General features: G+C 34.6%; 2 protein-coding genes across 2 annotated transcripts; one reads left to right on the top strand and one right to left on the bottom strand.

The window, feature by feature from the left end:
• Positions 1-23981: 23981 nt before the first annotated feature.
• On the top strand, positions 23982-24809 carry LOC127078606 (uncharacterized). The gene has a single exon (XM_051019046.1). The coding sequence runs from the start codon at positions 23982-23984 to the stop codon at positions 24807-24809; it is 828 nt and encodes a 275-aa protein (XP_050875003.1).
• A 17647-nt stretch (positions 24810-42456) lies between these two features.
• Positions 42457-43277, bottom strand: LOC127078605 (uncharacterized). Its single transcript, XM_051019045.1, has 4 exons — positions 43080-43277; positions 42960-42983; positions 42859-42861; positions 42457-42654 (listed from the first exon to the last, which is right to left on the bottom strand). The coding sequence occupies exons 1-4, from the start codon at positions 43275-43277 to the stop codon at positions 42457-42459; spliced, it is 423 nt and encodes a 140-aa protein (XP_050875002.1).
• Between the last annotated feature and the right edge of the window lie 11900 nt (positions 43278-55177).

Here is a 55177-nt window from a genome sequence, read left to right as displayed (position 1 = left end):
TCGAAGAAAAAGAGACGAAGGAAACTGAGGTATCACTTGCATTTCTCACCTGTCAATTTTATTTCTTAATTATCAAAACATAATCATTCATCTTCTTTTAGGTACAACCACCGTCGAAAGAGACCGTAGCGGACAAGCCAAAAGGTATTGAATGTTTGACTCCCACTTTCTCTCCCATTCATTGGTCGAAGTTCATTGACTCTAGTCTTGCATCAATTCATCCAAAGATCAATCATGCTGGTAAAGATTTAGGTACTTCCAAAGAGAAAATTTCTAAAGTGGAAATCAATATCACCAAATTTTCTCCCCAACGGATTGAAGAATTCACGACACCCTAGCCTCTATTCACAATAACTTATCCCACGATAACCCACAAACTGAAAAGGGCTTTGAGGTGGTGGATGAAGAGAAAGTCAATCTCGGTGCCAAAAATATACAAACGGAGGAGGAAAACCAACCTACTGGTGTCAAAGTGAATCTAAAGCCCATTATACAAGATTATTCCTCTAACACTTCGCTTAGCCAAGGAGAAATTTTGGCCTTCAAAAGGAATAATCCTACAACAGCCTTAAGGAGACTTCAAAAACTACACAAGCTTTTGAATGGCACAAAATCTTCCAACTCTTCTAGTGCTTCTTTGGCTGATGCAAGTGAAGGCGCGGTGAACCTCCTGATCCAACAACTCAAAGCTAACATCTTTGAAGTCAACCTCCTTAATGTCCCGCAACTGTAAATTGCTAAAATTCTCTTTCGTGATCATGACCAAGATTGTATTCTCGTCATCAAACTCTTGCCTTGCAACCTTGGCTTCATCCCCTTGATATTACTTCTTGTTTGCATTATATTCTTATGCAAAATGAATGAACCATTGACACTTGTAGCATTGCTCTTTGCTCTTGTCAAATCTCTTTCTTTCGCCTCTAAAGTTTCCATGACCACCATGTTTGTTGTAGCTTCTGTCACCCCTTTGACTTATCCAATTATTTGAGTTTTGGGATTCTTTTCCACCAAATTTCTAAAACATCCCTTTGTTCTTCAAGGGCTATTTTCCTTTCGATCTCTTGTCCTTTTCATTGAAACAAGCTTGCAAAGCTATCTCTGCCTTTTCCTTATCATTATTCCTCTCCCTCATCCTTTTCTCATGAGCCTCAAGAAAACTTTGCAGCTCCTATTTGCTCATCGTTGCAAGATCCTTCGACTTCTCAATTGCCACAAATATGTTATCGAATCTTGACGTTAAAAAGCGTAAGATCTTAGAAACAACATACTGCTCCGTAATGGTTTATCCACACGTCTTCACTTGGTTCACCAAGCGAGTGATTCTCGTCGCAAAATCGTTGATTGTCTCGTTTTCCTCCATTTGAATCAATTCGAGCTGCCGTTTGTGAGTTTGTAACCTCACCAACTTTGCTTTATCAACCCCTGCATAAGCCTTCTCTAATATCTCTCAAGCTTGCTTCGACGAATCGCAATCACGAACCTTTTCAAAGTTCTCACCATTAACACACTGATAAATCAAGAACAACGCTTTGTAATCCTTCTTCTTCTCTTCTTTATATGTTGCTTGATGCGCTTCAGTAGCATTTTGAATAAGATGAGTAACACCATTCTTGATCACCTCAAGAGCATATTGGTAGCCAAATAACACCTTCATTTTCTTGCACTACTTGTCATAATTCTTCGCATCAAGAATGAGTAAATTTTCATGAATTCTTTCATTGAAAACTGAATTCATGATGTACAAAAAGTGTTTGTGGATCTGAACCAGACTCTTGATGTCAAATGTTAGAACAAGCAACCACTAAGTTGGTGAAACTTGGAATGAGTAAGATTGGTGTGTGGAGAGTGAAAGAGAAGAGTAGGATCTCTCTCTCTCTCTCTCTCTCTCGCTATATATATATATATATATATATATATATATATATATATATATATATATATATATATATATATAGAGAGAGAGAGAGAGAGAGAGAGATTACACAATGATTGTAATACACTTTGACCAAGTACAATAGCAGAAAAACCAAAAACTCGGGCTCGAAACCATTTACGCCAAAGTGGGTAACCGGTTACACTTGAAGTTAATTAATTCAGTTTCAGTGGTAACTGATTACACCAATTCTGATAACCGATTACGCCTTCGAAAACCAGACTTCTCTACAACTGAATAACATACTTGCACTTGATTTATCACTCAAACTTCAACAAGTATTGATTGAACCATCAACTATTCACTCTTAGCCTCTACCTAACGCATCCCCCACATGCCAGCTTCTTTGAAAAAAAATTGATTGAGTATAAAAGAAGACTAAAAAAGACTAATCAAGTTCCATAATCTAAAATAAAAGACTAATCAAGTTACCTACTAACATCATATATCCAAATCCTAAAAAGTTTTTTTTTTATATTTATACTTCAATTTTTTATTATTATGAACTGCACATTAATCTATAAAATAAATCAGTAATATTAGGTATATAACATATACATTCATCACTTAAATTTCAAGGGTGATATATAAATAGGCAAAATATCATTTTTGGTCCCTTAACCATACACTTGGATTCAAATTGGCCCTTTAATTATTTTTCTGTCAGATTGACCCCTTGTTTACTATGGAAATTGGTAAACAACCGTTGGTCCTCCCTAAGCTTTAATACTAAGGGTTACTTGCAAGATCGACCAGTTGATCCTAAGACATGTGCTAGTGTGATGGGGTGACTTATTCAATTCGACAGACAATTAACTTTGCGAGAAACGGCTTCTGACAAAGTATTGAACAAGCACAGGTTTTTTCCACACGAAATGATAATGATGTTATAGCCTATGGGTGACTCGTGACCGATAGCACTACAACATTCAAAACACGTACACGACGAACACGCTTTTGGTGAATTCTATTATCGTAATAGAATCAGTGTCGACAGCATAGACGACAACGTAAAATGATAACTCAAACGTAAATGAAATTAAAATAAAGTGTTCAACGGGAACAATTGAAAAATAAGGAAGTTGCATTGAAATAAATGTGGTGATTCACGTACATAGCACTCTTAAAAACTCTTGCTTCCTCGCGCTGGGAATGAGAAGTTTTTTACAAGTGATTTTGGTACAAAGTGAACACCCCGAGTCCTCTGTGGGATCTCCTATTTATAATAAACTAAAGAAACTGCCTACAGGCAAAACTTCTAAAAATAACAGACGTCGTGCCACACGATCTACAAATTGCTCCATACACGATCTACAAACTGCTCCATAATCTGGCGTTTATTCTCCCTGTAACTGCTAGTCATTTTGAAGTTCAAACTTCTCCCGCTCAAGTATTTAGGTCGACACTGTCTCCTATGTGTTTGACACAACCAAGAATTTCTTAAGTCCCAATCTTCAGTTCAGTCGACAGAATGGATTTCGACCCAACATGATTCTTCTGTCGGTTGCATCTTCTAGTAACTTGTGGTTTTCTCAGCTCTTGTTTATCTTGGGCTTTCAATCCTCCCCTTGGTGGGGTATAATCCTTAAATCTATAAGGCACTTTCATTGATTACGCCTTCAACATGTCCTATCAATTTCTTGTGGTAACACCCCTTAACTCTAAAAACGTGTCATGTTGCTTATTTTTGTCTAACTAACGACAGAAAAATTCAAAAATCAGTCGATAAATTTGCCGATAATTAGACAAAAAAGACAAACATGTCACATTTTAAGAGTTAATGGATCAATCTGACGTGAAAAATAATGAAGGGACCAATATGAACCCAAAGGTATAGTTAAGGGACCAAAAAGAGTATTTTACTTATAAAATATTGCTCATCACTCCAACAAACAAGATATTGGGTAAACAAAACATATAAAAAATTGAAATTATAAACTTTTAATCCTCATATCCCTAAATTAAAGTTTGGGACTCACTTGCAGTTTAGGGAAGGAAATCCAAAATCGGATCTGCAAGAGAGGCTCCGAAGGGAAGAAATGAAATACAAAGTGGTTATGCGAGAGAGGGATGACTGCGGCGCGGTGGAAACAATTTGTGGTCAAGTGACCCCATTTTTCACAGTTATAGCACTGCACATATTTATTCTTTTCTTTGTCTTTCTGATAAGAGTTTCCTTCCCATCTTTTCGAGGATTTAGAAGCCCTATCATCGATCTTATGCTTTTAAGGCTTTAACCAAGACTTCTTGCTACGAGTCTTGTCTCCTTTTCCCTTGAACTTGTTGAAAACACCATGTTTCTTCCATGTCTAAGCCTGTAGAGCTTGTATTGAATCTTGAACACCTTTCCTTTCGACAATCTTCATCTCATGTTCCTCCAACGAATCAATCAAATCTTTTAGTTTCATAGTTTCAAGATTGTTGGATTCTTGAATGGCTAAGATAGCGTGATCAAAGTGAGAGGTCAATGTACGAATTACCTTTTCAACTATTATCTTATCAAGTAAGGTTTCACCACAACTTTCATGAAATGAAAAAGCTTCTTCACCTTCAAGACATAGCTTGCAATCTTTTCTTCTTCTCCCATCTGCAATAATTCATACTGCCTTCGCAACGTCTGCAATTTGACGATTTTAACCTTGTCACCTCCTTTGTAATACTTGACAAGAATATCCCATGCCTCCTTCGCCGATTCAACATGAGAAATTCGATCAAAGTTTGTCGCGCCTGCCGCCGATTGAATATAAAATGCAGCATTGCAATCTTTCTTCTTGACCTCCTTGTTCACGACTCTCTGAGCATCAGTTGCATTCTCAGCAAGCTCAAGGACACTATTAGTAACCACTTCTAGGGTTCATGAAAGCCAAATAGAGATTTAATTTATTTTTTCCATCAAATCCGATTCTTGCCATCAAGAATTGGAAGAGAATTTGAAATTTCATTATTACCATTCACCTTTGCAGCAAACGCGATTAACTGAAGGAGAATAGTCATCCAAGGCGCAGCGGAATTTAAAAATTTCTCCATTTAGTGATCCTTACGAATGGGCATGATCAGTGATAGAATTGTTACCTCTTGTGGCGATTCAAACCTTTGGTGCAGATCTCTGATAATGATCAAAACCTTTGATACAGATCCACGGGACGATCACGAACGTTGAACGATGACAACGTCTCTACTCAGTCCACACGAACGGATTCCTTCAATCGCAGTGCTAGCTGTTATGAATGAAGGCTTTGAGTGAGAGAAAGAGGGAAACAAAATTCCAAGTCTCTACTTGAATTTCTGTCTGAGTGGATTTGAGTGTCAATGCTTCTACCCAAGGGGTTCTATTTATAGAACCACTTGTGTGGGCTTCAAGCTAAAAAGCCCACTTAAGTGTATTTTGGCCCATATCTTATAATATGCCCAAAATCACTTAAGTATTTGGTACCTTACCATATTTCGTCTCCCACTTAAGTGCACCGTACCTTACGGTGTTCCTTACTTACTCTATCTCTCATCAATCCGTCCTTTGTGTGTGACCCTATAGGTTTTCGCGGCGTTGGCAATTATATTAAATCACGCATTTAACATAATAAACAGTGAGCGGTATCTAGCAACACATCACTGCTACCCAAGTCACGAAAATGTCATGTGATCTGACAAAACCTCCTGTGATAATAATTATATGTATAATTACCCCTTTGCCCTTATGTCTATATTGAACACAAGGTATAGACCGTGTCACCCTTGTCCAGTTCAATATTGGGCCCATAGACATTTATCCTGTTACGCAGGATTGGCAAATTCCATCTAGGACACTCATGTCCCTCAGCATGCTTCGTGGAGTACCCATCAACTGTCTTTATGGTTATCCAGTTACGGACAATGTTGGATCAGCAACAAAGCACTCGACTCTACATCTAGGATCCATAGTGGTTTCAGGTCGAAGAGTGGTATACACTATTATAACCATGAGAATAACTTATGACACTTTGCATAACTTTCTATATAGTATTCTCATAGCGGGTCAATCTGGTATAAATATTACTCATAATATTCATACCTATGTTTAAGACTTGATAACTCTTTATCCATGATCTATGAGATGTGATCATCAGTCTACAAACATAATAGTCTTAATGCTTTAATGTTATCCCACTTCACACTAAAGCTCGACTACGGATACTTTAAGAATAGTGTCCTTATGTTTAATGTGTTCTCATGATTAAGTCACACTTAATACATTAAACGGACTATCTATTCCAGGGACTTTATTAATCAACCATAATAAAGAAAATGCCTTTTATTATTAATAAATAATTCGATACAAGTACCAAAAGTATTGGCCTCTAGGGCTTACACCAACATTAACAACCCACGATTTCGGAAACACGATCACTAACGTGTGATTCTTAAAAACACGATCAAAAAACTAACTCGAACTTTAGATATCAATTTGTTAGTGCGTGAGAAAAAGAAAGAAAAAGAAAAAAAATAGAGAATAAAAATTATTATTATTGAATATTATAAAACTGAATTAAAATAAACATTATATTTATATACAAAGTTATTTATACTTTAAATAACAAACTAATTAACTAACTTAATAATTAAGTAACTAACCAACCATATTCCTAACTAATTTATGCTTGAATTACCACTTGGATTATATATATTCCAAAGCCACGTGAGGAATTTCAAATAGGCTAAAGTTTATTCATCATAAAAAGTAACCAATTGACTTGCTTTAAAGTTTGATATTCACAAACTCTTGCAATGGTTTCTTAAATCCTCCCCGTATCTCTATAATCAAAGAAACACTTAGATTTTCAGGTATAAATTTATTTAAAAAATAATTCTTTTTCCCAACGGGTTCATCTTCTCTAGTTTTAGAAGAGGATTTTGACCCCTTATTAGAAACACTATGTTAAGTAGTATTGTATTGTGGATTATGTTTTTTCGACGAAAATTAATAAAACCTATATTGCGTATAACCTAGCTTTACTAAAATAAAAACTTAATGTATATGGATCTGACAGTCACCTAATATGTTTTAGAATTATTGAGAGAACTGTTATGTTTAATTTAATTTGTTTTTACTCGTTATATTTTTGTTGGTTATTCTTGTCATCACTAAGCCTTTTTGTTTTTGGATAAAATTAAGTTTAGAAAAGAGTGGGGATTATCTTGATAGTCGTCCAGTATGGATTCCAACAATTTATAATTTCAAATATATATATATATATATATATATATATATATATATATATATATATATATATATATATATATATATATATAACTTTTTACTGTATATTTATATAACAAAATTATTATTAGATTAAAAATTATTATCATATAGATCACGCATATAAAATTTAATATCAATAAAAATTTATTTAATACAATAAAAAGAATGATACAAATTAACAGTAATAATAAAGTTTTGTAAGACGTTAGTTTTTATATATAAACACGGTCTATATGATGATAACGTTTTTCAATTCAATAATAAATTTTATTATTCAAATATGTGATAAGAAGTTATTGACAGTATCCCGTTATTAAATTTGACACATTAGTGTGATTTAATATATATATATATATATATATATATATATATATATAATATATATATATATATATTATATATATATATAATTACTACTTTAATAATTATAACAATATGATTTTTTCGTCAATAGTTATACACTTAAAATAATAGTATAATTTCACAAATATTATTTAAAAAACTGCTGATTTTAGTAAAAAATTAATATCGTTTATTAAAATATATTAATTAATAAAATAATTGAATAAAATAAAAGTCAATGAATAAGAATATAATAATAAAAAACAATAATAAATATTATATTAATAATGTAAATGAATTATTAACTGTTTGATTTTAGAACAATAGCTTAGAAAAAACATATTTAATTTTCTAACTTATAATTTAAAAATACTTTATTTAAATAAAAATTGTTAGAGTTTAATTAGACCGATGGCACAACCAGGTGGATGCAAGATTTACTGATTACGTTAATCCGAATTCATATATTTGATGCATAAATATTTTACTTTAGCATATTTTTGGTACAATATGAGTCAAACTAAAAAAATTCATTATGATTATATATACTTTTCTAAAATAATTACACTTTTTCCTAAATTAACTTATAATGTTTTAAATTTTATAAATTTAAAAATACTAAAAAAACTAAATGATTTTATCTATAATTTACACACAAAAAAGTTAAGCTTGCTAAAATAATTAAAATCATATTTTTTCATAATTTTTAAAAATATTCTAATGTCAATACATTTAAATTTTTTTATTTTATATAAAATGACAAAACTACTCATTTAATAAAATAATACTATTTTGGTAATTGTCTGTATAGACTTGACCATGCATGCAGTTGAAGGAATCCAGCACGCAGAGAAAAGATTGAAAAGAATACACAAGCGCCAGGGAATCAAAGAATCTCTGAGCTCTGTGCCCTAAGATTCCAACCTAGGCGCCCATTCCCTAGGCGCCATAAAGTAACTGAGGCGCCAAAGGGTTGGACGCCTCTTCACAAAACAACACTCAGGCGCCACTAGGAAGGGCGCCCCTTCCAATTGTCCTACACTAAGGCGCCAAGAGGAAGGACGTCTCTTCCTTGCATGTAAGAAATCACATGTAGGCGCCAAACTCAAGGGTTCCTCTTCCCTTGCATGTGCTTTCTTCACATGCGCCAAGAAGATTCCTCACATGCTAGCTTTCTCTTCCATGCTGAATTTTGTCATTCTCTTGTCTCCTCTTGCCTTTCCATGCAATCAATCACACTCTTTTTAGGTTCCAAACCTACTCACTCCTTCATCTATAAATAGTCTCTCATATCAACAATATCAAATCATCTTCATCAATACTCAAGTATTTTCTTCTACCACACTTCTTTCATCTACCAAACTAAAGCTTTACAAATTCAAATCATGTCTTTGTTGACTATGGGCGATGAACACAGAGGCACTATCGAGAATATCTCGGAATTTGTATGTTATCTCTCTCTTTTAGTTTCTATTTTTGGATTACTTCTAATAGATATCTTCTTTGTGTTATACCTTTGTAATCTCTCTCTTTTTAATTTCTATTTTTGGATTACTTCTAATACATATCTTCTTTGTGTTATACCTTTGTAATCTCTCTCTTTTTAGTTTCTATTTTTGGATTACTTCTAATACATATCTTCTTTGTGTTATACCTTTGTAATCTCTCTCTTTTTAGTTTCTATTTTTGGATTACTTCTAATACATATCTTCTTTGTGTTATACCTTTGTAATCTCTCTCTTTTTAGTTTCTATTTTTGGATTACTTCTAATACATATCTTCTTTGTGTTATACCTTTGTAATCTCTTTCTTTTTAGTTTCTATTTTTGAATTACTTCTAATACATATCTTCTTTGTGTTATACCTTTGTAATCTCTCTCTTTTTAGTTTCTATTTTTGGATTACTTCTAATACATATCTTCTTTGTGTTATACCTTTGTAATCTCTCTCTTTTTAGTTTCTATTTTTGGATTACTTCTTATAGATGCATGTTTGTTGAGTATGTATTTCTTCTTCTAATTGTATTTTTTTACTTTTTTGTTATTAGGATCCGAAGCGGTTTAGATGTCGTGTACATGAATATGTACCCCACGATCCTTTAATAGAACTATATATTAGAGGATGTGGATTTGGAAATCTACTAAACATTGTTTCGTACTCGGTGGACTAAAAGTTCATTCTGGCTTTGTTGGAGAGGTGGAGACCCGAGACCCACATATTTCACCTTCCGATTGGTGAGTGTACCGTCACACTTGAGGACGTGTACATGTTATTGGGTCTCCGTATAGACGGAAAGGCAGTGAATGAGCGAGTTAACCAAGACAACAATATATGCAATGAATTATTGGGTGCCCCTTTGTTAGACGACGAAATTGAGGGAGACACATCTGGTCAAACAAGGGGGCAAGGTGTAAATTTAAAATACCTAAAACAATATTATGCCAGTATAGTATTGTCCGACGATTCAACCGAGTATGAGAAAATAATAAAAGCTCGGTGTTACATTATGATTTTATTTGGTAACTTTTTGTTTCCAGAAAGTACAGGTAATTCTGTGAATATAATGTATTTACCTTTATTACGCAACATTAATAACGTAAACACTTATAGTTGGGGTTCAGCTGTGTTGACCCATCTATATAGTGCAATGTGTAGAACTGTAAAAAAGAATACCTGTACTTTTTTTTCATGTGCTTATTTGCTTCAAGCTTGGGGGTGGTCGAGAATGCTGTCGCTCACCCCGATAAATGAGCGCTTATTCGTATTCCCGTTTGCAACCAAGTAAGTCTAACACTTTACCATTCACCATTTAGTTAATTATATTTATTATTATAATTAACAGTAAATAATATTTTTCACTTCTTTTTATTATCTTAGGTGGTCAGTAAGGGGAATGAACTACAATAGGTGTCTGAAACACGCTATTGTAGTTTATCGAAATCTATTGGACCACATTGGACATGACGATGTAATACTCCTACCAAACTATATTTTAATTTAAAAATACTTCTCAAATTATTTTCCATCTAACGATTTGGTATTGTTTTAAGTTTGTTTGGAGGCCATATCTGGGTCTGAATCATGATGTGAACCATGACGATGCTACAGTTTGGACAGTGAAGACACCGATTATCCGATTCACTACAGTGGAAATGCACCAAAGTGACCGGGTCAAACTGCAGTTCGGAATGCTACAACAGATTCCAGAATCTCCCACGTGTTTTGGGAATTGGCATAAAAAAAGGGTCGATGCACAGTGGGATTATTCTGACTGGAGAGACTTTGCAAAAGACATGTATCGTCAATGGAGGAATCGAAGACAACACATCTTGAACGAACTAGTCATCCAAGGTGCAAGACCGACTCAACAATATATGGCATGGTTTAGGTTTGTAACAACTCAACAATTTGTATCTGAGCCGCGGTATTTGATGGATCCGCGCCAACTTACTTCGTCATCGTATGTCCCACATCAATTCACCACCCAACACCAATGTTAACCCACCCAACACCAATGTGAACCCACCCAAACCCAACAACCAACCACACAACATCAACCAATGCATATGCGTCAATGCTACTGACGCCTCTTCTTATTGATATGGGGGTGCGTCAATCCATCTGGCGCATTCTCTACCAGACTTGGTTATTTTGATATTTTTTTTGAAAAATTGATTATTTTAGATTTTTTTTTGAGAAATTGATTATTTCAGAATTTTTTTTGAAAAATTTGATTATTTTGAAAAAAAGAGACGAACATCAAAAATATTTTAACATTTAAAAATTATTGGAAAAAAAAAGACAAAAATAAAATTTTTGCAAATTTTCAAAAATAATATATATATTTAACCATAATAAAAGACACATAAATCACACATGCTTGCCGAATTGAATGTCGAGAATAGATGAAATTCTATATCCTCTTTGACTGATTGGACCGACTCTTACTCTTGTTATCTCTAGATTTTTTCATAAATCTTTATAATTCCATATTATTTTCAATTAGAAAATTTTTAATACACGTAATTTCAATTAAATTAATAAATAATTAAATTATATGTGTTAAACCTTTATGGTGTTGGTAGTCATTGTCTTGAACGTAATGCTAAAGATGATGATGACTTTAGAAGGGAATGGTAACTACTAAAAGGAGACCTACATAATTCCTCAGACGTGAAAATCTAAAGTTGTTTCAAAGGCAGACAAGCATGAAGATTTTGATAAGCCATAATTGTCACTCTCAAACGGTATAATCATTTCTGTCGAATTTAATCAATATCTCTAAAATCTCATCATTGCACATGTTTAACGACTTTTACTTAAATCAGGTGCATCTTGATATAATTTCAAACACAAAAAGTACAAAATTAACTATAGCCACTTGTGTTAGAAATAACATTATGTGTTTGCCATGCTTTACCAATGGCAGACAGTATGTGATTGATTTTCTACTACCTAGTTATTTCACATTTTTCTTTAACGTATCTTAATTAAGCTATTAAATATATAAGTTGAATCTAGTTAAATTGTATCACACCTTGATTCACATGGCCACATTCAGCTTTACATTGTTGTATTATGTTGACATTGTATATTAGCAAACAAGAAGACATAGATATAAATTTGACAAGCAGCAATAGGCAAAGAAATATTGATTATAAATAATTTAAATTGTTAAAATTGAAATATGATAAAATATAAATATAAATTACAAAAATAAATTAATAGAAATAAATATTAACTAAATATTAGAAACAATGACCAACCTATTTATGTTGTGCAGTTGAACAACTTAACAATGCATTCAGTTTCAATTCCATTCAAATTATCTACATATTTAATATTTCAACACAATGTCTTCCAGACAACATTACATGAGGTGAAATATTTGATCATCAGTTGTTCGGTTTTTGTTTTCGAAACACAGAGGTGACTCGGTTTACAATAAATCGACGATCAAATTTTTCACATCTGAAACAAAGAATAGAAAAGAAATTACAGTGCAATAATGTGGGTCAGATCATCTATAAAAATCCGGTTTGGTTTGCAGAAAACCAGGTAAAATTTCATCAGAAGAAGATTCGAGATGATGATGATGTTCAACATATGTTTGGCAGTCACGAACAATCTGGTTACAACGATATAGAGTTGTATATATTACCATATCAACAACAGGAGTCTCAGTACATTGATCAGTCACAAGTGTTTTGTGAGACTGATGACGAACAAGCTGAGGTGAATGTTCCAGACGATGAAGAAGAGGAACCTGAGATCATGGTTGATTCGATGGTGAACACTGAAGAGGAAGAGGAGTCAATACCAGCAAGTCATGTATATTGCCCACCCCAAGACATGACAAGGTTAAATTTGGGTTCAGATGAACCTTCAGCAGATGTATGGTACAATCCTTACGTGCAAATGCAAGGATCTCTGAAACAAGGAGACACATTTCGCACAAAAGAGGAATGTGTAAAAGCCATTAAGAAATTCCACATGCAACTATCAGCAAATTTTAGAGTTGACAGAACTGATACATCGAGGTATAAAATTTATTGTCCGAATGAGCACTGCCTTTTTAGGTTATCAGCTTCGTACCGGAAGAGGAGCGAGTCTTGGGAGATTAGATCAATGGGTCCAGATCATACATGCATGCTGACAAACCCAATTCAGGATCATCGTAAATTAAGATCTCAGCTAATATGCGATGAAATATTGTCTGTCATTGGCGACAATCCGTCGTTAAAGGTGAGTACAATAATCTCGCATATTAGGGCAGAGTACGAGTACACTCCATCATATAGGAAGGCATGGATAGCTAGAACAAAAACTGTTGAAAAAGTGTTTGGCAATTGGGAGGAGTCTTACAACAACTTCCAAAATACCTGTTGGCTCTAAAACACTATGCTCCCGGGACAATTGTCAAGATGGAAACATTGCCCGCATATACACCAGATGGTACGTGTGCTGTTGGAAATAGAATATTTCACCGTCTATTTTGGGCGTATCAACCGTGTATCATAGGTTTTTCTTTCTGTAAACCAATTATACAAATTGATGGTACATGGTTGTATGGAAAATACAAAGGAATGTTACTGATGGCAGTGGCACAAGATGGGAACAACAATATTTTTCCAATCGCCTTTGCCCTAGTTGAAGGGGAGACTGCTGAGGGATGGAGTTTTTTCCTAAGAAATCTCCGATTGCACGTTGCACCTCAGCCTAACTTGTGTTTGATCTCTGATAGACACCCCTCAATCATTAGTGCATATAATAACATTGACAATGGTTGGAAAAATCCTCCTTCGACGCATGTGTTTTGTATTAGACATATTGCTCAGAATTTCATGCGGAAAATCAAAGATAAGACGTTGCGTAAGAAGGTTGTCAATGTAGGTTATGCATTATCAGAACCTTCTTTCAAACACTACCGCGAGGAAATAAGATTGTCGAAGGAAGATGTGGTTCAGTGGATCGATAGTATTCCGTTGTAGAAGTGGACTAGGGCATACGACAACAGTCAGCATTGGGGCCACATGACAACAAATCTTGTGGAATCAATGAACTCTGTCTTCAAAGGCATCCGTAACCAACCAATAACCGCTTTGGTGCAAACTACATATTTCAGGCTAGGGGCGTTATTTGAAACCAGACGCTCAAAATGGAGTTCAGTGTTGCAATCTGGACAAATGTTCAGTGATGCTTCAATGAAATTCATCAGACATGAAGCTGCCAAAGCAAACACACATGTGGTTATGGTATTTGACTGAACTAAAGGTTGGTTTAGTGTTACCGAGTCCATGGATCACAATGAGGGCATGCCGATGGGACAGTACAGAGTCGAACTAGATAGAGGTTGGTGCGACTGCGGAAGGTTCTAAGCCTTTCGTACCCCCTGCTCCCATGTCATTGCGGTGTGCTCAAAGGTTCGAAGGGATCCATCCTACTTGCTATCTGAAGTTTACAAAGTCGCCAGCCGTTCAAATGTTTATAAAATTAGTTTTTCGGTAGTGGCAAAAGAGGATTATTGGCCAGAATATCAAGGGGACATCGTCTGGCACAACGAAGTTATGCGAAGGAAGAAAAAGGGTCGCCCTAACAGCACCCGGATTCGAACCGAAATGGATACGACGAACAAAATGGTTAGATTATGTAGTTCATGCCGTCAACCAAGTCACAATCGTAATAACTGTCTTAGTGTTGGAACGAGCACAACGAGATAAATTCAGATGTACCTCTGTTGCTATATATGGAAAACTAAATTTATTTCAAAGTACCTTTGTTGCAATATATGGAAAACTAAATTTACTTCATAGTAGACTGTGACGAAAAGACAGTTGTTCATAAAAAATAACACAAACAATTAAAACAACTAGAATACAAAAACTATGCAATTACAACCATCAAAACAATTTTGAACATGTAATGCATCATCCTACGAGCGTCTTGGTCGGTCTTAATATCCACCCATTCGTGCACTTCTCCGTGTTGGTTGAACGTGGACACAAGCCATTGTATTCTTCTAATCCGTTCACCCTCTCCAATTTCTCCCTCTAACCAACTGTACAACGTTCGATTAAGACGTTCAAACATATCTGTGTTCCAAATTCGAACCTGTATCGGAGCCGCAACGACATAAAATATTACATCAGCATTTCGTTTCTGAATGTACGCAGACATTGTTGAAACAAAGAAAATTGAAATTGATGGTTGAACTAGACTAGGAGATGAATTTGAGTGAAACTAATTGTATGTAAGGCATGGTATTTATAGAGACGGAACATCTATTCAACAAAACACGTGGGCGCCAGATGAATTGGCGCCCACATGACCATCACAAGCAGGCGCCAGATGAATTGGCGCCCACCATTAAAAATACACACAGGCACCAGAGGCATTGGTGCCTCCTCATGAGGGCCAATGCAGGCACCACAAGCATTGGCGCCTCCTCATGAGGCCCAATGCATGTGCGCCAATACTCCTGGCGCCTCCTTTTAGTGGTATGGGGGTGCGCCAATTCATCTGGCGCATCCTCTACCAAACTTGGTTATTTTGGTATTTTTTTTGAAAAATTGGTTATTTTCGATATTTTTTTGAAATATTTGGTTATTTTGAAAAAAAATTCTTCGTCTCTAACATTAAAATCCGCATAATTATTTTTACATGTGGAATTTAACGTTATGGACGAATACTATAAATATATTCACAAATTATTTTATGAAAAAAAAGATACAAAAATAAAAATCAAAAACTTGCAAAATTGATAAGTATTAGACCGATCACATCCATTCGATTTATCCGTCAAACCGATTTAATCTATTAAGTCGAAAATCAAAATTTCAACATTCAAAATTGAGCCTTTAAAATGTAACCGCAGTGAATTTAAGTTTTGAGCCTGATATCAACTCAAACCGACCAATTTTCCAACCTTAATCTTGAGATTTTCTCAAATATGAGTCACCTACCATAAACCTTAATGAGACGGAGTTGTACTGATGAAGATCGGGGAAATAACCTCGCACCTCTAGACATCTCACAAGGTCACAGAAGATTATATATATATATATATATATTATATATATATATATATATATATATATATATATATATATATAATATATATATATATATATATATATATATTATATATATATATATATATATAATACAAGAAAAATTGAACTTTGCGATACATATATTGCGACAGTTGCTCCAAAATTACCTGCAATTTCAATTAACGATGGGTATTACGACCGTTTCCCCTATATTGTTGAAGTTAATTTTCTATTTTTTGTGCACAAGCGACTCTTATAATGGACAAATGATGCATCACATTCCCGCGACGGTTACATGAACCACCCTTGCTCAAATTTTGAGACAGTTCATATTAGAAGCATTGGCAACTATTGTTGTATTTGATGGAATCACAAAGACACGCTTTAACACAATTTCGTTTCCCGCCTTATCCTTATTATTTTTTTTTCGTATTTTTCTAAAGGAATCCTGAAATTTCTTCGCTTCTTAGGTCTCTCCCTCGTTCTCCTATATCGGATTATGGTAGAAACATATAAGACAAAGATAAAGTTGAGATACCCCAAAAACCCACCATGTCGTGAAAAACAAAATAACAAAAATGTAATAAAATATGTTTTTCATATAACTTGGTAAATTAGAATTAGTATAAGGTAATAGATAGATAGCAGTGACGAACCGTAAACTCACTTTTTCCAAAAATTTCGTCCCCATCTTTCCCTCAAAACCCTAAGGGGTAGTGTTTTTGTACTGAAACTAGAAATAATTGAAGTAGGTGGTGAATAATCATGGATTGGTGGTGTTAATCTCTGATATGGTGGCATGGGACGAACCTGTAAGGTTAGCACTCCAATGTCCAACTCAGTTCAAGATCCAAGATGATTGTAGTGAAAAATGGAGATCAAAAAGTGTACCTTGCATTTTGTGTGAGATGATTTATATACCTTGGATCAAGTGGAGTTGATTTGCATTGATTTGGGAATCTTTCATTTGGGTTTTTGACCAGCCCAAAATAATTTCCCCCAAGGATTTTCGAAAACTTAGGGAGTCAGGAAAGTCTTTAGCAGTCGTGATCGGCCTCCACAAATGTCGCCTGACTCAAACTACAAGTGAAATGCTTGGAGTCAGTTGAAAAAGTAGTGCGGAACATGCGCATTAAGTACATTTCTATTAATGAAATGTTTCACTTCTCCCTTCATACATGTGGGCTGAAGTGACTAGTTAGGGCATAACACTACTTATAGTGCACTTGAATTGTTTACTTTTCTCAAGGGAAAATACAACCGTTGATTTTGTAAATAATTTGCACTCATATAGGGAACTTGGTCTCATCATAGAACTTGGCGAAGGTAAGAATAAATCATGTATCTTCTTTAGTCAACAGAACCCCTAACAAGTTACCATACGCCTTCTTAAAGGCATCCATGTGGTCACCGATCAAAAGAGCCCCAATCTTCTTCAACTCATCAAGCTTAGAATCCCTGAGTTTATACTGATATGTGTTTCTTTGGTCAGACTTCTCCATAATTGGATGGACTACTACGAATGACAGACTGAGGATTTCCTGAAAATTCACATGCTAAAAATCAAATTTAATATGATGTAATGATGATACATTATGTAATGAGATGCAACATCATATATTTAAAGTTTCGGCATACTCTAGATAATCTGTATATTCTGCCTGATGTAGGTTCAAAGATTCGATGTATACATGAGAAACAAGGTATGTAGGGTCTCAATTTCCTACAAAACCCAATATCCCCTCACATGTATGTACTAGTATTCAAAGGTAACCCTAAATAGGTCCATAGAGTCATGGACCCAAATTGAGATACCATTGCCTCAGACGAATGACTTGGCGGACAATGATGCTCCCAAAAGGATCTACTCTAGGAATGACGTCTCGTGTCGACCATGATAGTGGACTAACTCCAAATAGGTCAACATGAATCTAGTCACAATACTATCCTATGTTTATGCTCAAGCTCGGGTGTAGAGTTCTCCTCATGTAACATCATCCCAACCCAACAACAACAAGTATACATATATCCAGAATATGCACAATATGAATATTAAAGCAATATAAGAATGCAATAAATAACAAAAAAATATAAATCAAGTAAATCATGAATATAAACACCCAAACACATAAGGAAACAAACAAAACTAGGCTCGACTCCTACTTGCAATAGCAAGGACTCCCCAGCTGAAGATATGCGAAGAATACCCGAGCGCATCACACGCTCGAAGATACAACAGACTCGTCATCGAACTTTATTTTTTCCCGAAGGAAAGGGAAAATATCAATAAAACCCAAGGGAAGAGAAAATGGGTAAGGAATTCGGTTATGCAATGGGAATGTATTAGCACCCCTCACATCTGTTGTACTCAACGAGAACCATTTTGATTGTTCTTTGCTCGAAAGGGTGTTATATCTAAAGATTACTTGCAACAAGGGAAAAAGAATAATAATTAGAATGATCGCTGAGGATTGGGGCCCTCGTGCATACGTATCCTTATAGTGCAATAAGGAAATCAGAGTTGTATAGTTCATGGAACTAATACGGAAAAAGAAAGGAAGATTTGATAGGGGCGGTGTTTAAACTAGACAAGATATATAAATGGTGTTTGAATCAGATAGAAAAGGGAAAATGATATAAATTTTATTGAATTGGAAAAAGTGGTTTAAAGAGATAGAGAATTGATTGAGGTGGTGTTTAAACCAAATAATGGTGTTTAAACCGAAGAAGAAACTAGAAGTGGTGTTTAAACCAATAAGGTATGGAAGTGGTGTTTAAGCCAAGTGATAATATGATTGTGGTGTTTAAACCAAAGGATATAAGTGAAGATGGTGTTTAGACCAAGGAGATAGTGTTTGAACCAAAGGACGATATAAAAATGGTGTTTAAACCGAATGGGTTGTGTTTGAATCGGAAAAATGGTGTTTAAATCAAAAGGAGGAATTGAGGTGGTGTTTAAACCAAAATGTTGGTGTTTAAACTGAAAAAGTGGTGTTTAAACCACAATGGTAATATGAGTGGTGTTGAAACCAATGGGTGGTAAGACGGTGGTATTTAAACCAAAGGGTTGTAAGATTATGGTGTTTAAACCAAAGGGTAATTGGAGTGAATGAAGATGGTGTTTAAACCCGATAGTGGCGTCACGGTGAGAACCGGAGACCAAGCTATTGGATTAACTTGACTCGCAAAACATTGATATCACCATCGAACTTTTATTTTTCCAAGTGAAGGGGAAAAGATTCAAAAATAAATCCAAAAATAAACATGCATAACAAATAATAAAACTAGAAGCGAAACAAGTAAAGATCAAAGGTATGGGGGTTGGTTATGGAAAGGGAAGGTATTATCATCCTAAGCATAAGTAGTACTCTACAAGAACCTTTTGAATTTATCTATGTTTTGGTTTAAAAGTTGTTTGCATTTTTGAATGGGGTAATAAAAGGGGTAAAATATGTTTTTGGAAAGTGTTACTTGACTAAAGGTAAGTGAAAGTTTGAGTTTGAGATGCTTCATGTGTACTAAAGCATTTGAAAGTGTAATTGAAAAATCCATTGAATAAAAGTAAGTCAGGTTTGTATTTGAAGTGCCTCATGTGTACTAAAGCATTTTCAAGTGTAATTGAAAAATTCATTGACTAAAAGTAAGTCAAGGTTTGTGTGGGTGTTTTAGCTTGATAAAAAGGGTAGGTTTTGATTTAGGGTAAATGCATGAATGGACAAACAAAGTCAACAAACAACAAACAATGCATGACTAGGAAGTCAACATAAGATCCTTTCCCTTAGATTTAGATACATAAAGATACATAAATTGTTAAGACATGAACAAGCTACTTACATGTTTTTGAGGCATGATGAACTTAAACAAGACATGACAAAGGCTTACATAACACCACAAGAGATAGCACATGAACAAGTATGAGATTCATATTCAATATTATGGAAGTTCATGAAGGAAATACTTGAATGAAATGATAAAAAAATTATGGGTACAACATCACAAATTGAGATAGAATACAAGTGGAGTGTCACAAGACAAATATCATAATCATGATATGTAGTTATCAAGTAAAGTTGTGACAAAAGAAAGATAATCAAAACATGGATTATATGAACATGGTATGGATAAAGTAAAACCCTAAGTGGATTACTATGCATACAAGTCAAACAAGAGGCAAGAACATGTTAGGGACAAGTTTAGGCCTAAACCTTAATCATGGCATGAATAAGAAACAATCAAGTGGAAACCCTAATCACCTCTTAGCCATTCATTCAAACATGTTTTCAAGGTGAATCAATTTAGACATGGTATGAAAATAATCAAGTTTAAACATGTTAAGGATAAAAATCAACACTTAAAAGAGTGTGTTATGATCATACAAGCTTTCAACATCAAGAACAACCAATAAATAAACCAAAGGAATAAATTAGGAGCCTTAAAAAACACTTAAAAGTACATGTTTTCCATCAAACAAAAAGTGTTGAAATAAATAATATTTTTGGGATTTTTTTGTATCATCATAAAATAGACATTCTCATGAACACATGACATAAAAATGGGTCAAAAATGTTAAGGGATTATAAAGTTATGGGTTTTTTAAAGTTGTGAAGAAAAGTGAAAATTAACAAGTAATAAGAAAATACACACATTGCATTGGCCAGGTTCGACCCCACGCCCTTAGGGGCCAATGCGCTTGGTGAAAAAAAAAGGGACTGGGGCGAGGGGGATTCAAGCCTCAAACCCTTTGGTTACAAGTGACTTAAGGTGCACGCTTCTACCAATGGGATGGTGATACTTTCGTTAATTAAAACACAAACATTAGTGTGTATTATAAAACACATTCCATTTGAATTTTTCAACGCCACCCCAACATCATTGATAATGAGAAATCGTATCGTGTTTTTAGGCTCATTTCACATGTTATCCGTATATGTTTTTATGCATTTTATCGTCTTTTACTTCCATTTTATTTGTTTTGCAGTTACTAACCGATTTCATTTGAGATTTGGAAGCCTCACAAAAATGGAGCAAAACAAGAACTAAAACAAAGCAAAAGAGTTGGTTTTGACCATTTTGAGCAGATGGCGTTCGCCACCTGCTAGATGGCGTTCTCCACCCCCATTGCTTGCCACATCACTTAAGTATGGAAGGAATGGCGTTCGCCATTCCTCTAATGGAGTTCACCATTATCATGCAGTAACAAAACTGCGCTAATAGGAAGTTCTGGACCATTTTTTCTCTACCTATTTTCCCTCCACTTTCCTTGCACGGTCAAAGGAAGCTAGAAGGACGCAAAACCTCTATAAATAGGACTGTGGGAGGTGTTTCGAGATATCTAAGTTGTGCAGAAGCTCTGCCGAATCGCATTTTAGTATTAAGCATGAATTTACTTGTAAAAGTGACAATAACTCACATCGAGAGATTATCTCACTTGTTTTTCTTTATTTCATTGTACTCTTGGATCAAGAATAAGCCTGCCGACATTTTCAATTCAATTCAAGTTCCCGTTTTCTTTAATTTCAGGTTTTCTTTTTATTGCTTTTAATATTTGTATGTTTTACTGTTTTTATTACTTGCATGCCATGTTGTTCTTAGTTTTAAATGCCTTAATCATGTCTCTCTCAATTAATATCATGCCTTGCTAAATTACCTTGAGTCTGGCGTATGAGGACCGTCGTTATCGACGAGACTCAGTAGAAAGAATAGGTGTGAATATATGATTTAATTATGTTTTGGATTTAGTTCCCAATTGTATGTTTTATCGTTTTGGCACGAGAGTGTGGAACAAATCAAGGTTCAGTCCGATAGTGCGAGAGTGTGAGGAAGGAACCAGATAATGAAAACTAGGCATAGATCCTAAAAACACCGAGAGCGCTTTAGGAATCGTTTAGGATCTCATTTACTTTAAAAATACGATTTCTAATTAGAACAGGCTAGCAAGATAAAAATCTCGTGGTTAGGAGGTGTGATTTTTGTCAATAGTGCGAGAGTATAAGACGAGACCTTTAAGTCGATATTTTCTACATAACGCGATAGAATCATATTTAGTTCCTAAATTATACCTAAGCTCTTAGGAACGTGGAATCCATATTTTGGACTCGTTTTTATCATAACTTTTAAACCATTAGAAATTAGTATTTTTATTCCCCTTCATAACCTTATACCCTTTAGCCTTAGCTTTGCACTACAATAATAGATGACATTAGTTTGACTATTAGTCTTTATGGGGGTTCGATAAATATTTTAAAACTACACTATAGGCTATGCACTTACAATCATCATCCGACAAACACGTCTGGTCGCGATCAAGTTTTGGGTGCCGTTGTCGGGGACTAATTTAGTCAATATTGCGATTCATTTGTTGTGCAGTATAGACTAAGGCAACAAAATTTCTTTTTTCCTTTGTCGATTGTATGCTAGACACTCGCTCTCAGAGCAAGGAGATAGAGCAACCAATTAACGATATGGAGCGTTATCTTAATCTAAAATGCCGAATCAAAAAATTTCGTATTAAATACGATCTTCTAGATCCTAATATCCCATTTTCAGAACAAAACCCATTATGGCAGAATGACCACAAAACCGGCCGTTGAAGTATTATGCTATTCCATCGCAAGTAGAACCACATAACAACATTGTTGCCCCTCCTATCAATTGAAACGATTTCGAGTTGAAACCGCTGTTATCAGCCGTTCAACAAAACCAATTTTCAGGTAGCCCTATAGACGACCCTAACTTACATTTGTCAGTGTTTGTGCAGTATGCAGACATAGTTAAAGCAAATGGTGTCAATCAAGAAGCGATTAGACTATGTCTTTTCCCTTTTTCCTTAAGGGATAGAGCTATAGTTTGGCTCCAGTCTCTACCTTCAAACTCAGTAACCACATGGGACGAGTTGAAAAAAGTCTTCTTAGCCCGATATTTTCCATCAAGAAAAACAGCTATGCGAAGAGCTCAAATCAACGAATTTAAGCAAAAAGATAATGAATCTCTTTTCGATGCTTGGGAAAGATACAAGGACATGATGCGACCTTCTCCACACCATGGACTTGAAGAATGGATGATTATCCATACCTTCTATAATGGTCTGTTGTATAAGACTAAGATGAACTTAAGTGTTGTTGTTGGCAGAGCTCTAATGGACAAACCTTATGACGAAGCTTATGAACTCATAGAGAACATGGCTCAAAATCATTTCCAATGGGGAGGTGAACGTGCTGCTGTAGAAAAACCAACTCCGAAAAGCGGAATGTACAAAGTCAACGGCATAGACCGCGTCAATGCTAAAGTGGATGCGCTTACTAAAAAGATCGAAGGCTTGACCATAACACCAGCAACTACCGTAGCTGCTATAACCCCAAACTGTGAATTATGTGGAACCCTGGGCACACTAATGTTGATTGTCAGTTATTGGCTGGTCTTCCCACCGACCAAATAAACTATACTCAAGAAAACCCATATTCAAACACTTACAATCCTGGTTGGAGGAACCATCCGAACTTTTCCTATAAAAATAATAATGCTTTGTTTCCACCAAACCCAACACCTGTTATTCCACCTGGCTATCCGAAAGGAACCCCTGTTGCTCCACAAGCACCTAGAAAGTCAAATTTGGAGATCATGATGGAAAAAATTTATGAATGCCCAAGCTCAACAAAATAAAGAATTTGCAAATCAAAATGCTCATACGAGTGAACTGATGAAACAATTGACAAATAAGTTTGATGTTATGGCTACCCATAACAAAATGTTAGAAACCTAAATCTCCCAAGTAGCCCAGCAACAAGTCGCAATAGCAGCTCCAGCTGGAGCATTTCCTGGTCAACCTCAACCAAACCCAAAAGGCCATGCTAACGCTATCAAACTTCAGAGTGGAACAGAATTATATGAACTAATCGACCCAAGAATCCAAAATTCGACCATGTGTCAAAATTCTGGTAAGGGAACCGAAAAGGTAAATGAACCAACCAATGATGGAAAGAAAAACGAAAGCAAAAAGGCAAAAGATAAAGAACCACCTTATGTGCCTCCGCCGCCATACAAACCACTTATCCCTTACCTCCAAAGAATTGTTAAGTCTAAAAATGAAGGACAATTCAAGAAATTCGTAGAACTTCTAAAGCAACTTAATATAACTATACCATTCACAGAAGCCATTACGCAAATTCCCTCATATGCTAAATTCCTTAAAGAGATTCTATCCAACAAGAAAAAAATTGAGGACAATGAAACTGTTATGCTTACTGCAGAGTGTAGCACTATCATTCAAAATAATATGCCTCCTAAACTGAAAGACCCTGGTAGCTTTTCCATACCATGTTTAATAAAAAAGTTTATCATAGACAAAGCTCTATTTGATTTAGGAGCCAGTGTTAGTTTAATGCCCTTATCCACATGCGAAAAACTCCATCTAGGAGAATTAAGACCAACAAAGATGTCTCTTCAACTAGCTGACCGTTCCATTAAATTTCCCGTAGGTATGCTAGAAAACGTTTTCGTTCATATAGGACAATTCTATATTCCTACCGACTTTGTAATAATGGATATAAAGGAGGATTCCCACATCCATATTATTTTAGGAAGACCCTTTTTAGCCACAGTCGGAGCCATCATAGATGTGAAGAAAGGAAGGCTAACATTTGAAGTTGGAGAAGAAAAAGTTGAATTTCTCTTAGCAAAATTCCTACAAGCACCAGCTATAGATGACTCATGTTGTTTCTTAGACGTCATCAACGAATATGTGAAATAAATGGAGAAGGAACCATCTAAGTATACCGAAATACTAAAGATTCCAACACCTCTTATATTCAAAGGCGATGATTGGCGGGATCCATATGTAGATGACAGTCTGAGAGAATGTCTAGCACTAACCCCAAATCCAATGACACGTCCCGAGAAACCCTCAATAGAACTCAAAACACTACCCAAAGATCTGAAAAATGCTCTTATTACCGCACCCATTATGAAACCATCTGATTGGAGTAAGGAATTTGAGATAATGTGTGATGCTAATAATTACGCTGTTGGCGCAGTCTTAGGACAAAGAGAAGATAAAAATCTCCATGCTATTTATTATGCAACTAAAACCTTAGACGATACGCAGATGAACTACGCCACCACAGAAAAAGAACTCCTAGTCGTTGTGTTCGCTTTAGATAAATTTTGTTCCTACTTAGTAGGAGCAAAAATAATTGTCTATACCGACCACGCCGCAATTAGGTACCTATTAAGTAAGAAGGATGCTAAACCGAGACTCTTAAGGTGGATTCTACTCTGACAAGAATTAGATCTAGAGATCAAAGATAATAAAGGCACCAAGAACACAGTAGCAGATCATCTCTCTAGGATTGAGGATCTAAAACCCGAACAAGTGCCCATAAATGACTATTTCCCCTACAATCGACTTGTAGCCCAATTAGAAAGTGAAAGCGAAACGATCAAATGCTCTTTAATACATAATGACACGGAAACTAATGAAGTTGTGGAATCTATTTACACCAAGACCACCCTGCCATGGTATGCTAACTTTGTCAACTACTTAGCCGCTAAAGTGCTTGCACCAGACCTAAAATACCAGCAAAAGAAGAAAGTTTTCCATGATCTTAAACATTATTATTGGGATGAACCACCACTTTTCAAGAGAGGCACCGATGGTATTTTCTGTCGATGTGTCCCTGAATCAGAAGTAAATGATATCATATCTCACTGCCACTCTGCATCCTATGGAGGTAAAGCAAGCACCTCGTAGACTTGTGCGAAGATATTACAATCTGGCCTCTTTTGGCCTAATCTATGGAAAGATGTCCACATCCCGATTAAAAATTGCGACTGGTGCCAATACACTGGCAATATCTCTAGACGCGATGAGATGCCACTAAAAGGTATCTTAGAATTAGAAGTCTTTGATGTCTGGGGTATAGATTTCATGGGTCACTTCCCATCTTCTTTTGGTAATAAATACATACTCGTTGCAGTTGATTACGTATCAAAATGGATCGAGGCAGTAACCTCTCCCACTAATGATAAACAAGTAGTGATTAAACTTTTCAAGAATCAAATCTTCCCTAAATTCACTGTACCAAGACTTGTGATTAGCGACGGAGGATCTCACTTCATTTCCAAAATCTTCGAAAGATTTTTGTTGAAATAGGGAGTCTGACACCGGGTAGCAATGCTATATCCCCCTCAAAAAGTGGGTAAGTTGAAGTTTCCAATAGATAAATAAAACAAATTTAGGAGAAAATCGTTGCAACCTCTAGGAAATATTGGTCTGCAAAACTTCATGAAGCTCTGTGGGCTTATAGGACAACTTCTATACATGCTCTGCAATCTGAAGTTGATTTCATCAAAGGAGAAGTCAACTCTCTTCGAGTGGATCTCCTCAGATTTATGGATGTTGTTAATGAGCAGTTCGATCATGTTTTCCAGCAAGTTCATTCCTTACAACGCTTTCTTGGACCAAAGTGATAGCTAGTATCGATCAATTGTGTTAAAGTTTCCGTATTTTCTAGTTTAGTATTTTAATTTTCATCGGTATTTTTCCCTTTGTTGTTAATTTTCAATTTGTGTTTACTTTATAGTCAATATATCGACGTGAACATGTGTTACTCCTACCTTTAATTAATGTACTTTCCATTTCAATCAACTATTTTATTTAATCACTTATTATGTTCATTCTTGCAAATTTCATGCTTCTTAATTATAGTTATTAATTTTAATTAATTGTTTTATAGTCTTAATCGGACTTACCTGCTGTAATATTTAGAAAAAGAGAAATTGTGAATTTTAGGTTAATGGTGTTCGCCATTATGCTAATGGCGTTCACCATTAGCTTCGAATTTAAAAGGCCCAACAATTTTGGCAGATGGCGTTCGCCATATGCCTAATGGCGATCGCCATATCAGGAAACCATAAAGTTTTCCTCTCTTTTCTTCTCCCTCATGCGCGTTTTTTAAAACCCTTCATTCAAATCCCTTGAACTTCCTACTCTAAACATTATTAACTCAAATCATTCAACTCTCAACCATTCCATTTCTTCCCAATCATTATAAATTCACAACCACCCACTTTCTAACTTCACAATCCTTTCCATTCACTATTCTCTTCTCAAACCACCATAACCTTTTCGATCTATTCCTTTTTCCTTCATTCAAAATGCCTCATAGAGAAGTTATACCAAGAAGAGAGATGAACTATATAGGAATTGCATTCGCCGAGGGAATCAATGTAGAGAATCAGAGGAGCAAATACCACAAACTCTTGAAGAGGGACATCTTAGCAACACAGTACCCCGATGATGCCTCTCTTCGTGATTTGGGTTTATCTAACAGTGTCCATTGGATGCTTAATAACTTAGGCATGTCTCACTTTCTTACTTTAACTAGTTTTACATATATTTGACTTACCTACGAGTTCTTAAGCTCTTTTCGGTACACCACCCCTATAGGAGGATCCCGTACCATTAGCACCGCAAAATTTAGGACGTTCAATAGAAATTACGCTATTAGCCAAGACCAACTGGCCGATCTATTTTCATTTCCTCATGGAGACAAGTTTGCATGCCAACACCCTTTAGAGAGTGAATGGGAATCCAACGCTCTCGACTTTTGGAAGCCACTAACGGGAAAAACCACCACTGACTGGGAAATCCTTAAAGCTACCGATATTCAAAACTTGACCATTCGGTATTTGCACCATATTTTAGCCATCACTATTTTTTGTCGAGAGAATACCGGAAACGTAAATTCTAGAGACCTTTTTCTTATTTATTGTGTCTTGTCTAAAACAAAAGTTAACCTGACACCATTCTTACTAGCACACTTCCAGTCAACCAGTGTTCGGACCGGGTGTCCTATTTGTGTTGGAGGGCTGATTACATCCATAACCCTTGCTTTAAACTTAAGCACGGAGTTGGCTACACTTGAGCTGTTGGAGACTCCTTTTGCCGACCTTGACTATTATCGTAGCATGCGCCTTATCAAGAACAAACCTGACGGAAAATATTTCCTGATGATTAGTAATCGAGAGGTTAAGAGAGTTATTTTACCTTGCACCGCACATATCAACGTGCGAATGAGCGCTAATTGGACTTTTGATCTTATCGCCCCTGAGCCCGATCATATGGAGCAAGATGCTCCCCATACTGGCACCCATGCACACACCACACATGCTTTCTCTAAATCTGTTGCAAGTACCTCATCCGGATATCATCCTCGCTAGGAGTATGACTACACCGCCATGAGGACAACTCTTGATGACGTCCTAAGTGAGCTTAGACATCAAAATGATGCCAATGCGGATTGTGATGTGCTACTTAGGCATATTCAGAGGCAACAGGAGGAGATAAGGGTCACCATTGATCAAATCAGAGAGACTCATCTTGACTTTGTTGAGCGGACCAAGCTCCAAATGGGTGACCTCATCGAGCAGATGACCAGAGTGCACTTGGAGGTGGCATGTATGAGGGAGTACATGCAGCATGTTCCCAATCCTGCATTCGGTAGAAGAGGTTTTGCGTGACACAGACGCCGCGAACAACATCATTGAGCCCCCTACTAGGTTGCACTACTCCTTTCTCTGCCTTGCACTGAAACATTAATGATAATGTTTGGTTCAAGTATGGGGGAGGAGCTTTACCGCTTTTCTATTATTTACTGTTTTATTTTCATTAGTTTCCTACTTAGTTATTTTTATCTTTTAGTTGAGTCATACATGTGTTGTCGAGTCCTATTGCGTGATATTTTTCTTTTGTTTGAAAATTCCCTTATATTTGACCCCCAATGCTAAAAAAAATTGTTCTGATTCAATGGCATGACACATCTTTCGTATAGTCTGTTTCTCATTTTAAGGCTTTGTTAGATAGACTTGGGAAAGTGTCGATAATATCGGTACCGTCCTAACATCCTAAATTCCCTAAGTATGCGACATTGATTTGAATAACCATTATGCCAAGACCTTAATTCCAAGTTTCTTTAAGTATCCCCTTGAGTAGGTTATACTACCAGTCAACACCATCCTAAAACACACAAGAGTAAGGAAGACGATGCAAATAAGTGTATGATCTCAAGCAAAAAAAATACATATAATGAATAAAATCTGTGATAAGATTTTTCCCTTCTAAGTTAGGTGATCCTCACCCGATCATTTAGCCCAACGGTACGAACTCTTAAAAATTCAGTTGATACTTAAGCAAAACTTTCTAGGTAAGTGCGAAAAAGTTGAAAACGAGATCATAGTCACTAACAGGTTCACCTGCCTTGAATGTGTATGGATAACGAGCTTAATGTGATTGCACTAGAATGAAAAAGAGGTTGAAAAAGAACAAAGAATATAGGTTAAGTTATAATGGCATGATTCGAATGGTTTTGCAGAGGGGGAGTTTTTGTCCGTGAAATGCGGATGTGTCTCACTACGACATCCTTGTTATTGGTATTTAGTACCTATTTATCTAGAATTAGCCTAGCAGTCTCATACTATTTAGAGTATCGTCGTGCCTATGTTTCAGACATTGTACTTAACTGTTTATCATGTGCATTGGGTGATTGATTGAGGACAAGCAACAATCTAAGTGTTAGGGAATTTGATAACGAGAAATCGTATCGTGTTTTTAGGCTCATTTCACATGTTATCTGTCTATGTTTATGCATTTTATCGCATTTTACTTCAGTTTTATTTGTTTTGCAATTGCTATCCGATTTCATTGGAGATTTGGAAGCCTCGCGAAAAAGGAGCAAAAAAGCAGCAAAAAAGGAGCAAAAGAGTTGGTTTTGACCATTCTGAGTAGATGACGTTCGCCACCTTCTAGATGGAGATCGCCATCCCCATTACCAGCCACGTCACTTAAGTATGGAATAAATGGAGTTTGCCATTCCCCTAATGGCGTTTTCTATTATCACGCAGTAACAGAACTTCACTAGTGGGCAGTTCTGGACCGTTTTTCCTCTACCTATTTTCCCTCCACTTTCCTTGCATAATCAAACGAAGTTAGAAGGACGCAAAACCTCAATAAATAGGACTATGAGAGGTGTTTCAAGATATCCAAGTTGTGCAGAAGCTCTTCCGAATCGCATTTTAGTATTAAGCATAAATTTACTTGTAAAAGTGACAATAACTCACATCGAGAGATTGTCACACTTGTTTTTCTTTATTTCATTGTACTCTTGGATCAAGAACAAGCCTGCCTGCATTTTCAATTCAATTCAAGTTCCCGTTTTCTTTAATTTCAGGTTTTCTTTTTACCGCTTTTAATATTTGTATGTTTTACTATTTTTATTACTTGCATGCCATGTTGTTCTTAGTTTTAAATGCCTTAATCATGTCTCACTCAATTAATACCATGCCTTGCTAAATTACCTTGAGCCCGACGTATGAGGACCGTCGTTACCGACGGGACTCGGTAGAAATAATAGGCACGAATATATGATTTAATCATGTTCTGGCTTTAGTTTCCAATTATATGTTTTTATCTTTTTGGCACGAGAGTGTGGAACAAATCAAGGTTTAGTCTGATAGCGCGAGAGTGTGAGGAAGGAACCAGATAGTGGAAACTATGCATCGATCCTAAAAACAGCGAGAGCGCTTTAGACATCGTTTAGGATCTCATTTACTTTCAAAATCCGCTTTCTAATTAGAACGGGCGAGCGAGAGTAAAATCCTGTGGTTAGGAGGTGTGATCTTTATCAATAGCTCGAGAGTGTGAGACGCGACCTAAGCCCTTAGGAACGTAGAATCCATATTTTAGACTTGTTTTTATCATAACGTTTAAACCGTTAGAAATTAGTATTTTTATTCCCGTTCATTACCTTATACCCTTTATCCTTAGCTTTGCACTGCAACAATAGATGACATTAGTTTGACTATTAGTCTTTGTGGATTCGATAATCTTTCAAAACTACACTATAGGTTGTGCACTTGCAGTCATCATCCGACAAACACGTCTGGTCGCGATCAATCATCATCAACCTCGCGCTTTTCTCTCTCTCTCATTCTTCTTCTTTCATTTTTTTCCAGATCTTCCTTCAACTCCATCTCTCTCATTTCTCAAACATGGCTCACGAAATAAAAACCAAAGTTGCTCATAAAAATGCAAGGAATACAATGGTACGATAAGTTTCAGCTAACACTCAAAGATAAGGACACATGAAGGCCAAAACCAGACCTGAAACCATAGGTTTTATGCAACATAAATTCACATAAATAGTAAGATAAATGACATGTAAGCTAATCCTCAATCTTAACACAATAAATGCTACATGTTTGCTTCAGAAATCAAATGAAAATGATGCATGTATATTGAGTTTCAAAATCTAGAATATACCTATTGGAGCAAGGTCCAATTCCTCTTCAACACTACTTCCAGCTACTGTTTTATGCTTCTCCTAATTCTTATGAGTTCCCAGAAGATGATTGGAACCCTTAGTTTGCAAAATGCACGAGCCAAATGAGAGAATGAAGGTTAAGGTTGAAAAGCTCTCAAGAATGAAGTTTTCCTTGGAAAGCTTGGTGTGTGGATAGCTGAAGCCTTGCCCTATATTTATAGTGATCCTTGAGGGTCTTAGAAGCCTCACATATCATAAAATAATCATGTACTTTTCTGGCTTGCTTGGTTGGTTGGGTTTTGCACAAAATACCAAGTGTGAAGCATGACAAAAGTGTGAAGTGCATGAAGTGTTTTGCCTTGATTTTTCTGAAGCATATGGGATGACTTGAGGTTTAGAGTTGGTGTATATCTGAACCAAATCCATTTGGGAGCTAGATGGTACTAATTGTTGGATTTGAAGTCACTTTACATAAGTGGAAGTGTGACCTTTATGCCAAAAATGGAATGATTTAATGTGTAATGGCTTAGTTGCTTGGATAATGGCTCAAAAGTGTGTGTAATCTTATAATTAGAGTGAGATTTGGAAGTAAGAAGGACATGTACTTGGAGATACTACAAATTTTCTTGAGTTTGCAAGGCAACTTTGGCTTGTAACTTGACTTATGAACCACTTCATGATGCTATCTTCCCAAATTCAATTCTCTTAGCTCAAGCATGGGAAATTCTTTCTCTTGGTCGTTTTGGAAATATAGAATCATGATCTACAACTTTCATGTTGAGAATTTTTCTTGAATTAATTAGGATCTTGGTAAAAAATTGACATACAGTTGGTCATTTGATTAGGTCAGCATGCTAAAAATTTCACTGTGTTTTATTACTTGAGAAACAAATGAATCCTCCATTTCATGGCCCCATATCTCTTCATCCATACATTTTTTGTGGTTTCATCACCTAGGAAAAAGTTGAATTATGAAGCAAGACCTTTAATTTGATCATTGGATCAAAAAAAATGGCGGCTTAGATCACAAGTTATGGCCTTGGAAAGTTGGGTACTTGGACATGGTTTTTAGGGACTTGGTAAAAATTTCAAATTCTCCATCTTTGCCCTTTTTGCAAGTAATCTTGATTTTCTTGATTAAACTTGATCAAATGAATTCATTGATCATATTTTCATGATCCTTGACCTGAAAAGTCCATAGTTGACCAAAAATCTTAAAAGTCCAACTTTGACTTTAGACATCTATTGACTTATTCATCAATTGTGTTCAAAACTTTCATCTGTTCATGAACCTAACTTCTTGAGCCATTTGAATTATATGAGTGGGTTACAAGGATACATTTGAGGACCTTGGATCATGCCTCAAGCCATAGTATCATGCTTTGGTCAAAGAGTCAACATTAAGCTGACTTTGACCCCAAACCCTAATTTGGAGTGCCAAATGAATTGTTTGCTGATGAACTTGAATTGAGGTGAGTACAAACTTTGATTGTTGATTGAGGGAGACTATTGATCACCTTTATATATTTATGATCACACTAATCCTTGATTGATACATCCCTTGAACTTCTTGATGCCAAAACCCTAACTTGCAAACAAAGCAAAGTAAAACATATATATTTTTGTATTTTTGTGGGGTTAGCAAAGCATAAGGATATACACAAAAGTGTTTGATGACCTTGATGTTATGAAAAAGGATACAAATGGTAAGGTATATTAGGGGTGAAAATTAGGGTATTACAGCTGCCCCTATTTAAGATTCCTCCATCCGGAGATATGAAGGTTGAAATCTTCGTCTCGACGAGATTGGAGAGACTTAAATATTAAAATGCATACTTTTTTACCCTAAGATACCACAATGATGCTTACGGTATGATATGAATGCAAGAATCTGAATTTCATGGGTAATGATGCCACAGGAGACACACTACTGCTGGAGAAACCAAGCAGAGAGAAGAGGGACTAACCTTGGGGAATAACACCAAAGGCTAAAAAACTGGGGAAATGTTTAAATTACTGGGGGTAAAATTAACACTCCACCGGGTGACGAGAGCATAAGTTCTGATAATTGAATGACAACCAACTTCCAATATTGGAAAAGGGATCCAATTTCTTCTTTAATAAGCTTTCATTTGGGAAAAGGGTGGTCACTAAATGGGATATGTGAACCAACGACTCCACCGGGGATCTTCAAAACAAATTTCTCAAGTAAAGAGAAAATAGCATCATCTGAAAGGAATCTCGTCAAACTTCTCTAGCGAGAATTTTCCGGAGAGATAGCCATTTGATGAGAGGATGATTTTTGATAACAGAATTACTGGGGAAATTGCCATTATCCATAGTTAACTTCACTCTGGGGAAGATAAAAAAATCTCGTAACAAATTATCTCAAATAAGGAGAAAAGCAAAAGTGATAATTTTTGACAAACTTCTATGACGATATTTTTCCGGAGAGATAGCCATTTGACGGAAGAGTAATTAATATGTTGATAAACTTCAATTGGGGAATGGACAAACTTCTCAGAGAAGAGACTGCCATTTTTCATTCAGAATGAAACAAGCTTCTTAAATAAGAGACAGCCACTTGTCGTCGAATAATAAACTTCAACCATGATTCAGATTGTATGCCACAAATGGGTTTCCATTTCTTATTTAATCAAGTATTCCACTTGAAAAGGGTAAATAAACTTCAACAAACTATTCAGGTTGTATGCCGCAAACGAGTCTCTGTCTCTTCTTTAATCAAGTATTCCCATTGAAAATGGTAAAAGAGCTCTAACAAACTTCTTTTACGGGAATTTTCCGGAGAGATAATCATTTGGTGAAAAGACCTCACTGGGGATAAACAAACTTCTTGGAAAAGACTTCCATTTGTCATTCAAAATGAAACAAGCTTCTCAAATAAAGAGACCGCCACTTGTTGTCGAATAAATTTCCACACGATTCAGGTTGTATGTCACAAATGGGTTTCAATTTCTTCTTTAATCAAGTCTTCTACTTGAAAAGGGTAAGTAAACTTCAACAAACGATTCGGGTTGTATGCCATGAACGAGTCTCGGTTTCTTCTTTAATCAAGACTTCCTCTTGAAAAGGGAAAATGAACTCTAACAAACTTCTCTGACGAGAATTTTCAAGAGAGATAAGCATATGTTGATAACCTCAATGGGGAAATGCGTAATTGTCTTCCACAATCTTCTATGACAAAATTTTCCGAAGAGATAGCCATTTAATGAAAGACCATACTGATGGTAGACAAACTTCTCGAAAAAGAGACTGTCATTTGTCATCCAAAACAAAACAAGTTTCTCAAATAAAGAAACCGCCACTTGTTGTAGAGTAATAAACTTCAAAACAAAATTCTCTAACGAGAATTTTTTGAAGAGATAACCATTTGATGGAAGAATAACGAAGTTGATATGTGTGCTAACTTCACTGGGAAGATACAAACTTCTCGGAAAAGAGACTGTCATTTGTCATTCGAAACAAAATCAGGGAACAAAACAAGCTTCTCAAATAAAGAGACTGCCATTTATTGTTAGGTAGGGATTTCAAAGCGTGTGTTACAAGAACACTGCTGGGGAAAAAAGTTCGTCTTTGATGGGGAACCATAAACAAGTTTTTCACGGGGGATCGAAGTATTTGGAGGTAAAAAATAAATGTACCACCAATCTAGGTTTTTACAGCCTAGAGAGATTCAATATTAGATCTGTCAGAGATCAGGTTCAATCCAAGAATAAACTGGAGAGAGATAGTCAAACAAGACTCTTCTCAGTGAGGAATGATCTCAAACTGAGATTTATCCTATCCAACTATGAAAATGAGAGCTAAAACAAAATCTTCCACGAGGAATAAACTCCGTGGGGATTTAGAAAGGGTATACACTTTCTACTTAAGGTCGATGACTCTACTGAAGAGAGGAAATATATATCACTTGGGGGATAAGTGCAGCCAAGTTAAGTAAAGAAACATAGGGGATGCAATCAGAATATGAATTATGAATTTAATTTTGCATGATGTATATGCATGTGAGAATATGTGTTATGTTTATGCTGATAAAATAGGAAATAGAAGATGAACTGGAGATGAAATAAACATCTCAGTATAAATGAACACTCGACTAATCTCAACAGGATGGAAACCTCACTGGAGATGAAGCAATAAGTCGTTAATGGAGTAAATTTTGCCTTTAAGCTCAGTCTTCTCTGAAGATACTAACATAATGATGCCAAATGGAGGGAAGGTCTCCTAAAGAAGCAAGAACCATCCCCTGTTGCAATTCCATTGGGGATAATAAAGAATTATTTTAAGAAAGCATCGAGATATGCACATCATGATCCAACCTTTTACAGGATTACTGTTGACATTCCTTCTTATGATCATAAATTAAAAGAAACACACGCACACTTCTTAAAAGCAAGAACAAAATATTTTTTAAATTTTTTGTTTCAAGAATTTTTTTTCCATCAAAAGTAAAAAAAAATCATTTTGCAAGAAGGAAGTAAAATAAGAGTTGCAAACAAATGGATAAAGTCTCGAATTTTATTGAAGGAATGGTAGTCCGTAAATGGCAAGACTCCATAGATCATTTACAAAGATGAAAAATGGTAAATACAAGAAAATGCTAAATTAAAATGAAATGGCCACTATTCTCCCTATTAACTTTGAAATCCAGTGTGTTTGATTGAGAAAACATTGATGGGCGAGGTCGCTTTAAGTTGATCAAGTCTGGCCTGATGCAATTCTTTGCCATAATCCCTAACTTTTGCCTAGATTTCCCATTGTGGGTGTCAATCTACTAGGATAATCATTTTTTGTTTATGTCTCTAACTTTTGCCTGGACCGCCCTTTATGGGCACAACATCACAAATTGAGATAAAGTACAAGTGGAGTGTCACAAGACAAGTATCATAACCATGATATGTAGTTATCAAGTAAAGTTATGACAAAAGGAAAATATTCAAAACATGGATCATATGAACATGGTATGGACAAAGTAAAACCCTAAGTGGATCATTATGCATATAAGTCAAACAAGAGGCAAGAACATGTTAGGGACAAGTTTAGGCCTAAACCCTAATCATGACATGAATAAGAAACAATCAAGTGGAAACCATAATTAACTCCTAGCCATTCATTCAAACATGTTTTCAAGGTGAATCAATTTAAACATGTTAAGGATAATAACCAACACTTAACAGAGTGTGCTATGATCATGCAAGCTTTCAACATCAAGAACAACCAAGAAATAAACCAAAGGAATCAATTAGCAGCCTTAAAAAACACTTAAAAGTACATGTTTTCCATCAAACAAAAAGTGGTGAAATAAATAATATTTTTGGGATTTTTTGTATCATCATAAAATAGACATTCTCATGAACACATGGCAAAAAGAATGAGTCAAAAATGTTAATGGGTCATAAAGTTATGGGTTTTTTAAAGTTGTGAAGAAAAGTGAAAATTAACAAGTAATAAGAAAATACACACATTGCATTGGCCAGGTTCGAACTCACACCCTTGGGGTCCCATGCACTTGGTGAAAAATAAAAAAAAATAAAAGGGCTCGGGCAAGGGGGATTCGAACCCCACACTTTTTGGTTACAAGTGACTTGAGGCTCGTGCTTCTACCACTGGGATGGTGATACATCTGTTAATTAAAATACAAACATTAGTATATATTATTAAACACGTTCCATTTGAATTTTTCAATGCCACCTCAATATCATCATCAACCTCACGCTTCTTTCTCTCTCTCTCTCTCTCTCTCTCTCATTCTTCTTCTTTCATTTTTTTCCAGATCTTCCATCAATTTTATCTCTCTCATTTCTCAACCATTTTTCACGAAATAAAGACCAAAGTTTCTCAAAAAATGCAAGGAATACAATGGTACAATAAGTTTTAGCTAACACTCAAAGATGATGACACACGAAGGACAAAACCAGACCGAAACCCTAGGTTGAAGCATGGCAAAAATGTGAAGTGCATGGAGTGTTTTGCCTTGCTTTTTCTGATGCATAGGGGATAACTTGAGGTTTAGAGTTATTGTGTATCTGAACCAAAGCCATTTGGGAGCTCAATGGTACTAATTGTTTGATTAAAGTCACTTTACATAAGTGGAAGTGTGACCTTTATGCCAAAAATGGAATGATTCAATGTGTAATGGCTTAGTTGCTTGGATAATGACTCAAAAGTGTGTGTAATCTTATAATTAGAGTGAGATTTAGAAGCAAGAAGTACATGTACTTGGAGATCTTGCATATTTTCTTGAGTTTGCAAGGCAACTTTGACTTGTAACTTGACCTATGAGCCATTTCATGATGCTATCTTCCCAAATTCGATTCTCTTAGCTCAAGCATGTGAAATTTTTGCTTTTGGACATTTTGGAAATATGGAATCATGATCTAAAACTTTAATGTTAATCATTTTGATTGAATCAATTTGGATATTGGATAAAAATTGGCATAAAGTTGTTCATTTGATTAGGTCAGCATGCTGAAAATTTCACTAAGTGTTTTATTACTTCAGAAACAAATGAATCCTCCATTTCATGGCCCCATATCTCCTCATCCATGCATTTTTTGGGGTTTCATCACCTGTGAAAAAGTTGAAGTATGAAGCAAGACCTTTAATTTGATCATTGGAGCAAATAAAATGGTGGTTTAGATCACAAGTTATGGCTTTGGAAACTTTGATACTTGGACATGGTTTTTAAGGACTTAGTAAAAATTTCAAATTCTCCATTTTCCCCTTTTGCAAGTAATCTTGATTTTCTTGATTAAACTTGATAAAATGACTTCATTGATCATATTTTCATGATCATTTACCTGAAAAGTCCAAAGTTGACCAAAAATCTTAAAAGTCCAACTTTGACTTTAGACATCTATTGACTTATTCATCAATTGTGTTCAAAACTTTCATCTGTTCATGAACCTAACTTCTTGAGCCATTTGAATTATATGAGTGGGTTACAAGGACACATTTGAGGACCTTGGATCATGCCTCAAGCCATAGTATCATGCTTTGGTCAAAGAGTCAACATTAAACCGACTTTGACCAAAAACCCTAATTTGGAGTGCCAAATGAATTGTGTCTTGATGAACTTGAATTGAGGTGAGTACAAACTTTGATTGTTGATTGAGGGAGACTCTTGGTCACCTTGAGATATTTATGATCACACTAAGCCTTGATTGATCCATCCCTTGAATTTCTTGATGCCAAAACCCTAACTTGCAAACAAAGCAAATCAAGTGATTTTTTTTTGTATTTTTGTGGGGTTAGAAAAGCATAAGGATATACACAAAAGTATTTGATGACCTTGATGTTATGCAAATGATATAAATGGTAAGGGATCTTAGGGGTGAAAATTAGGGTATTATAAGTGGTGTTTAAACTAAAGGAGAAGGATAATGGTGTTTAAACTAAAGGAGAAGGATAATGGTGTTTAAACTGGGAAATTGGTAAAATGGTATTTAAACCGGATAAAGAAGATATGGATGGTGTCTAAACCAATAAAAGAAGTAAGGGTGGTGTTTAAACCGATAAAATAGGGAAGAATGGTGTTTAAATCGTAGGATCAGTGTGTAAACTGGAAAGATGGTGTTTAAACCTAAGAAACGGTGTTTAAACCGGGGGAGTGATGTTTAAACCAAAGAGAAAGAAAAGTGGCATTTGAACCAAAGAGATGAGATAAAGTTAGTTTGAGTGAGCAAGGTAGCTTGTTGTAGTGTTGAAGCAAAAGACTTGTCAATTGTTTGAATTGAATTACACTAAATCCTATGAACAAAGAGTCGGTCCAATCAGTCAAAGAGGATATAAAGTTTCATATATTCTTGACGTTCAGCTTGGCATACATGTGTGATTTATGTGTCTTTTGTTATGAATAGTTAGACTGTTACAATTTTTTTAATCACTTCGTTCTTATAGACTTTGAGATGTGGAGCGACACGAATATTATAATCTACATAAAAAAAAATTATGATTTAAATATGTAAATTATTTTTGAAAGTTGGCAAATTTTTTATTTTTGTCTTTGTATTTTTTTTCCAATAATTCATATATGTTAAAAAAAATTGATGTTCGTCTCTAACATTAAAATCGAATAATTTTTTTTACATGTGGATTTTAACGTTATGGACATAAAGAGGTTTTGGTTTTACCTTCTGACTTTCGTCCGATTTTGTAGTTTTTGTACAACCAAAGCTTTTCTTTCCATTTCTGCTAACTCCATAGATCAGAGAAGCCATTTTGCTTATATTTATGCTTTTAGCTAGAAAGTACTAGAATTCTCTGTCATATGTAATGACACAATTAGTACTAGGAGCTTCTGAGAATATTTCCTCCTCTAGGTTTGAAATTTGCTTTTCAAAGCAGAGTTGTTACTTTCTAAAGAAATACTTTTTCATTTAGAGAGGAAATATCTTTCTCAAGCTTACTACAAGTTTCAGTTGCAACTACTTGGACTTGTTTAAGGTCCTTGTATTTACTCTAAAGACTCTGGTACTTTTCGAGCATTTCGGAGAGATATGATTCAAGATCAGACCAAGATAGGTTAGAAAATACCTCTTCATAATCAGAGTTGGATTATGATTCTGACAACACCTTGTCTTTTGGGTTTTCAGAACCTTCTGGAACAACTGTTGTTGCCATCAATGCCACATTGGCTTGTTGCTCATCAAAATCTTCTTCTTCTGATTCAGAGTCGTCCTATGTAGCCATCAACCCTTTATTTCCTTTAGAAGCATTCTTCTTAGGCATATGCCATTTTTCAGCTTAGGACAATCATTTTTGTAGTGGCCTGGCTCCTTGCACTTAAAGTAGATAACATCTTTTCTAGAACCTTGCTTATTTTGCCTAAACGAAGAATCAAAACAACCAACAGTCGTTTTGGTTCCTCTGAATTTCCCTTGACCGTTATGCATGCGCTTCTAGAGTCTATTGACTCTCTTTGAAATCAGAGACAACTCATCATCATCTTCTAAGCCTTCATCAAAAAAAAATTATTCTTCCTCAACTTGATAAGATTTTGTCTTCTCAGGCTTAGACTTTAAGGCAATAGATTTACCTCACTTATGAGGTTCATCTTCCTCGAGCTCAATCTCGTGGATTCTTAAAGAACTTACAAGTGCTTCAAGAATTATACTGTTAAGATCCTTTGCCATCTTTAAAGCAGTTACCATAGGTCTCCTTTTTTTAGGAAGACTTCTAATAATCTTCTTGACGTGGTCAGCTATAAAGTATCCTTTGTCCAGAACTTTCAGTCCTGCAACAAGCATCTAAAACCTTGAGAACATAGTCTCAATTGTTTCATCATCTTCCATTTTGAATGCCTCATACTTCTGGATTAAGGCCAAGGCCTTTGTCTCCTTTACTTTAGCATTCCCTTCAAGAGTCATCCTCAAAGAGTCGAAAATAGATTTGGCAGAATCTTTGTTTGTTATCTTCTCATACTCAGTATAAGAGATAACATTTAGCAATATAGTTCTGGCCTTATGATGATTTTTAAAATTTTTCTTCTATTGATTAGTCATAACACTTCTTGCTATATTATTTCCTTCAACATTAACTGGGTGAACATAGCCATCGACTACAAGATCTCAGAGATTAACATCATAACCAAGAAAGAAACTTTATATTCATCTTTCCAATAATCAAATTTATCACCATAAAAGATTGGTGGTTTTTCACTGTAGTGATCTCTCTCTTTGTTGTTGACAACGTTAACAACGACCATTGTCTCTCACACAAACTGGATCGATACTGAACACGGCGAAATCTTGATAAATCTTTTACCACAACCAGAACCAGAGCTCTGATACCAATTGAAGGTGAAAAACACAAGAAATATGGGTTTAAGTTAGGTTTTACAAAACAAAAGCTTTCTCCAAAACAAGAACACCACTTAAATAGTTAATAACAAGGAGATAAAAACACAAGTAATTTTATCCTGGCTCGCTTGAAACTCAAAGTTACTCCAGTCCACCCGCCAAGGTGATTTTTCCTTATACACAAGGACTTAATCCACTATAATCAATAGATTATAATAATCACAAAGAATAACCTTCTTTGTCTTCTCAAGGATCCGACTATACCCTAGTTGTTAGAACAAGATTTCGTGTGTGTTTTGTTTGCAAAAGTTTTTATTATCTATGAAAACAACTCAAACCCCCCTTTCTTGTTTTTCTCTACCTTCACTAGTCTCCTTAAGGACTCACAAAGAGTAACCTTCTTTGTTTTATTAAGGATTCGACTATACCCTAGTCTCCTTAAGGAATAAAAAACAGTTTGAATAATATTTTGTATGTTACAAGCACTACAACAAAAATGGGTTTAGGCAACAACGAAAAACCGCCCCTTAAAGGTATAAAACAGTTGCTTAATGCTTTAGGGGATGGTTTATCAAGCGTGGAATAAACAGCCGTTGCTTATTCCATTAGAGCGCGGTTTTTTGATTTCCACCCACGATTTCTGAACACCATCGCCTAAAATATCAAAGTCCACGGTTTTAGGTGAACTTTTAAGCTGCGGTTTTCAAGTAGCAACGTAAAATAACTGTCCCCAAAACATGTGAAAAGGCAACGGTTATAATAACCAACAGATGTAAACCGTAGCTTAATCTATAATTTCATTTACACAACACACATAACCGCGCCTAAAACAAAGGAATATACTACGGTTTTTGATAAACAACGCATAAAAAACGTTGTCTATAGATTGAAAAACAAATCACATTTATATATAACGTTAGACTTTGAAAGATATAATTAGTATAGAATTTCCCTGTTGTGCACTTTAGACTTTGAAAGATATAATTAGTATAGAATTTTTCTGTTCATTTATATGGTGATAAATTTGTGATCATATACCTTCACATTATTCTAATAGATTATTTTTCAATATTATTAGAAGAAGCACATTTATAAATTGAAAACATATATAAATCTGAAGTATTAATAAGATGAAGTGTAATCAACTCTTTGAAATGCAAAAAATACAAATATTTTCAAAATAAATCCAAGCAATATAAGTTATAGCTAGTTGGCTTATGTAACTCCATAAAACAAAACATAATCGTCAATATTTAAATCAATGACGGTCTTTATCATATTCATTGTGTTGAGTTTCATGAGAATCATCATCTTGAATATTATCATATTGAAGATCATTATCATCTTGATCATATTGAAGATCATCATCATCTTGATCATATTGAAGATCATCATCATCTTGATCATATTGAAGATCATCATCTTGTTCATCTTGAGGATCATCTTTGTTTCTAACCTATAAATATGAAGAATTTCTTTTATATATTATTCAAAAACAAAGTTAGAATAATCAAAGCGGCATATGCAAGGCTTCAAATGACTCAACATCCATGCAATAATGATTCAATTCAAACAATTGATAGTTATATATTACTCACTAACGAAGTTTGCACGCTTAGAATTCAAACTCGAATCTATAAAATTTATACATGAATCTTACCATCTAAACCAACATACAATGATAATTTTTAAAAAACATAATGAAAATGTGCATGGTAACATATGTTCACAATGTTTAACCTAGCTAGCATGAATATATACTAACTTAATGAGTAACTTATAAAACTAACACCGCATATTTAAAAAATTAAACAACTATAAAATAACAACTCAACACTTAATAAAATAAATGTTGATTTTTATTAATGTCAAGTATAGTACCTTTTGATGAGTAGGAGCATATGTTGATGTCGATGAGCATGGTGTTGAAATATTATCATTGTGCAAAGCTTCTCTCATCTTATCATCTACTTCCTCTTCACTTAAATGTGGATTTTGTTGCATATACATGCTTTTCAAAAGTGCCTCCATTGCTCCCATCTTTTGCGACATGTCAAAAATCTTACCATCATATTGCATTTTCATTAAAGAAATTTCTTCATTTTTTTCAACAATGATGGTGTGACAGTTCTTACATAACATCTCACTCTACCGGACTTTTCAATTCCAAACAATTATTGAAATGCTTGTGTTCCAGCTTCAACTGAGTTTTCAATAGATTCTTGAAGTTTATCCTAATATTTTAAATTATTAGTTTTGAACAAAATTAAAACCACATGTGTATTTATAATGAATATTATAATTTAACTTACAATAGCAAATTGGGTTTCCCCATCCACTTGTTTTCCCTTGCGACTTTTTCGAGTTTCAATAAACATTTCAGCTTGAGTGACTTCTTCTCCATCCTTTTTTGCTCGCTACATGATTATTCATATATTAAAAAAAATACTACTTAATAAGAGATTGAAAAAACAATTTATTCTATTGATAATTACACACAAATATCATACCAATTTTGCACGGATTCTAGCAAAATTTGTTGGTCCTACACGATGCATAAACTTTTGCTTGCTCCTATTACCTGCATTCTTTTTACTAATATCCTACAATACATAAAATAGTTCACTGAGTAGAATCAATGTTACATGCAAAGAAATTGAATTAGTTCATTGAGTAGTAAGTATTTAATAAAGATAGTATGAAAATGTGCACAATAATGTCTAAGCAGAAATTATGCTAATATGGGGCTGCAATTGTGTTTCATTATGTCTATATTATCTTTACTACTAAACATAATTAGAAATTGTCTAACTAGAAAATATGTTAAATATGCAAAGAAATTTAACTGTGTTTCATACTGTTCGAAACTATGCACATAAGAAAAAGCCATGCATCTTATTCCATATTAGTTGAAATGAAGCAAAACTTTATCCAACAAGTATATACACACACATAGATATTAATCAACACATCAATGTTAATTATAGATAGTATATGATTTTCAAATCATTTTTCTTAAAAAGAAGAAAATAATGGAGCAACCAACCAACCAAAAGATGAAAATTAATATGTTATGATATTGTATAACTATGGTGCATCTTTGATTTACCCCTTTTGTTTTTCCATTCTAATATTTTAATTGAACAGTTTTCTTACTATATTGAATGCAAAATAAATAACTTACCTGAACATGATTATCTTTCCAATACACTAATAATTTCTTGAAATGATATTCAGATATACTTTTTGGATGGTTCTTTAATCTTTCCTTCATACTAGAGTACTTTAGGAAATGATCTCTCTTGATAGAGTATTTGTGCCGTCTCCAAGCATCATTTATTCGAGAAAATACTGCTTTTTTTCCTCTCAGGAATGTTGAACTTCGTCTGCAAAAACAAAACAATATTTGTCATCAATTGTAGATAAATATTTGATCATTTAAAAAATATGAAATTTTACTTTTCATACATTAATATATTTCCAAATACGATCATTATGACACTTAGGATCTGCTTCATCTGTAAGCAATTCTTTAAAATTTGTATAGATCAATGGACAAAAATCTGCATTCTTCGCTATAGTTCCAAGGAAATAGCCTAAGTCAGAAACAGTTTGGTCATCAGGTCATCACGTGATTTTCCATGTTTGGTCTTTCTTTCCTCCAGTTTGATATTGAAATTCCTTGCCAATTCAAAGCTTGATTTGACTTGCGGTAGCTCAAAACTGGAAGCACCCATTTGACCCTTCACATGACATTTCATATTTTTCTTGTTGTTTTCTTCCTTTCTCATTTGTTCTGCAAAATATTTAAACACAATTTTTTTTTTAGAGAAACAAAGAAATAAATAAGAATGCTCATCAAACCATAAAAAGGTATCGATGGAGAAAATGTGAAAATTAAGAAACAAATCAAGAAGTAATAAGGTTAGATCATAAAATAGAAATTTACTATCATAACACATTGTCAAAATCAGAATCATCTTCATAATTTGGACAATAGATCTACCACGGTTGGCCATGACACCTATCATCCCCTTATAATAGATCTACCATTGTTTGCTAATAATAATAATAATAATATGTTTACATCTTTTGTGAGGTTATTTGCTAATAGTAATAAAATGTAATATGATATATTTCCTCCTGAACTTTCTCCTCAAGTTCCAAATTCCTCTCATATCTTAACACATATTTGACATGAATAAATAATTCTTGTTTACTATTAAAATAATGAAAAAAATTATTACTCTCAAGAGTAGTGCAACATGTCTGATCAACAGGAAGTCAAATTAAACTATACTTGATTATTAATTGTATCGGCAATTAGTGTTAACAGTACCTGCTTAAGGAATCCTCATAAAAATATATATGCATTATTCCAAACTGCTAGTTTATTTTAATTCCAGATTTAGTTATTTAATTAGTACAATAGATGTTTGTTTCATGAATTACTCTCCACAGTTTTCAATTCATTAAGTTAAATGGTTGCTATCAATAATCAAGGACATATACTCTAATAATTGGTTACTAACTAATTTTATGTGAGGTCATTTTGGTTGATTAGATATAACAGTGTACAATAATATTATATTCTTCCTAGTTTCTTCTATTTTGAAAAGTATGTCCCTCTGTTAAGATATAACAGTGTACAATAATATTATATTCTTCCTACTATAATATGAGTTACTAAAAACCAAAAACTTAAAGCAATTGATGTTAGAATTTGAAACAACTTTCACGCTAAGCCTATGAAAGCAAATACAATCTCACTAAAGTATTATAACGCCCTTATATAATAACCATATGACATCCTTACAGAATAAATTTTGTAACAAAAAAATATTTAAAGTAATATTTTTCAATTCAGATTTGGAGAAATAGGAAGGTTAGAGTTTTAGGATAATTTAAGTATTTGAGTAATTTTAGGAAGAATGAGACTCACACTTAGAGACAAACATGGCAGATAATTTGAGGCGGTGGTCCAGCTCGAGCGATTTCTAATTTCATAAACAGAAAGGAAAAAACGAAGGTATTCAAAACAGAGATGTAAATGAAAAAGGTGAACAACAAAAGATTTTGGTGGTAAGAGGTATTTATGAGAAATAGAATGAGAATGAGAAACTTACTCTTGAGAAGTGTTTGTAACAAATGATGTAACAATACAGCGAAGGTGAGTTGCAGCAGAAAACGTGCGGTGGCCAGCATGAGAGTATGTGAGTTGTAGAGAAAATCTTTCTTTGAGTAGAAAGAAAGAAGAAAAGACAGAAGGTTCTGTAGAGAGAAAGAAGAAACGGCAGAAAGTTATGTAGAGAGAAAGAAGAAAATATAATTTAGGGTTCAATTGTAATGAATCAGCTTTTAGGAACTTATAAGAAAAAAATACGAACATTAAATTATAAATAAATTTTCAAAGAAAAACGTTCAAATGAAATGAAAGTGGCCTAGTGGTAATACATGTTTTCTTAGAAAGTAAGGACCTAAGTTTGACTCCTTGATTGCTCTGTTTTAATAAATTTACCTTTTTCCATTTAAATATAACATAATAAATTAATATAAGTCTAATTTAAAAATCTTTTAAGGATCAAAATAATAAATTTACCTTTTTCCATTTAAATATAACATAATAAATTAATATAAGTCTAATTTAAAAATCTTTTAAGGATCAAAATATGTTGATTAAATGTCAGTAATCTAGTGGTAATGATCTTTAACCATTTTAGTTGCACACTTCGGTTCGAAACTTTTGTTTCATTTTTAAAAAAATACTGTTTTTATTTTATGTTTATATTTTAAGAAAAATAACTGAAGTTCAAAATAATAATAAAAACCGTAGCCTTTTAACAATAGGCCATGCTTTTTAGTTGTTGTTTTTAAATAAGAAACAACCACATATCTTAACCGTGGCATAAAAGGAATAAACTACGATTATGTTATATCTACGATTTCATAAGCGTCGCTTATAGTAAATAGACGACGTTTATGTTATGCCCGCATTTTACGAACCGTAGCATAAAGTAAATAAGGGATGGTTTTTCGCGCTTTGCCAAGAAACTCGTCCACGCATAAAAAAGTGTGGTCTATGATACCTTTAGGTGACGGTTTTTCAATCGTTGCCTATTCTTCCGTTGCCTAAAGTATAAAATGTTGTAGTGAAGTTACTTCTATACAAGCAAATTTTACACAAATGAAAAACAATTACTTAAAGAGCAATTGTGTACAGAAGTTGATACTTTTCACAAAGAAACAGACTTGTCAGAATGTTGTAACATCGACAAATTTCTTCAAGTCTCCAAGTCTCACTTATATATCATAAGAAGAAGTCTGTTGGAGGGAAAGTGGGGAAAGCTCATAGAGCGACTGTCCACTTTTGGATGGTGAAACAAATGATACTGTGTACTATCCTTCGCCAACAAAATTAGTGACAGGTGTGATGTATAGTATTGTCCTTTGCCCATGAAATCATGTAGTGGAAAGGATATTCGAATTGTACTATGCATTATTTGATCACATACCCATTTTATCTTATCTTCAAGTTCATTGGCTTCTAATGAAAGTTGATGAAGCATGAAATGAAGAAACATAAAGCTGGATTCAGAAACTTCATAATCTTTGGTCAGAACGTTGACAATGTCAGTAGTCTGGCTTGAGATCTTAAGTATCTTAAGTATCTTCAGAATCTTCAGAGTCTTTAGCATCTATAGTAAGAACCTTGTTAACCTCAATCGTCTGCCTTGAGATATTCAGAATCTTCAGCTACATAACATAACTTCAAAAACATGCAATTATTCAGAAGTCTGGTGATCAGAGTCACGTCCAGAAGCACAAATTGAGAGAACATTGCATCAGCAACATAACCTCTCCTCAGAAACTTCTCAGAAGTGAAAAAACATAGAAGCAGAAAGAACATTACAGTAGCAACATTGAACATCTTTCAGAACTTCTTATGACTAGCGTAGAAGCGGAATTGGAACTCATTATTCAGAAACTGGTTACGTTGCACGTCAGATACTCATAATCAGAATTGGATATTAAAGCTACATAATAACAAGCCATTGGGGTACCAAAATTGTTCTCACACAAATACAACATTAATATTATCAAAACTCAAGGTATAGATGCAGAACCAAATCTTGTTCTAACAAAAACTATTATTTGAATTGAATGTGATGCCTTGCTAATTGATGCTAGTTAGTGATGCAACTGCCTGCTTGCTATGCAACTTGATAAAAAACTATTAGTTTTGGTTGAAATTAAATGATGTAACTGTTATGTTTAACTGAACCATAATGATGTTTAGATGCAATATTGTGGATTATGGAAATGTTAATGCAGTTGTTTCTTATGTATTGGATAAGTCTGCAATGTATGCTTATGGATTGTTTGCAATTTTGGTCCATGGCTTGCTTGATTGAATGAATGGTAACATATTACTTTTGTTGGGTGAATGGTCTATGCTACGGGTTGCTAGTTTGTATTGGCATTGTTTAGTATTGATTTGAAATGTTTGGCATGTGATGAATGAAGTGCCAAGTTATATTATATATTTGGTACATGTTAATTGATGCATAACAATTTCATGTTGCATATCCTGATATGCCTTTGGTAACATGAATTCATGATGCTTTATTCATTTGGAGTCACACCATCAAGACTTGGAATGCATATGCCATTGATGAAATATGAAGAAACAAAGTTGCTTACAAATGAAGAAATCTTTGATCATGAAGTTACAAATGAGGGTGCAAGCATGAAGGATCAACGTGAAAACTAGGATTAGGGATGAACTAGATGGGTTGACTTTGGTCAACTGATTGACCAAAAAGTTAACAGTTGACCAAAGTCAAGTGTAGGTCAAAAAATCAATTTTTTGTAATTTTGTATGGATTCTTGTATGGATATTGTAAAGTAAGAAAGTCCAGTAACTCTAATTTACCCCCTCTTAGAATGCACTTTGTAGTTCCACGTGGGATGAAGTGACTAGTTAGGGCATAACGCTGCTTATAGTGCACTCGAATGCACTCAAATTATTTACTTTTCTCAAGGGAAAATACAACCGTTGATTTTGTAATTTATCTCACGATCGATCTGGTTTGCTTAATTATCTTTTCCTATATATAGGAGTAGTTGAGCACCGAAGAAACCTTTCACAATCCTGGACATTCAGTTTCTTTCATAAATGTTTCTTATGGGAAAACTTCTTTTTCACTTTCTCCTTGAGAACACTTATCATAGTAGTTGTAGTTCTTAGCTCAAAGATTTTTCCTTTCTTTATTCATTTTCTTCCTCAATCTCGCCTCTTCAGGTACCTTTCTTAACTCACTATTTTACCTTCAACATTATCTATTTTCTCTCGGTCAATATGAACGATAGCCATATTCTCCTAGATAGTGATTTTGATAGCGATGTTTCTTTTGTTACCGGAATGAGGGTATCTCCTGATTCATAATCCCCTCATATTTCTCATGATTACATAAGTCATTAAGTTATGTCCTTGACCAGAGATTCTGATTTGGAAAGGGCATGTGGAAATTCCCTTGATGAAAAAGATTATTCCCTTAATTCTTTTAAGGCTCTCCTATCAGATGATGATGTTGATAAGGGTAATATTGAGTCTCCTATACCTCTCCTATTTTGTCTTAGGCATAAATACAAGCCGCGAAGTTGATGAGGGAACATGTTTGGGATTTTGTTTAGGTTTACCGAAAACCCACAACTATGAGCCAAGTGATGCTGAAATTAGGACCCAGATAGAGTATCAAGGTTGGATATATGTAGTTTCTTAGATCAAACCCGATGAATATTTCAAAGTATACGAGTTTTACCAAAGAGGCATGACGTTGTTGGAGCCGGCGGATGTGAACAAGTACGGTTAGATGGCTGCAAAAGTTATGGTAACCCCTTCTATTATGAATACTGAAGCAATTATAGATGTTACCGACACCATGATCGACGACCCTATGGATCTGTCATTCTTTCTTGTAGGTCCGAAAAAAAGGATATGTATCTCTTTGGATGAATGTTTGATGTGAAGATAAGATCACCCTGGTTTATGTTTTAATAAGGACAAAATATTATTAAAAATGTTTTCCTTCTCAATCATAGTTAAAGTATCAAAAGACTCTTAATCGAGGATCAAATATTCATAAGCATTGGATGTCATTAAATTGAAGGAAATTGATCATTAAACTAAGGTAATCATTATAATTCATTGTATATAACTTTAGATGCTCATAAAGTCTCATTCATCTCTAAAGTTATAAACATTCATGCATCAAAACCTTTTAACCTAAGCCATTACAAAGATTTTTTTTCAATTTTCAAAGGAGTGTAACTGGTAACACAAAAGCCATAAATGATTACATAAGCATTTTGTTTCAAAAAATAAAATATGAAAAATGATGTAACCAATTATAATATTTACGTAACCAAATACATTAAGTTGTTATTTCAAAAGAAAATAATGTTAAGAGTGGTAATCGGTTACACCTTTTAGGTAATTGGTCACACTTAGTAAAATTGCCTCTTTTGATGATCATCTTCAGTATAAAACTTTGAAACCTTTATGTAAATGATACAAACATATGCATATGATCTTAGAGATTTATTAGGGTGTATTTAAGTAAAGATGCAGCCTATTTTCAAACTACCTCTTTCATATAAATATTACATACAATTCAAATTATTTCTAAGTATTCATTCATCATAAACCTTTGAAAATTTTCTGCATAACTTTCATATCATTGGAAAGTTTCATTATAAACTATGAGAACTTAATACTTATATATTATCAAATTGTAATATTGAAAGGGAATATCATTTTTCATCTTGGAACACAATAAATTCGCTACCTTATTAATTCCATTACAATCTTCTTATTGTCTTTCTTGAATATGCCTATTAAGGTTTGGAAGGAGATTGTGAAGATTCAGAGAAAATTCCTTTGGGTTGGGGTTAAAAGCGAATTAAAAGTCACCTAGGTTAAATGGGATGTAGCATGTAATCCTAAGAAGTTAGGCGGTTTTGGTATCTGTGATCTGAGGTTGGTTAACCTGGCTCTTCTGGGTAAATGGAGGCGGAGGTTGTTGTTTGGAGCTTCTGGTATTTGACATGATACTTTAATTGTGGAATATGGTTATATGCATATATCTCCCTCCTAGAGAGGTAAGGGTGAATGTCTTTGGGTAGCTTTGCCCTGGTGTAAAGGAGTCTCGTTTCTTGGGGAAAAATTAGAAAACCATGGTGATTGGTTCCAGGAGGGATTGCTTAAGCAGTTTGGTTTAGGTCTTCGCACATACTTTTAGAATGAACCATGGGTAGGGGTCACTATTCTTAGTGCTCGATTGCAGATACCCCTAACCCCCTTCCATTTTATCTTGGTGGTTAAAGGCCTTAGCGGGCTATTTTCTATAGTGGTGGAGCTGCAGGTGTTCTCTAGGCTTAGAATGGGAGCATATGATTTGGTAGTCTCTCATCTGCAGTATGCAAATGATACAATCATTATTGGTTAGGCCTCTATTGATAATATCTAGGCCATAAAAGTGATTATCCGAGGTATTGAGCTTGCCTTAGGCCTTCGCGTGAATTTTTCTAAGAGCTCTCTTATTGGGCTAAATTGTGACCCTACCTTCTTATTTCTTGCTTGTGTCTTCCTCCATTGTAAGCAAGAGTATCTTCCTTTCAAGTATTTCTTCCTAGCGGTGGAAGCTAACCCTCATTTTTCTTCTAAGTGGGAAGCCTTAATTAACCTATTAACTATGCGGCTCCTCTCATGGAGATATAGGTATGTATCTTTATAGGGGAGTGATCCTCCTTAATTCGTTTCTTAATGTCATTCCAATCTTCATTTTTTATTTTTTGAAGATGTGTGTTAACATTTGGAAGAAGATTTTGAAGATTCAGAGGAAGTTCCTTTGGGGTAGGGTCAAAAGCGGATCAAAAGTCGCTTTGGTTAAATGGGATGTAATGTGTAAGCCTAAAAAGTTGGGCGGTATCTGTGAAGACAAGCTTCCAACATGATTTTGATGAAGATAATATTTCAAACTCTATCCTCCATATCAAAAGAAGGAAAAAGAAGGATCTTATAAAAACTTTGTTCAAGACTTTCATGGATCAAGTTTTAAGGTATATGAAATTCTTGACATATACACTCTTAGTGCTCAAAGTTTTTGATCATGCATTATGTCTTCTTTAAAACCTTTCTTATAACATCATTATGGTTTTGGATGAAAAGTTGGGAGATTGCATTTTTTAATGGTGTGTTACTTAGAAAAAATTTCATAATTTTTATGCACCAACCGATTGGTGTTGTGTGTCAATCGATTGACTGAAGCTTATGTTTCTAAAGATTTTGTTTCCTTTGCTGAGCCAATCGATTGATGGTTTGAAGCAATCGATTGGTCCAGGTTAAAATTTTCAAGTTTTTCCTTATGTCAATCGATTGGTCTCTTATGTTAACCGATTGATCCTGTTTATTTTTTGAAAAATCTTAAACAAATTCATTCACTCTTTACACCATTTCATCATATCTTTTCATGGCAATCTTCACATATTTTCACTAACAATTCTTCAGACTTTTCTAACCATTGCCATGATGTTTTGAAAGGATGCTTTCTTCACTATAAATACTCTTCAAAACTTCGTTACACACCTACCTCTTTCAATCAAATTAAAAATATCTATGCATATTTCTTCAACAAAATTTTTACACTAAGATACCTTTTGAAATACATCTTCATATCATATTCTTCAAAAGTATCTTTGAGCACTTAGAGAGCATTTTGTCTTGAACCTTCATATTTTGAAAGAGAAGAATATTCTAATCATTTGATTAAATCTTGTCCATTGCAAAATATTTCTACTTATCCAAATTACTATGTAAATTCCTAAGTATCAAGGATTGTTTGATATTAGGTGTGGTTACTTATCTTATATGATTGTTGGAGATAAGTTTCAAGAAAAGGAAGGAATGTTTTCTTTTCTTTTCTTGTGAAACAAGTTTCAAGAGGATTGTTCTTGATAACTTTGTTAGAGGCTTGTTTAGGAAGATCTAACTATAATAAAATCTCTTACATACTGTAAGGGGACTGGAGTACTCTCGGATAGTGAGGGGAACCAATATAATTCCCGATGTTCTTTATCTTCTGCACTTTACTGCTTTCTTCGCCTAATCAATCCAGAAAAGAAAATAACCATTTTCCATCAAATGGGGATAAAATTTCTAAAGTCCTAATTCACCCCCTCTTAGGCTTCTTCCTAACTTACATTTGGCATCAAAGTGGGTTATTGGTAACTTGCTCCACAGATCCAGAAGATGGCTTCCGCAAGCACAAACTCGGCTTTTAAAGATGCAGGTAGTAGCAACAAATCACCTCTATTTTCTAGAGAATATTTTGAATTTTGGAAAATCCGCATGAAAACACATTTAGAAGCACAAGGAGATGGTATATAGGAAATCGTTGAAAATTGTCCGCATAATCCTACTAGTGTGGTTAATGGTGTTGGCACTCCTAAGGTTAAAAGCTCCTATGATGAAGACGCTAAGAAAATAATACTTAATGAAAAGAAAGCTATCAATATTCTTCAATTTGCATTAAGTATGGACGAGTTCTTCCACATATCTGAATGTAAATTAGCAAAATAAATATGGGACACTTTGGTGGAGACTCACGAAGGAATCGCTGAAGTTAAAAGATCCAGATTAAACACATTAAGTCAAGAATATGAAATGTTCAGAATGCAGCCCAGAGAATCCATTGTTGCATTCCAGAAAAGATTTGTCCACTTGATGAATCATTTAATTGCTCTCCGAAAGACCTTCACGAATGATGATCTCAACCTTAAAGTGCTAAGATCCTTGACTAGAGAATGACAACCAAAAGTAATGACTATATCGAAGAAGAAAAGTCTTTCTACAATGACGTCCGCTTCATTATTCGGAAAACTCCAAGAACATGAACTTGAACTTGGAAGACTTGAAAAGCATGAAAATCAAGAGAATAAATCCAAAGGTATTGCTTTAAAAGTAGACTCAAAGGAAGAAAAAGATGAGGGCGCACCGGAGGAAGATGAAAATTTCACGCTCCTTGTTAAAAGGCTTGGTAAGGTTTTTGGTAAAAATGAAAAATCGTTTTATGAAAAAAGAAATAAACATTTCAGGAAAAGGGAGGCTTCCACATCTACACAAGATGTCACATGCTATGAATGTGGAAAGTAAGGTCATATAAAGCTAGATTGGCTGAAACTCTCCAAGAAAGATGGATTTAAAGGCAAGAAGGAATTCAAGAATAAAAAGGCATATGTTGCATGGGAAGATAATGAGATAAGTTCTTCATCCGGATCGAAAAGTGACGAATGTGAAAATTTAGCATTAATGGCTTCACACCATTCTGACAATGAAGAGGATGAGGTTAGTAACGATTTTTCTCTTTCTGATAGTGATGCACAAGGTGCTATAAATGAACTTCTTCAAGAATGCAAAATTCTGTATAAAACAATATCATCTTAAAAGAAAATAACTTCATCTCTAGAAGAAAAAGTCGTGACAATGGAAAAAGATGTCAATGATGAAAAATAAAAGATGATTAGTGAAAAACAGAATTTTGTATGTTGAAAATGTGAATCATTTTCTTTCCAAATTGTCCAATTAAAAAGGGTTCTTGAAAGGTATGAGAAATGACAAATTGGGTTGGAAGGTGTCCTTAGCCAACAAAGATATTCAAATGATAGAAGTGGACTTTGTTATTCAAAGTTTTCCAAACCAAGTTCTAGTAAAACTACCTTTGTTAAAGCTAATGACCAACCACCCAAAGAGAAAGTGAACAAGCCAAAAGTTATTCATCACTATCCTAAAAAAAAAGATTCTCTAAAAAGAAATCTTATGTTCCTAGATACAGAAGCAATTTTGAACCTACTTATTTTTGTGGAATATTTGGCCATACATCTAATGTTGGCTACGTTAGAAACTTTAGTATAGAAAATGG

This window comes from Lathyrus oleraceus, chromosome 5, assembly GCF_024323335.1.
Source record: "Lathyrus oleraceus cultivar Zhongwan6 chromosome 5, CAAS_Psat_ZW6_1.0, whole genome shotgun sequence".
Taxonomy (NCBI): Eukaryota; Viridiplantae; Streptophyta; class Magnoliopsida; order Fabales; family Fabaceae; genus Lathyrus; species Lathyrus oleraceus.
Note: the sequence above shows the minus strand (reverse complement) of the source record. Positions and strands in the feature narration are given on the sequence as shown.

Excerpts from the sequence above, each read along its gene's own strand:
- LOC127078605 (XM_051019045.1), bottom strand. The coding sequence starts at position 43,277 with ATGCAATATGATGGTAAGATTTTTGACATGTCGCAAAAGATGGGAGCA. Across the intron at positions 42,984-43,079 it reads ATGCTCCTACTCATCAAAAG|TTTTATAAGTTACTCATTAA; the intron begins GTACTATACTTG and ends ATGCGGTGTTAG.
- LOC127078606 (XM_051019046.1), top strand. The coding sequence starts at position 23,982 with ATGTGTCAAAATTCTGGTAAGGGAACCGAAAAGGTAAATGAACCAACC.